General features: G+C 40.8%; 2 protein-coding genes across 9 annotated transcripts; one reads left to right on the forward strand and one right to left on the reverse strand.

Moving 5' to 3' along the window:
- Positions 1–5,512: 5,512 nt before the first annotated feature.
- On the reverse strand, positions 5,513–32,983 carry hhipl1 (HHIP-like 1). Its single transcript, XM_044047810.1, has 9 exons — positions 32,581–32,983; positions 19,823–20,469; positions 18,654–18,797; positions 17,167–17,495; positions 11,737–11,863; positions 9,726–9,871; positions 9,546–9,627; positions 7,444–7,526; positions 5,513–7,348 (listed from the first exon to the last, which is right to left on the reverse strand). Exons 1-9 carry the CDS (start codon positions 32,878–32,880, stop codon positions 6,780–6,782), a joined length of 2,427 nt encoding a protein of 808 aa, XP_043903745.1. The 5' UTR covers positions 32,881–32,983; the 3' UTR covers positions 5,513–6,779.
- A 2,630-nt stretch (positions 32,984–35,613) lies between these two features.
- Positions 35,614–59,826, forward strand: LOC122783345 (coiled-coil domain-containing protein 85C-B-like). Of its 8 annotated transcripts, none has more exons than XR_006362035.1 (4): positions 35,614–36,427; positions 49,617–49,696; positions 51,815–51,906; positions 53,817–53,880. XR_006362035.1 is itself a non-coding variant. In XM_044048085.1 (4 exons), the coding sequence occupies exons 1-4, from the start codon at positions 35,779–35,781 to the stop codon at positions 59,541–59,543; spliced, it is 885 nt and encodes a 294-aa protein (XP_043904020.1). In that variant the 5' UTR covers positions 35,614–35,778; the 3' UTR covers positions 59,544–59,826. The 8 variants fall into 8 exon arrangements, 6 of the variants coding, with proteins under 6 accessions (XP_043904020.1, XP_043904022.1, XP_043904021.1 ...); XR_006362036.1 differs by having other exon boundaries at positions 49,617–49,654; XM_044048085.1 differs by lacking the exons at positions 51,815–51,906; positions 53,817–53,880 and adding exons at positions 58,793–58,891; positions 59,487–59,826.
- Positions 59,827–65,646: the final 5,820 nt, after the last annotated feature.

Here is a 65,646-nt window from a genome sequence, read left to right on the forward strand (position 1 = left end):
ATCAAACCAAACTACGAAGTTGGCGACTGGTGACATCAAAACGGCGCTGGAAGAGTGTAGGCACTGGCTGGAGGGGTCGGAACTTCTGTTTCTGGTCTGGACAGATCATCGTAACCTAGAGTATCTCCAAGCAGCACGTCGCCTCTATCCCAGGCAATCCAGGTGGTCTCTGTTTTTTACTCGTTTTCATTTCACTGTGACTTATAGACCTGGTTCCAAGAATGCTAAAGCAGACACCTTGTCTAAACATTTTGAACTTGACTCAGCTAATACATCACCTTAACCTGTGTTGCCTCCACAATGTGTGGTGGGCTCTGTTGTCTGGGATGTTGAGGAGCGGGTCCGGGAGGGTCTCTGGTCCACCTGCTCTTCTGCAAACTGTCCTCCCAGGAAACCTTACATACCCCTTTCTCTCCACCCCCAGGTACTCAAATTCTGCCATGCATCGAAGTGGACCTACCATCCTGGGGAGAACCAGACTGCCCGTCTGCTGCGTCAACACTTCTGGTGGCCGGGAGTGATGAAGCACGACCAGGAGTTTTTGGGTGCCTGTCCAGTCTGCGCAACCGCCATGCCGTCCCATGCCCAGCCTCATGGGAAGCTTATGCCTTTGTCGGGTCCGTCCCGTCCCTGGTCCCACATCTCCTTGACTTTGTTACTAGTCTCCCGCCACCAGAGGGGAAGACAGCGAGCCTGACAGAGGTAGACTGGTTCTCCAAGATGGTCCATTTCGTCCCCCTCTCCAAACTGCCTTCACACTTCTGGTCTTTCAACTGAAACATAGTGAACTTGGGGTTGACGTCACTGCCATTAATGACATCATGTAAATAAAATTTTATTTTTATAGCGCCAAATCACAACATACGTTATCTCAAGGCACTATATTATAAAATTATAAAGAGAAGAGAAACCCAACAATGAACAAGCACTAGGCATCAGTGGAGAGAAACAGGAAGAAAACTATTCTCAGTATAACAGGGTCCTAAACTGCACAAAGTGAAGTGATTTGATATGAGGTGAAGGCAACAGCATCACTGTGCTAGTAAAACAAGACTGAAAACACAAAGATGCAGCCATGAACAGTTTCAGAAGTGAATCCTCCTGCTAAGAAAACTTGGTCGTTCAGCAGTTTGACAGGATAAACATGTCTTATTCCCACCTGCCCCTGCTGCTGTATGTCACTATTGCTCCCTCAGTCAGGTCGGATAGTATTGCATGACAGAGCCTGTATTCAGATGAAGGAGGCAGAATACAAATAATGTTACATCGAGGCTTAATGTTAACATCAACAACAGAAGTCACTCCATTAGGGCTGGGCGATATGGACCAAAAGTCATATCCCGATATATTTAGGTTGAATATCGATATACGATAAATATCCCGATATTTTTTCCGCAAACTGAGAGCTGTGAAATTAAATGTTCAGTCAAAGTCAAAGCCAAATATGAGGAGTTTTATTGAAAACTCACTACTCAAATAACAATAAAATGTATACATAAACACCCTATAACAACAGGAGTGCCTTTTTTGAAATCAAAGCTCTGTTAGGTGCACATTTAAAAAAAATATATATCTTCAATAAAAATAGCCTATAAAATAAAATAGGCCAATCTTTTTCTGAAATAAATATATTTATATGAGAAAAGTACATTATCAACATTTTTTTTTAAATATTTTATTTTAACTTTTTAAATTTATGCAACAAATAGAAAAAACCTACATACAAGAGGGTATACAGCACCTGAAAATGCTACATGAAGTAGTTTAAGCAATAAAAGAAAGACAGAGGCTATATGAGAATATATACAGTACAATAATCAAAGTAGTCCAGTGCCTCCTGTCTCATGGTACCGTCAAGAGTATGAATAGAAAACAAAACACAAACACACACAAAAAAAGAGAGGAGGATCTAAAACCTTAGTCAGTACAGAGAAAACACATACAAAATATCATACAAATACATAGCAGCCTCTTTCATATGTTGGTCATTTAGGTCTCATCAAGTAAAGCCAAAAATGGCTTCCACGCTTTCTCTTAATAGTTTGGTTTATTCCCTCTACTAAGGTGAATCTGTTCCATCCTAGAAACACAAACCAGCCACCTCTTAAAGCAAGGAGATGATGGAGACTTCCAGTTAAGTAAAATCAATTTCTTGGCTGCTACCATGCCTGTTTTGAGGGACTGCTTACAGTGGGAAGGGAGGGTCGATGTCCTTTCAGAGGAGCCAAAGATTTCCAGGTTACAGTCTGGTTGAATAAATGTGAAAGCGACCCTTCGGCTGTGCCACATCTGTCACACATGGGAGACCCTGATTGGAATATTCTGTTAAGTTTAATTTTGGAATAATGCAGTTTATGTATGACTTTAAATTGAATTAACCGATATCTAGAGTTTATAGAACACTCCTGTATACTGGACAGGCCCTCCTCCCATACTTCATCTGACAGTGTAACTCCCTGTTCTTTTGCCCATGCTTCCCTGAGATGACTGGTACTCGCTGGGGTCTCAAAAGCAGTGATAAAGCAGGAAATCAAATGTTTGGAATTTGGTTGTAAGAGAAGTGTACCAAAAAAATTATGATCGTGTGGTCTATTTGGGAAATTAGAAACATGTTGCCTAACAAAATGTCTCACCTGTAAATAACAATAAAAATGTGACTGAGGGAGGTGATATCTAGCCTGGAGCAGAGAGAAAGAAGCCAAATTGTTGTCTAAGTAAAAATCTAAAAAGCAACGCAGGCCCTTCTCCCTCCAATCCAAAAAAAACCCATCCGTCAATCCTGGTTTGAACAGGTGATTGCCTGTTATTGGGGCATTTACAGAAACATTTGGTAGTCCAAGGAATTTCTTTATTTGATTCAATATCTTCAAACAATTATTAAGAACAAAATTGTAGCTAAATAACTTGTGAGATGGTTGTGCATTTGAAAAGAGATGCGGCCAATCATTGAGAGAGGGAGCAACTTCCAGTTCCTACTATTAGCTTTTAGTTTATCCATCATATCCAAGAAATTCTATTTTAGTTTTTGGAGATCTTAAGGCCAAGATATGTAATATGGGTAGTGACTAATTTAAATGGCAAAGATTTCAAGAAAGTAGGACACATGTTTGTCAATGGCATGAACTCACATTTGTCCCAGTAATTGTATACCCAGACAATTTACTAAATTATTTTATATAATTCAGAAGGTTGGGAACTGAGACCACTGGGTCTGATAAACAGATCAACAAGGCATTCAACATTACCAAACTTTACCCCATGAATACCTGGGTGACCCCTTATGCCAATTGCAAGTGGTTCCAAGGTAATATCAAAAAGAAGAGGAGAAAGAGGGTCGCCCTGCCTTACACCCCACTTTAACTCAAAAGGTTGGGATCTATCTGAATTAGTGAGAATAGAAGATACTGGTTCAAGATAAATTATTTTCACCCATTCAATAAAATTGTTTTAGTGTCCTCAGCATGTAAAACCATTCAATCTGATCGAATGCCTTCTGGGCATTTATAGGCGTGTCAATACCGGCTCAACTCAACTCGCCTAGTCTCGGCATGGTTAAGTTGCGTTTCCACTAGCATCGTACCTAGTACCAGGTACTTTTACTAGTACCTGCTCTGGCAAGGTTCATGCGAGCTGAGGTGATACTATCAATCAAGCCAAACAATACAAACTTTAGATCAGTTAAAAGACTTAACAATCATAAAAACCCTTCCCAGTCCCAAATATTGAAACTCCTCTCACATAGACTACTGAAACCTCTCACATGGACTACTGAAACCTAGCCTCGTCAAACTGATAAAGTATCTCAAAAATATTGACTTAGTATCTGAAAATAATGACCTATAATGACTAAATCATTATATTGAGATACGTTATCAGATACTTATCCCACTCTGCATCTTGTGCATATTTGTCCCCCTCCAGTTCATGCTGAGCATCATAAAAGGGCTCCAAAAATGACAATAACATGCCCAAAGTTACGCATGCAGCGGTGTCAGGTCTTCCCAGGTCCATCAAGCAGACAGCCAGATTTTCCTCTCTACAACAGTTATAATATCTAGTTGAGATCGAGTAACAATTGCAAATTTCATAGCATATGATTCCATGATGATCTATGATTTTCCTGGTAATGGGCTAACTGTTTCTAATTACATAGATTGCCCCACATGCAACTATAATAGTTGCATGTGGGGCAATTATGTAATACATTTAAATGTATTATTATTATTTGCTAAAGGTGTTAATTAGGTGGGATCATTTTTAAAAATATTTTTTTCAAATAATTTGGGTTATTTATCTGATGTGATTTAAAACGTAGTGAAGTACAGTACTTCCAAAAAACATACTTAAAAAAGTTTAAAAGTACAACAACACCTACGCAATTACAGTAACCCGAGTAAATGTAATGTATTACTTACTGTAATACATTACGTAATACGTACCTAAAAAATGAAATTAAAAGAAGTTATAAACTGCAGTCTCTCGTCATCCAAGTCATTCGGTGGCGCTGTTATGGAAACATCTGGCCGCCTGAAACTACTGTCTCTGGTAGTGCAGACAGACACATACTATTGAAGACAGGAGTAGAAATTAAGCAACACTGCCATCTAGTGTATACACTGTGTCAATGTGCAGCAGTTACACACCCTTACCTGTTCACCTGGTTTGTCTTTGCACATAATCTACTTTAATCCAAAAACAATGAACACACTGGCCATGGCCTTTTTTTGGATGATGTATTCTGTCATTTCCTTAATATTATTATTGAGATTATTATTGTTATTGTTATTTATAATTTAGGCTTTTATTTTCTCACCAAAAACATCTGCATTATTCTAAACAAGTCGTAGTTCATGGTTTCGCCAAGAATAAAAAAAAATGCAATAAATTCATTAATGAAACGTGAGATAATGGTAAAGATTATAGTTTAAAAGGGAAACAAGAGGCTTTTGACTTGTGAGTGTATTGGGTGATTGACGCATATGTGTAATACTGTTGTATGATGAAGTCGGCATCAATTCATGAAAAAAACTGTTGAAAAGTGGAAATATGGAGATTAAAGGTTTCTGCCCAACAGTAATCTCCACTAATTATTGACCTAAATGGATTTGTTAAAAGACTCTACTTTTTTTTTTTTAAACTAAAACTGACGAAATCTTTTTTGAGTTTTTGTCGACTAAAATGTGACTAAAACTATCACATATAGAAATGACTAAAATTGGACTAAAAAAATAAGCGTTTTAGTCCAAAAGACTAAAACTAAGACTAAATCTAGAATGGCTGCCAAAAACCATACTGTTTAGCACAGTCCAAAACAGGGGCTTCGCTGCCTATCTTCAAGAGGCTCTTGAAAGCCCAGGTCTTCCAGAACTTGCGACCCCTGGTTTACAAGATAAGTGGTCTAACCACTGAGCTATGGAGCCGACTGCTTTGTGCATTTCAGTGGCATATTATCAACAACTACATAGCTACATAGTGTGAAGTATATAATATAAGCATAACAAAAAAAGTCACCAGTCTTTTTATTATATTTGTAGAGCAGTGGTTCCCAAAGATTACATCATTTTACTCACAATTGCATTGCTTTATTTTTTATTATTCACAAAAATTAACACTGAAAATAAGACACAAAAGAACGATAGTGCTTTAGTTTTTAGTTTGCATCTTACATTGTATGCATATTGTTTCACTTGATTTCTTCGTTTTTTTTCAAGGATTTTGTGCTATGGCATCCACTCAACAAGTTTTTTTTTGAGCGTGAACCTTATGGGATATGTTGCTTGGGTTAAGTGTGCCTTGAATTCATCCACTCACACTTTTTTCAGGTGCAAACCCAGTGTTGAAATTATACATGGTATGAACAAAATCTATTGCTTTGCTGTTTTTTTAAAAAAACCTCAGGATGAAGCTATGAGTCAACATTAAACATTGGGGAAAAGGCACTTTGTCTCTAATCTTATTTTAACATTACACTGAGGAGTACACACACATTCAAATTAAACATTCAAATGGTAAATGGTAATGACATATTAAAAATAAACTCTCATGTAAAGATTTTTTATCTTGTTCACATGAGAAAAAAGAAAAGTAAAATAGATAAGTGAAGGAAAAGCTTGAATACAGTCAACGTTTGATCAATCAGTGAATTCCAATTGTGGAACAGCATTGTTAAACTAAATCCATACAGCTATATTTTCATTTGAAAATGGCATTTTTGAAGAATAACAATCTGCATCCAGACAAGCATCAGCTCTGAATCAAACGTAATCTGCTCTCTTACAAAGAGAGAACTTTACCTATATCTTTACCTATAGCTATTGGCATTTTACATACACATGACAAAATCAATCCTGGTCTGTTAAGCTGTCACTGAGATATACACGTCTGAACTTTTTATGGGACCTCTGTTGTAAAATCTAAATTGATACCAAATCTGTGATCTGGATCACACCCAGAAGAAATTTACTCTTAGTATCTGATCTTGCATACACATACCAAATCAATGATTTTTTTATTTTTACAGTTTTGCCCATTATAAGAGATTGGAATTTCTAAAATGTTTGATACTTTTTGTGACATCATCACTGGGTAGATTCTTACCAAAATCTTTACGGGAACACACTTGGGAGATCACCAAACCACAAAAAAATTGATCCATCAAAGAAACTGTAGAGAGGAAGTTGCTACCATTAGGACAAACATTCTAATAAACCCACACTGTTGAAAACATGCAGTGTGAATGTAGCTTCAGTTAATCATAATGAGCTCTGACTTTGTGGTTGTCATACTTCTATAACGTAGTCCGAGTTGCCACAGATCACTCCAGCATCTTCATTGTGGGCACAGTTATGAGTCCCAACGCCAGCATGTTTGCACTCGAGCAGGCTGGACTCTGTACCTTCACACTGAACATCATCCAGAAGAATTCTCAGATCCTTCCCCTCACCAAACTCAGAGTTCTTGGCTGCTTTCCGGGCATAGTGGAATCCCAGCTGCCGACAAACCACTGCAGCGTTCTCGATGGACCACAGGTCGTCACACACAGTGCCCCACTCCCCGTTAATGAAAATCTCCACTCGCCCGCGGTCGTGACGACCCTGTTCGTCTCCAACTAGCCTCACCTTTCCACTCCGAAGCTCTGGTGTACTCTTTGCTCTAGATTTTTCCTTCCTACGCCGATCTTTCCGTTGTGAATGTCTGGGTGGTCTGGTGGTTGCAGTGGTTGGTATAGACATGGCCAGGTCTAGTTCTGGTTCAGCTAAATGGTCAATGAGCTCTTGGTGCCAGTCATGTGATTCTGTGGGTTGTGGCTCCGGTATGTTTTTGTTCAGTGGCTCAACTCCAATCAGCACTGATAGTGAGGCAACAGAAAAACACCAAATATGAACATAAACAAAGAATGTAGCAGAAATGTTAGTCAGGTGCTTTGTGGTGGGACTGACTCACTTTCCTGTGGAACAAACTTGATGAGATTACTTTTCACTCTCACAGGAAGAGGATCATAGTGACACTGTCTTGGTGGAGCACGCCTGAAAAACATTTTACAAAAACAGATAATTGATAGATATTAGAAAGAAGTCACTTCAACTGCATGAACTGTCAGAGGCCACCTTTACACCTGGCATTAGAATGCTTTTTCTGTGATCAGATGAAGAGCCCCTTTTGTTACAGTAACATGTCCTGTGAACTGCTACATAAACAACAACAACAACTTTAAGCCAACGTGAATTTGCAGTATTCCTCTGCTATTTCGAAGTAGGGGAATAACTCGTCTTTGACAAGTGGAAAACTAACATTTTCACATTAGCCGTGCTACAAAACAAGTAGAGACCCAATGGCCAGACTGGTTTCAGTTGAGACAAACAAGAGGTGGTGTAGCTTACCCAAGCGTAGAGGTAGATGGCTGGAGTGCCTATGCTCCTAAGCATCTAGCTCGGTCATCAGTGTAGGTTTTTTTTGTATTAGGATGTTTAATTTGTGAGATAAGCAAATCTAATGTCCAAAATGAAGTTGCATACAAGCGGGGATGAGTCTCTTTGTTGTCTGCTTCACATTTCCTTTAATCTGGGGGGACACTACAAGATATTTTGCCCGATTTTACCCACGACTCACAGTTCGGCAGAGTCTGCTTCAGTCAGCCCTAGTTGGGGACAGTCGGCATGGCTAGTGGCCACAGAAATCTGCTAGTGTGTGAGGGGGTAAAGACTCAAAGACCCAACCTCAGTCACAATGAATCAAACTCTGGACATAATCGAGTAGCAAATGACAGAGAGTAGTGTCAGAAAATGAGAGGAGGTTACATTATATGTCATTTAACCCTAGAACACTATTGCTCAAATTCAAAACACCATCACTAACGCCGGGTGATTTTTACCCGAGATAATACACCCAATAAAAACTAATTGTCATCAAAATATATCAAAACATGACAGTACATGACAAATTTGAGTAGTGTTCTTTTATTTTAAACTGTATCATGTCAAAAAAATGAAAGAAAAGCAGCACGAGGGGACCATATACAAATGTTCCAAAAGGAATTTGGAAACAAAAAATTCTTAAAAGAAAAAATTATGAAGATGGAAACTTTTTTGGCCCACCTATTCCTGGGATATTTGATACTTCCCTGGTGAAGGCTCAGTGTCCATGGCACACAGAATCAACCCAAAACCTACTTTACCTTCTATCACTATTGCTGGGTGAAAATCACCCAAACATGTGCCTGGAGGAAAAAGTGTGTTTTGGATTAGGAAAACAACCATGCCATCAAAGATGTCAATGCTAAAGCTACCCAGAGACCCATGACACGCAGCATAACGCAGCATAACGCAGCATAATGAAAATAAATGTATTTGCTCGGGTGAAAACCACCCAGCAATGGTGTTCTAGGGTTAACACTTTCATGCACAGCGACCTACAAGGGAATTGAGTACAACATCAGGTGCAGGCTTAAATGTGTGATCTGTGCAATGGTCGCAAGTTCGACTCCACCCCTGGCTGATTGTACTCAATTCCATTGTAAGTTGCTTTGGATAAAAGCATCTGCTAAATGACATGTAAAGTAAAAACCAGTCCGTTAGTTTGTACTCGAAGTCAATAACAACTGTAAAGCTTTAAGTAGCTTAAAGTTTTTACAGTAAGCTATTTATCCCCAGATCTGAGACCAGAGTCTCATCATAGAGCTTCAATGATGCATTTGAGAATGTGGAAAATTACACTGATTCCCACTCAAAACCTTATATCACATTGTTTCTCAATAAAACTAGTCAGACAAGATAGAGTCTCTGACACGCAAAACTGAACTATCCCTTTAAAATGATTTCTAGGTGACACAACAATAAGTAATGTAAGATATCTTTAGATGTTTTCTTTTCCCAAAGAGTACAGGGCTGTCACAACAGCACTCTAGCTCATGTCTGGTTGTAATTATTAACAGATGTGTGTGCTCCATGTCCAAAGAGTAGGAACAGGACTGTGAGCACATACTGCACACGGTACATGCCACACAATAATTCTGCTCTTAAACATAAAATAATGGTAACTTTATTCACCTGGAGGGATCCGCCACTTTATAAACGACTCCTGATGGTGACGTAGCGCTTGGTATTCCAGTCGACATGAAATACAGCTCACCTGATGAAAAAAACACAAAAATCTAGTTAGCTAATGTGCAAAGAATGCTAAAGTATTGAGCTTTGCTGTGAGGTTGTGTGCACATATTTCTGCATTACCAGCTTCATCTTCAGCAAAGGAGATGATGTACTGGTGATAGTTGTTAATGAGTCCAGGGAAGGCACAGGTCAGGCCCATCCCCATACAGATCTCGTTGTATTTCCACCAGCCTGTGTTTCTGTCCTCCTGTAGACTCATCAAACGCCTACAACAGGAACAATACAAATCACTATAGAATTTTATTTGCAATTTATTAAACTTTGGTTTCTGTTGTGTCACATTTCACAGAGAACAATAAAACAGCATTAAGCCTGCCCCACACTAGAGGATAATTGGCCAAATTCCAGTCCTGATCTGGCCCTTTCTACAATCGTGGGGGCCTTCCAAATTTATCCTGTAATGCGAGGGATTAATAGACGCGTCACGGATGCATCAGTCTTCCAAATTTCAAATCATATGTATTAAACATGTTTGATATATACAGTGCAATCTAATAGTATTGGAACAGTGAGGCCAATTCCTTTATTTTTGCCATAGACTGAAAACATTTGGGTTTGACGTCAAAAGATGAATATGAGACAAAAGATGAACATTTTGGCTTTTACTTTCAGGCATTTACATCTGGATCTGATACAGAACATAGAATATAGCACCTGTAGTTTGACCCCACACATTTTTCATGTGAGCAAAAGTATTGGAACAGACAGACTTAAAAAGGATTGAAGTAAATAAGACTTAATATTTAGTTTCAAATCCTTTGATTTCAATAACTGCATCAAGCCTGTGACCCACTGACATCACCAAACTTTTGCATTCTTCTGCTATGATGCTCTTCCAGGCTTTCACCCCTCTTTCAGTTGTCTGAACAGTGATTGGGGTGTGAGCAGAACTCTGCAATAACCAATGAGAGTAAGTTGACCGGGAAATGGATGTTACAACGTAGACTTTCCGTCTTCTCAGCCATGACTTTATCCAGTTTTTTGTGTTTCTCAGCACAAGACATCACACACGCGACAGCTATTAACTGATGATGCCCACAGTCCAAAATTATGCGAGTTTCTGTGAGATCCAAAATACCTGGAATCCCTTTCTGAACTTGTTTAATTAAACACCAAGTGTGTGGTCCTGCATCTTGATTGGATCATCTAGTCTGTGCTTTCTCAAGATTAAAACATTGAAAATTGGTTGCAAAGTTCATTGTGTCAATCAAGTCAGATTCAAAAACCCTCTAGTGTGGGGCAGGCTTTAGGGACCATTCACATGCAGCGTCTTTTGGGTCACAGCAGTGCAGCTGCCAATGCAACATAAAAACCCGGATTTGTGTCCCAATCCGACTGAGGGCCTTAGGTGCATTGAGGTTTCTCCCACATTCCAAAAACATGCATAGGTTGCTAAGACACTCCAAATTGACCAAAGGGCAATGAGCGTTCGTTTGTCTCTATGTGTTAGATGGATGACCTGTCCAGGGGGTACGCCACCTTTTGCCCTATGTCAGCTGGGATTGGCTCCAGTGCCCCACAACCCTCAATTTCGACTCACGGCAAAAGAAGTAGGTGAAGCTGATTGTGTTTCACGCTGATATAAAATCTGACCCTCCATCATCCGTTCCTGAATCAGTTGGTGGAATAAAGGATGCACATAGACATGGCAATTTTCTTAATTTTCCCTCCACAAAGGTATTGCAAAGCTGGGGTGAGGGAAGGGCAGTGCACTGCTATTAATCAGACATCTTTGTTTAATATGTCAATTAATTGAGTGAAGCTGCAATAACTCCAATCTTCACAGCAGTTCCCAGGTTTTGTTATGGCACAACAGAAGCACATCCCCACGTGTACAGCCCCTGAGAGGGGTACATTTAGCAGATGCTTTTATCCAAAGCAACTTACAATGGAATTGAGTACAATCAGTCAGGGGTGGAGTTGAACTTGCAACCATTGCAACCATAATGTCTTTTGCAAACAGGGTACTGGTCTTAACTACTGAGCCACTCCACCCAATGGGTATAAGGTGTATGAAACAATGCTTAAAAATACATGTTGTAGCCCATTATTTCACCTGTTTAACTCTTACCCACTCATGAAGTCTCCAAATATATACATGCCATTCAGGTTGGGGTATTCACAGCCTCGGTACACATAACCACCAGTCACTGACTTGCCCATCTTGTGTGGATATGCATAAATAGGCAGGACATCATCTGTGAACAAAACCTACAGGTCATAATTAGTATCACTGTGGCTGTCCCTCATCTGATTTGATTGTGAAAAATAATTATGATTAATAATTAATAATTATTGTCAATTATTTAATCAAATGACACAATATCAATTAAGCATCTTGTATCAACGAGGCTAATTAACACAAAGTTAATTTAATGATTATTAATTTAATAATCAAGGTTTTTTGAGTAATTTAAATCAATAAATGTCACTCACCATAGCTAAAAATCACACAAGCTATGTACAAGTAAACACCACTGACTGTGTGTGTGTGGACATGCATGACCATGGGAAAGAAGAGTTAGGAAGTGACACGGTTAATAACCGGGCGATGCCACTCCCACTTCTGGAACCAAAATGGCAGAGGCGTGCGCAGTAGCAGTGACTGTAAACGCACCCCTCCACACAAGATGGCGCCAAATACACAAATACTAATCATTTCTACTTGCACAACGGGGACCTGACGGGATTTGTGGACGCAGGATAGATGGATTTCTCCCAGATGAGGGAATGCTTCAATGTCACTGGGTCACTTGGTCCACAGGCATTTCCAGGGGTTCTCCCTGGACGTAGGTGGAGCTCCCAGGAGGCTGGCCACCAGGAGGTGGTTCTTCTTTTCCAGAGCTCGATTTCTCTTGGCCTGGAGATGTTCAGTTTTGTTGGCTCAGGGTCCGGTGCTTCTGCGCCATGGCGTTAATGCTGTTTTGCATCACCGCAGACTGATTCTGGTGCTCTTTGGCTAACAGCCAAGCCTTGTGCTGCTGCACCAGAAGCAGTTGTCCAGATTGTATCCCGTTTTCTGCTGGATAAGGCTAGCCCCTACCTCCTACCTCTGAGTGGTGCTGGCAGGGCTCTTCGGCGGGTCATTTTCGTTCAGCTAGGCTGCTTACATGGCGAGCTAGGTTTTCAACACAGACCAAGTTATCCTGTGCCCTAGGGCAATGTAGAGCTTCATAAAGGGACTGAATGAACGCAGGGAAAATTGACCCATGAATAACAGGGTGCCACAGCTTCAGTAAAATGGGCTAGGCGCAGCAAGAATATACTTGATATATATTGACTGTTAAAAATAATTAAAAAATTACTAGGGAAATCAATCTGAAAAAAAAAGCAACGCAATCTATGCCTTTAAAGTCAGTCTCCGCAATAACTGTAATTGACTATAATATCAAAAGATAAATTAAATTAAACAGTATTATCAAAATCACACAAGCTATGTACAACATATACACTGGCATATGTGGCGTCTGTGAGTATCAATTGATCATATTTCATGACCTATTAGAAAATGAATAAATAATCATTGCAGGGCCCTCGTGTCCAGATGCAAGCTTCCCCACACAAGTGGGGAGTGCAGCAGTTCCCTGACCTCAATTTAAAATGGCCAACATCACGTTAGAAGAAGTTTGTGTCAATAGACATGTTCAGGGTCGGTCTCTCGTATCACGTATGATGTTTTGAGGCGATCGGTCAATGTATGGCGAAGTTATATATACTTCCTGTTTTGTGGCGAATGGTCAAAATTCTCCAAACTTCCAATGGTTGCTGTGGCCACGCCCTTTTGGATCTGCAAAATCTTTTGACATTTGTCCAGTACAAATTGTCACATTTTTTATGTCAGTGCGATAAAGTGACTGGCCAGAGTGCCGTCACAGGAAGAGACGTCCCACACATAAATCAAGCTGAACGGCGTCGAACTGTAGATCACTTAAAACTACTTATTATTTATTTAACAGAGGAGTCTAGTGTATTTAGGGACAGTGCCGGCGAGCGGCATCACAGACCACTGCTGCTGTAGTCTGTGGAGTAGGAGGCTGTACTCCAGAAGTGTGTGGACAGAAATCTAGCTGAACTGTGCCGAATTGTAGATAAGTTAAAACTATTTAACAATCCTAAAAATGTGGGTTAATCTCCAGCAACTACAGAAGTCTGGTGTAAAGTCTCTAGGCACTAGTTTGTGTTGCGTATAAAAGTCACCGCAAGTCACAAGTCACTGCAGTTTCACTCAGCCGTGCAGTGATGACTCCGTATATGACTCAGTATTGTGCTTAAAGAGGAACTAAACCCCTGCTCTGAAGCTGACTCCGCCCAATGCCTGATTTTAAAGATCTATAAAAAGTGGGCAGGGAGTTATCAATGAGTGGGGGGGTGAGTGAGCCCCGCAGGGGGCGTGGCGATCGAGTGACAGCAAGTGCAAATCATGGCAGCTTGCTGTGGTATTTCCAGTGGCAGCTTAGAGCTGCACTTAGAGCGTCATTAACCTTGTCTCTTTCTCTCCATAGTTTGTGTCTTTCCTTCCTTCCCTCTCTCTCTATCTGTATCCTCATCTTGCAGGTTGCAGGATCAAGATCCAGTTTTCGAGGCTACCCATATCATACATATCATCACCATTATTATTGTGCTATAATTAAAAGTTGATATCAGTATAATTTTTATCAACACTCTCTGTTGCTGCTTTATGAATGACAGTATATTGCTATAAACATGTAATCATTGACTGTATAAACTTGTAACTTGATACAGTTGTGTATCTGCTCCTGGTCTCTCGCTCTCTATTCTGTCTCTACCTCATCTCCCTCTTGTCCTTTCTCTCCCCCCCTGTCCCCCATCACCCTCCTGTCTGAAGTTCTGTGCCAACCAGCTGGCCCCCATCTTTACCCAGATCTTCAACAGATCACTGGAGCTGTGTGAAGTCCCCTCCTGCTTCAAACGCTCTACAATAATCCCCGTCCCCAAGAAACCAGAAATCTCAGGTCTAAATGACTACAGGCCCGTGGCCCTGATGTCTGTGGTCATGAAGGCCTTTGAGAGACTGGTGTTGTGCCACCTGAAGGACATCACAGGCCCCCTGCTGGACCCCCTGCAGTTTGCATATCGGGCAAACTGGTCAGTGGATGATGCAATCAATATGGGTCTGCATTACATCCTGCATCACCTCGACTCCCCAGGGACATATGCTAGGATACTGTTTTGTGGACTTCAGCTCGGCGTTCAACACCATCATCCCAGACATCCTGCACTCCAAAGTCACCCAGCTCTCCATCTCAGCCCCCACCTGTCAGTGGATTACAAACTTCCTCACAGACAGGAGCCAGCAGGTGAGACTGGGGAAAATCACTTCCAGCACCCAGACAATCAGCACTGGCGCCCCCCAGGGATGTGTGCTCTCCCCACTGCTCTTCTCCCTTTACGACTGCACCTCGAGTGACCCATCTGTCAAACTCCTGAAGTTTGCAGACGACACAAAAGTCATCGGCCTCATCAGAGACGGCGACGAGTCTGCATACAGATGGGAGGTGGAACAACTGGTCCTCTGGTGTGGTCAGAACAACCTGGAGCTGAACACACTCAAAACTGTGGAGATGACAGTGGACTTCAGGAGTAACTCCCCTGCCCCCCCTACGTTATTGTTGTAGCACCATAAGAACAACAATAAACATGCCTCTTAAAAAACGTTCCTTAAAAAAGGTGATCAAACACAAAGACATGTTCAGACATGTTTGACACAAGGAAAGAACACTGAATTCTATCTCTAACTGCCCAGCTTCTTACTGTGAGCTGATAATGAGGTGTTCGATCTCTCTTTGTGTCCAGTTCAATTCGGTGGAGTCGTGGAGCACTGACGGGCTCGCAGCAGGACAACAGTATCGACCAGTGAGTGTAAATGCGGCATGCAACAGAGATTTGGAGAAGAGAGTGAACTGAAATGGATCAGTTGTATTTATGCACTCAGCCAGTGGGGATTGTTCAGCAGAGGCGGCCAATGAGACATCAGGATTCTGCTTTTGGTATTTCAGGTATTGTGAAATGCAGGGAATTCTCGGAGAAGGAGTTCTTAAAACAGTCCTTTGTTTGAGAAAAAAGGACTCTCTTTGTGTTGAACCCCCACCTTTCACATGGAGTAGACCCTGCCCATGAAGAACAATGGAGATTACAGCCAAACAGGACTTGGGTGTCACAGGGCACCTGCTTAGGGACTGTTTTTTGTTTATCATGTGTGTTTACTAACTCTCCTGTCATTGCAGATCGTGCCACCCCTGTCTGCCCTGCAATCACCTCTTTCCCCTCACCAGCCCTCATTATCCTCATCAGCCTCCCTTTCAAATACAACCCATTCTCATTCACCCTCTGTCAGATCGTCATGCCACAAGCCCTGCTAGTTTGCACTGCCTGTTATTTTGGCTATGTTTTCTGTGCCCCTCTCCCTCAGTTTAGTTTGTTGTCTGTTGTCTGTTTGAGACTTTAAATGTTGTGTTTTTTTTGGCACTCTGAAAGGACTGGGTTTTGGACTCCCTCCATGAGCAGTTGCAGCAGCTCCTGTCAGTACGGACTCCAGCAGCAGAGGCTCGGCTTCCTCCTCAGTACTCTGTACTCTGTACTCTGGTGAGCCAGGAACTTGCAAGCCTTTCCTCGTTGAGTGTTCCCTCCTCTTTGAGCTCCAACTCTCCTCCTATCCATCGGAACGAGCTTGTGTGGCATTCATCATCTCCCAGCTCACGGGGAGAGGCAGTCAGCTGTTTGCTCCTCAGTTGAACTTTTCTCTGCCCCTGATGGCGCATTGGCATGAAGATAACTCACAGTCACAAACTCATGTTATGATGCATAAACTGGCCATAAAAATGGATGTAGGTTTCCAGTTTGCAGGGTGAGTCAAAGGAGGAACTAACTGTTTATTGAGTAGCCACCAGGGGGCAGCTTGGTTAGCTGCAAGAAGAATCTTCCAAACAGTGCCTTGCTGCAGGTGACATCTGTGAACTTCCGCTTTCAAAAACTGACAAGGCCCCGCTCAAATTGCAAATCTTGAGGTTCCAGCCACTGGAGGGCCACATCCACTGTACTTCTAGTGCCTGTCCCATGCCCGGATAAATAGTGAGTGTGGTGTCAGAAAGGGCATACAGCGTAGAATCTAATGCCGATGTGTACAGCCATAAGGGGCATTTAGCTTGGCAGCTACTCTCGTGCCCTCTCAGTCCGACGTCCATGAATTCAAACGAATGTGAAATAATAGATGAAGGGAGCAAAAGATTCAATGACATTACAAGCAATGCATGACAATAAGGTAGAGTTCTGCTGCTGTGTACAGCCATCAGGGGCTTGGTGTGTGATAACATTCACTATGAATGTTATCACACACCAAGCTGTCACTCTCAATGACTGCAGTGGACATTCCATGACAGCAACAGACTTAAAGTGAGTGTACTGTGAAGCACAGTGTCATGCCGGCTTGTCATTGCAACATAAACAAGGTTTGACCTCCAAACCATCTAACTGTAATGCCTACCAAGTGAGCTGTTGGCACACAGCTTCTTGTCATAGCAGGAGAAGCCCTCTTTAGCTCTCCAGCCGTAGTTCCGACCTTTCTCGATGATGTCGATCTCCTCAAACTTGTTCTGACCTACGTCCCCACAGAAGATGCGTCCTTTTCCCTCTTTGGTATGAGGGTCGCCCCTGTCCACGGAACACCTCCACATGTTGCGGACACCGTAAGCATAGACCTCAGGTCGAGCTCCTCGCTTGTGTATGAAGGGATTATCTGGAGGGATTCTGTACAATGGGCCCCTCTCATTGTCATCCACATCAATACGAAGAACTTTACCTAGGAGAGACGACCTAAAATAGATGTAGCCATAAGGAAAACATGTTACAAATGTGACTATTTATGCCACATAAACAGTTACAAATATCACTGCTGAGAATGGGTCAGAGGGAATGTGCAACCTGGACAGGTCACTAGCCTATGACATAGAGGAAAAAATAAGTAACTGCAGTCCCTCAAAATCAAAGGGACTGCAGTTGCTTATTTTGGACAGGTCACTAGCTTGTATTTACATGTTAGTTGTGCTCAGAGCCACCAAGTATCTCCGAACTCAACTGAACTCAGTGGAGGGTGGAGCAGAGATGCATTGCATTTGTAGGTGCCATGTGAATTATTTATGTATTTCATAGTAGTTTCAGTTTGGGATTAATATTAGTTCTGATGATCTAACCACATTTAAAAGTATTAAGTTAGGTCCTAATTATTATTTAATTAGTATTTGCACTATACTGTATATGTTGTACTCAAGCATTGGTATTTAATTTTTCTTTAAAGAAGTGCACGGGAGGTGTGGGATGGCTGGAGAGTGACAGAGGTTCACTGTTTTCGGACCATGTTCAGACCATGTTTGGGGGAATAAGAGTCGATCTGTCAGCCATAAACTCTGGACTTGGATGGGATTTATTAGAGAACCCTACAGCATTTATATTTCTGTTCAATCTGGTCGGGCCACCTCCCATAGTGGTTGGAGGCACATTTTGACCAGAGTGAACAGAAGTATAAATCCGATGGCAATCCGATCACAGAAAACACATTTTAATGCCAGGTGTACAGGTGGCCACTGAGTCTGGTTCTGTCAGAGATTTCTTCTTTTTAAAGAATTGAATTAAAAATTTGCATTGCAGCCAAAATGGAACACACAAAGAACAAATTAGAATGTTCACCCATGGGTGGGTAAAAATGTAATTTAAATGCATTATCGTTTAATCTGGGAGTGAATGCAAAACCGTCATAAACCCAGGATTGAACTGTTTTGTGGTTTCATCTTTCTTTTGATATTAGCATGTATTTTCTTTGAAATTCTTTCCCTTTTTTATAGTTCTAAAGTCAAGCTGAAATTAATAAATTGAATAAAATAAATTGAGACCTAGACCTTGTTGATTGTTTTGGATTGCGGGAGAGAGCCATCCACCTAGAACTTAATCTAAAAAGATTTATAATTCAGAGCTTACTTGTTCTGGGCGTTCCCATATTTCCCAAACGGGTCTCCTGCCATCCCACCATCACCTGTGAAAATGTACAGGTAACCATCATCTGCAAAGAGCAGTTGCCCTCCATTGTGGTTTGATGCCGGTTCATCAATCTCCAGAATTACCCTGGAAGAACAAAGGACATGACAAATACTGTAGAACCTTGTGTCATAAAACGAAGGACTCGGATGCAGAATGCAAAATGATGAGAAAGAGTCTTTGATAAAATAAACTAAGACTAGTATTCAAAGGCAGAAAGAGATGAAGAAAATAAAACAAACAGAAAAATACCTTCAAACTAAAACAAGGGGAAGAGGGACAGGAACAAGGTTGTGACAGAACCACTCCCTTAGCACCATCACTGAACAGCACGTGCGCACACACACACACACATGCTCACATCGCTCAACAGGTACTACAACCCACCCTCCACAGTAATTATTTGGCTAACAAAGGGTACATACTAAGCCTTTCAAAACTTTCAGACATAAAAAGGTATTGTATAGGTAAGTATTGTAATTGAGTAAGTAACCATAAACTATATAAAATTATATTTTGTGGGACAAGCTGTTCAAAAGGGGCTTCTAAGAGCCTCAGCATGAGTGTATGTGTTGGTTACAGAGAAGGTAACACCTTTGCACATTTGCAAATCTTTGGATTTTTGTCTGTCGGTTACATTTAGAGATATTGGAGCACTGTTGTTCATTACCTGCTTTGTATATAGATACATTTTTGTAAATAGCTTTTTTTGAGTATTTTCCCTATTTTTGTGTATTTTCTCCACCTGTAAATATTTACAGTTCACCTTAGGAAATAGGGACATTAAAAGGGCCTTAGAAGAGTAAGAAGAAGAACCCCACGACAAAGGACAAAAACAGACAAGGAACCAGAATTCACTATAAACAAACAGGATGAAATGTTGTTGTTCTAGTTGTTCGCTAATCAAGCCGTAGGGGTGGTGGGGGTGCCTGAAATTATCGTCCCCTGTTTGGCCACTGGCCAGCAACTGCCACTGTTGTGGAGTTCTGGTTGGATTAAGTTTTATAGAATAATGGAAATCTTTCTCCTAGATTTACTGTCAGAGCCTGAGATTGACATAAAAATTCATAACGGTCATTTTTTCAAATATATTGTGCCGCTCTAGTGCTTACCTCTCCGAGGTGTGATCCACCACATTCATGTCATTGGCGGATACGTGGAACTCACTGATCCTGATCCTCTCATCAAAGCCCACTTCCACTGAGTAGTACACATACAACTTCCCATTGTATTTGTACCTGGGGTGAAAGGTGAGTCCGAGAAAGCCCCTCTCGTCACCCTCCCATGGTGATGTTAACACTGCTTTGGTAATGTTCAAAAATGGTTTCTGCAGTTTGGATCGATCTGGTAGGTAGGTCCATACCAAGCCCACCTGTTCTGCCACAAAGAACCGATGTGTGCCGTCATTGGCATGGACCATGGCTAGAGGGTTCCGCAGATCATTGGCCACTTCTTCCAGGCACAGTTGGAGACAGCCTTCTGAGTCAGACTGAAGCCGGCCCAGATTCTGGGTGAGCCCCTGGTTGCTGAGGAGGTGTGGGTAGCAGTAGTCCACATCATCTAGCTCCATGCGTCGACAAAAATTAGTTTGATTTTCTTTGATTTTGAGTATGTGTGGGTTGTCAGACAGGAGAGGAATGGCAGCATTGCACTTAGTCCAAAATTCAAAGCAATAGTCCTGACAGAGGCCGGGAATGGTCCGGACAGGGGTGCTGGGATCCTCGGCGTCAAAGAGATGAGCTGCATATGGAGAACACTCCTTGATAGATGAAGAGGAGAGGAGAGGTGAGTACGAGGAGAAAGTAAATTAAGCAGGCACTCACTCACTGAAAACATGGGACACAAGGGAAAAGATATTTTAGCCATAAAATATATGTGCCTTTTTATTTTGCCAAAAGACAGACTCTTCTGACTGAGACTAAAGCTTGTGTTACTTTGTAAACTGCCCACTTCCAGAACCAAAGTCCTGCACTGCTGCATCCATCAGTATATGCAAATGTCTTTTTTTTTTTTTAATTCAGTGTTTGAAACAATAGACCAGATGATCCTGTGTCCCAGCAACAAAAAAGATTTTATCTATGGAGAGTGAGGGTTACTAACAGTGGCTAAAATCAGTTTTCCTTGTGTCCCCACTAGCAGATATTATTTCAATGAGCAAGTGCCTTTCCTACTCTTGCTGATTCCAGGCACTGGTGGCACACATGCACAGTTTAAGCTGAACTGATCACGTGTCACAGCATCATGTGCCGCATTTCCACCGGCTCTACTCGCCTCAACACGGCAGAGCTTAAGTAGTGTTTCCACTAGCATAGTACCTGGTACCAGGTACTATTTTGAGTACCTGCTCAGGCGAGGTTCCAAGCGTGCTTAAAAGCAGGTACTATGCGACGATTGGTCAGACTGCTGGCCGCTGAGTCCCGTCACAGGAAGAGACGTCCCACACACAAATCAAGCCGAACTGTAGATAACTGAAAACGACTTAATAATCCTAAAAACGTGGGTTAATCTCCAACAACTACCAGGGAAACCTCTATATTTATCAGGAGTCTTTTAAAGTGGAGTGGTGTATTTAGGGACAGCGCCGCTGATCGCGAGCCACAGACTGTCGCTGTAGTCTGTGGAGTAGGAGGCTGTACTCCGGAGACGTGTGGACAGAAATGTGTGTGTGTGTGTGTGTCGCATATAAAACAAAGTCCCCTCATAAAACAAGTCACCGCAGTTTCACTCAGCCGTGCAGTGATGACTCCGCCCACATTAAGTAGGTACTTTTTTGTAGTGGAGATGCAACCTTATCGTGCCGCGTCGTGCCGTGGTGAGGAGGGGCGAACAGAGCCGGTGGAAATGCGCCAATATAAACACACTTCACAAAAACTTGAACTTTCACTTTAAAGGTCCAATATGCAACATTATACCTCAGGAAGATATCAGGAAAGTAAATCTGAAATAAAAGTGAGACACAGCTGGGTCACCAGGGCCTTGTAAGATCACATGATCACTTGCAGCTGTGTGATTATGTAGACTTGTGCTTCTTTAACCAATAGTATGTCTCTGCAGTAACAAGGAACAAGGGTTGTGATGGAGCCACTCCCATAGTCCCATCACTGATGCATAATTTTTTCTGTCAACAGGTCACTCTCCACAGTAATTATTTGGCTAACAAAGGGGTGCACACTTTGGGGCTCAGCCTTTCAACAATTTTAGACATGAAAAGGTACCTTACATGATTTAATCTGAGTATTGTGACTGAGTAAGTAGCCATAAACTATATAAAATTATGTTTTTTTTTTCAGCGAAGGTAACACCTGAATTTGCAAAGTTATCTTTGGATTTTTGTGCGGAGATAGTAGTGGGAGGCAGCCAAACGTTTCCTTAACAGTGCCACCTAATGACTTGGATTACCAGAGTACTGCAGTTTCTAACTTTTTTTTATTTAACATTTCTTACAGTACAACATATGAAAGTAAGACATTTTTTTAACATACAATTAGAAAACAAACAACATTTTAAAAATAAAAATATATACAAAAGTACACCAAATTATAGAAAGAATCAATAATTAATATAAAATGGCAATGGTAAAACAGGAAGTAAAAACACGTCACGTGCCAATCACATTCATGTACACTTCAGGGACCAATCGGAAAATCGTATTACCTTAGAATATTACATCCCCCTTCTTTTAAGAAAAATATGAAACACAACATACAACATTCAACTCTTTCAGTTCAATAAACCCTTGCTGAAACATATTGAAATTAAAGTACCACATGTACGACTGCCATAAAGTAAGGATTCAAAAAACAGATTTCAATTATCACTTAACTTGCTCAAATGTCATACTGGATTACATATCTTAAGTAGAACACATTAAAACTATCATTGACTTATATGTATCTGAACATCATTGAGCATATTTCTAAATCCATAACTCGCGTCTAGACCTTGTCTGATACCGCACAGCCTGTGGGGCTGTCTCTCCTGTTATCTTTGAGGTGTGTTGTGTGTCAGTGTGCAGTGTATATCGTGTCATGTTTTGTGTTTTCTTCAGTCTGAGTGGTCAGTGTCTCTTTTGTGTCCAGGAGATGTTGTCTGTTTCGCCTGTATTCTTGTCCTCCTTCTGATGCGCGTATGTGGTATGATCTTTCAGTATCAGCTGAACAAACGGCGTTATTTCAGTAACAGGGTAATCTAACTAATTACTTTTCCCAACGTTACAACGCCGTTAACGTTACTGGACGTGAAATGCGGTGCGTTACTATGCATTGATTGAATAAACTGTGTAATCCCAATGCACCCCTGGCTCACAGCTAGTGAGGAGGCGGGTTAATAACGAGGTAAGCTATTATGATTGACCAAGGCAGAGTCATGTTTCACACAATCCAGCATACGCGCACCACACACACACGCATCAGAGATGGCGAGTCAGGATTCCGATGTAAAGTTGGCATTTTCATAGTTTGTGGCGATAAAATCACTTCAAGTGCATTGTTTTTTTTGAAACAAGTAGTGAGTAACTATAACTAATTACTTTTTTAAAGTAACATTCCCAACACTGGCGACGACTCATGAGCAGCTGAGGTGGTGATTTGAAGGTGTCTACTGGGGTATTGCGATACTCAAGCAGACTCAGATAGGGGTCTTTCTGATCAGCTTTGGCCTTTTCCATAAGGGACTTGTGAACAGACTTCTCGGCTAAGCCGTTGCTTTGAGGATAGTGTGGGCTGGAGGGAAAGTGTGTGAACCCCCATGTGTTTGTGGACCATTGTCTGACATAACAGTCTCTGGTATCACGTGCATGTCCGTACCTTCACAGGAATGTCTTTGCCTGGTCTGTGAGTGATGGTGAAGTTATACCTCGGTAGCTGAAGCATCATTCTTTGTAACCTGCTGCTGCAGGTGGTTTTCGCAAAATGGATTCAAGTGGCTTATGGTCACTTTCCACGGTGACGTGGCGACCATAGATGTACTGGTGGAAACGCTTGCATCCAAACAGAATAGCATATAGCTCCTTCTCAATTTGTGCATAATTGACTTCACAATCAGTCAGTAACTTAGATGCATAGCCTATGGGCTTTCCTTCTTGTAACAGTACTGCGCCTAATCTATATTTCGATGCTTCAACTTGGAGTCTGAGTTCCTTGCTCGGGTTAAAGTATCTTTAACACTGGACCTGGTTCCTGAGTGAGCAGCTCTTTAATTTTTTTCGAATGCTTCCTCCTGCTGTGCATCCTATCTGAATTCACTTAAATCTTTTAACTGGTGACGCATGGGTGCATTGACATCAGACAGTCCAGGGGTAACTTTGGACAAATAGTTAATCATGCCAAGGATTGTTTCCAGCTCACCTTTGTCTTTTGGTGGCTCCATGTCCCTTACAGCTGCAATCTCAGCTAGATCAGGCTTGATTCCATCCTTGGTGATTCTGTGCCCAAAGTAGCTGACCTCAGTGGCACAGATTGTACTCTTATGTGGGTTGAGCTTAACTCCTCGCTCCCTGGAGTGCTGCAACATGGCACGGAGGTTGGTATCATGTTCTTCTTTAGTCTTGCCATAGATGAGGATATCATCAACTATTGCTGTGACACCCTGCAAACCCTCATCAGTCTCGTCATCTTTACGCTGAAACTCATGCTGAGGAATCTGTATCATCCAAAAACAATGTTGAAGGTTGTCAGCTTTGAGGACTCATCTGAGAGCTTAATGGCCCAGTAGCCTGATCTTGCATCCATTACACTGAAGAAACAGGCTCCTGCCAATTTGGATGTGGTGTCTTCAAGGGTAGGTAAGGGGCAGTGCGGGTGTTTGATGACTTTATTTAGGTGCCTTGGATCAAGACATACTCTCAGTTTTCCTGTGCGTGGTTTTTCTGCTGCTACCATTGAATTAACCCATTCAGTTGGTTCAGTGACTTTCACAATAATGTCTTGTTTTTCCATGTTTTGTAATTCCTAGTTGAGGCGGTCACGGAGGGCCAAAGGGACGCACCTAGGTGGGTGAACTACAGGTACTGCATTGGGTTTAATGTGAATTGTGCACTCTCCAGTCCTATACCTGTGAACACGTCAGCAAACTCATCCATAACCGATGTCTCAGGTGAGCTGTGCACAGACAGTATGAGTTTAATGAGTCCAAAGTCCAAACAAGCTTTTAATCCTAGCACTGGAGGAGCTTGTGTGTCAACGATGTGGACCTTTAATGTCAGATGAATGTTTTTGTACCGGCATTTAATGTTACATTTTCCTCTGACAGATAGCCTCTCACCCACATAGCCATAGAGAGGGCGTGTTGTTGGTTGTAGTGTGTTCTGTATCCCAAGCCTTTGGAAAACATTAGTGGGAATGACGAACCAACACATCTGCATATGCCTGTTCAGTTTCTCTTTTGTTACTGCTGCCTTGTGTTACTGCATCAATAAACAAGTCTTCATTGTCTGTCTTGCTGAGTGAGTCAATTTCACTTACAGTGTGCACTCCTTATCTTTGCTTTAAGTGGCATACTTTTGCAAAATGATTCCATTTGCTGCATATTTTGCACTGTTTACCTTTTGCTGTACAGCTGCCTTTTGTCACAGCTGTGTACGAGCACAGCAAAGCGCGGTCATGTAGCGCTACTGTCAGGGAACCGAACAATGTGAAAACTTTATGAGAAATGTGAATTAATTAGGGCAATGATGGGTTTTCTTTTACATTTTTTTAAATATTAGGACAAAGCAGTTATTTATCCGTCACTCATGAGGATTTATTTTCAAACTTATTATCAATGTATTAACAAGCTGCTGTCCGGATTCATCGTGAACACGGGGCAGATGACGGTGTGGACTGTGGAGCTGTGACCGTGTGATGCACTGAGACATGCGCTCACTTCACCACTGACGCTTGTCTTATCGGTTCATAAAGTTACTGATAAATGTGATGAACACATGAATTAGAGTTGAAGATAAAGATGTTGAGTGAAAGAATCCGGAGTTATAAAACTACGTTCAACACGTTGTTATTGTTCTTAATAATATGATGAGTCTGCATATTTTCTGGCCTGACTTTATTTTATTTTAATATTTTATGATTATTATAATAACCAGAAGATATAATTCTAACGTTAAGTTAGCTTTATTTGTGAACCACCTATACAAAAACTGAAATTTGAACCAACATGCAAAGCATAGCAATGAGACCAAACATCATATTCAATGGAATGGTTTTTTTAATCAAGTATTAAAGTACTTAATGTTGTCATTATATTCTTGGACAATAATATATAAAATCCTGTGTATAATATATAAAAAAGTTCTGTGACAGCAACATTTTGTATTTTACAACATTTGTGAAGATTAGCATACAGTATATCAGTGAATGGAAAATCAAGCAAAAAGCATCTAATAAAAAAAACAAATGGAGCCAAAGGGGCGGGGCTCTATCCAGTTCTTATAATACATCCATGGTTGGGATAGGTGTAGGCATAGGTGTCAGATACGCCCAGGACATGTCCCCAGCACTATTTATGATTGTTACGGCCCAGAGCCTGTTACTAGGGGGTGGAGTGGCTCAGTGGTTAAGACCCTACCTTGTGTACCAAAGACATCATGGTCGCAAGTTCGATTCCACCCCTGGCTAATTGTACTTGATTCCATTGTAAGTCGCTTTGGATAAAAGCGTCTGCTAAATGACATGTAATGTAATGTAAATGTAATGTTACTGGTATACTGATGCTCTGCTTCTTTACCTGCAGGTCTCAGATAAAGATCTTGCCATGTCTGGGCACAGATGAGGACACAGAGAGAGAGAGTCAGAGGAAAGGAAGGAAAGACACAAACTAGGGGGAACAAGGTTAATGACATATAATGAAGTCGTATTCATGCCCTGAGTTTCTGGAAGTGCATTAACAAGTGAAGGGTTATATCACCTAATTATCACCTCTAGCTAACTACTTAGTTATAAAGGTTTATTCCAGCCAAATACTAATAATAATACACATAAAAGTTGTATTAGAAAAAAAATGTAGACGGAATCATGGCTATTATATTTGCAATCGCTAGATCTCAACTAGACATTTAAACTGTTGTAGAGAGGAAAAACACATGCATTTCTGTTATATAACCCTTTTGTCATCAATCCAAATTTTCTGGCTTAAAAAAAAAGAAGCTTCACAGTCACACACATAAACAAACATGTAATAGACCCTGGGTCTGGAAATAAAATAGAACTGAATCAAAAGGTAAACATATAATTATTTGTTGTTGTTTCTAGTGTGTTGTGTAGGAGATGTTAGTCATACAATCAAGTTATTCCTTGTACAAAACAGTTTCCTTGACTCCTCCACACACTTTGATAGTTGGTGAGGTATCATCAGAAACCTTGACTGTAATTTTACATTTAATATTACATTGTATTCATATACATATGTATCCATACATACATTTAAGATAAATGTGAAATAAAGTGTGGTGGTAAATGATTATGTGATATGATACAGGTGATATGATATAAATGTCCTGAGCGAATCTGCTTGTCAGTACTGGTGATAAAATATGAACATTCTGAAAGTACCAACAAATGATATTTAAGTTCTTGTGACTGTACAATGAAGTCCATCAGTGTCTTTTCCTCTGTAGTCCGGTCATTAACATCCTGCATGTGAGCTGGAGCTTCCTCAGTGAGAGAACTCCGTCTTGGAATCCTAAATAATGACTGAAGGGTTTCCTGGATCAAGTCTCTTATTCCAGACCATGCCTTTCAAATGAAAATAACAAGAGCAATACAAAGTATTACATAGGAAAAGGAGTTACAGTACAACTGACATTACTCTCAACAGACAAAACAGGCTGTCATCTACAGTAAGTGTAAATGTTAACAAATAGTAATGTATATACAGAAGTGAGGCACAGTTCGTTATGGCACTATGACACAGTTTGCTGCTAAAATTACAAGTTAAAAGTGCTAAAAAAGACACCCATATCTTTTTATTGTGTCTTCAGCAGTGATAAAATGCCAAAGTTAGTGTCATTGTACAACATTCAAGCAACAGAATAGTCCTAAAAAAAGGCTCACTATTACAAATCCCAAGCTACGTCTCATTTAATAATGGAATCTCAACATGCAGTGAATGGCTGATAGACAGGTAGCTGCGCTCTGAACTTCATCATACATTCATAGCCTATACATTAAACTTCCCCGTGTAATACAACCATTCAAAATTGTTTTAACGTCAAAATGAAAATTCATTTCACATTCAGTGCTATACTTACATTCGACCCGTCTTTGGTGTCGTCTGGTCTGGACTGCTGGAACCGCAAGAAATGAAGCAATGCGTTCTGTGTTCAACTGGTGAAATTACCGCCGCCTGAAACTACAGTCTCTCCGGTACTGCAGACACCCCAACTTTTTAGTTCGGTAAAGTTAGAAAGATACTGACACATTCTGACTTTTCGGTTCAATAACGTGTAAACGAAACGTTCTATAAACATAAGCGTGGTCTCTTCTCAATCAGAATTGTGTACTTCATGAGCTACAGTAACATTTTCATCCAAGTGACCTGAATTCCACACTGGAAGAATAACGTGTCTCTATTGGCACATTTCCACCGGCTCTACTCGTCTCGCCTCGCCACGCCACGCCACGGTTTGAGTAGCGTTTCCACTAGCATAGTACCTTAGTACCTGCTCCGGCGAGGTTCCAGACGTCCCACACACAAACAAGCTGAACAGCGCCGAACTGTAGATCACTTAAAACTACTTAACAATCCTAAAAACGTGGGTTAATCTCCAACAACTACCAGGGAAACCTCTATATTTAACAGGAGTCTTGTGGAGTGGAGTGGTGTATTTAGGGACAGCGCCGCTGATTGCGAGCCACAGACTGCCACTGTAGTCTGTGGAGTAGGAGGCTGTACTCCGGAGACGTGTGGACAGAAATCAAGTCGAACAGTGCCGAACTGTAGATTAGTTAAAACTACTTAACAATCCTAAAAATGTGGGTTAATCTCCAACAACTACACAAGTCTGGAGTAAAGTCACCCGTGTGTGTGTGTGTGTGTGTGTCACCGCCCACACTAAGTAGGTACTTTTTTGTAGTGGAGATGCAACCTAATCGTGCTGTGTCATGCTGTGGAAATAAGCCATATGTGCAGCGGCAGCAAGACGGTTGTGAGGTGAATGCCCAGGGACCGTCTACAAAGTGCGTCGCTGAAAACCCGAGCTCGACAAAAAAAATCAATAGGTTCACTGCTCTTAACTGTAGTGTTACAGAAACCACCTCGGACAAAGATGACATTCCCATGGTCATACTACACCTATTATTTTGGACAATTTTTGATGAATCTTTATTCATCAAATTTGGTGAATTACCAAAATTGTTTGAAAACATTTTATTTTTTGAAAACAAGAGGTGTAGTGTGACCATGCTACATCTTTGTGTGAGATGATTTTAGTGACTGTGACATTATTGTCAAATCGATTTTTTTTAAAAGACAGTGGATTTGTTATCCTAAGTTGATTACTTATATTAGTTAAACATAAATTAATGTGCAAAGGATTATATATATGTATAATCATAAATATATATTTATTTTATGTATATACACATATATATGTATATATATATGTATATATACATATATATATGTGTATCATGCACCAAACAACATTATAAGCAATTAATAAGTATTTATACTTTGTACAAATACATTGCAGTTCATAAAAATTATAATAATAAAAAAAGACCACAGTATGTCTGGTATAGTATCGTGGTTACTCATTTGGTATCGTGACAACTCTAATTGGAAGGTGGATAAAATTGATGCTCGTCACTTTGCTGGCTCTTGCTGTGATGCTTGCTTTGCTTTCACATGCTCTCAGGCTGGCTGTGACCATGCTTTATACCTTTAGCACCACATGTCCTGTGCCTTACACATACTGACTTTGTAAATATTTACTTTAATAAATCTATTTTGCGTTCGTAATTTACATTGTTGTGGTCTCCCCTTTGTGACGCTTACACTCGTCAAGCTTCAATGTTATTGAGGCTTGACGATAATAATTTTCATCTATTTTTTATCCTTTATTTTACCGGGTGAGTCCCATTGAGATCTTAAATGTCTTTCAAAGGAGCCCTAGGAGAAATATTTATTTTTTATATAAAAAAGAAATATACATGACTAGACATGGCAAACTATTGAATTACAGTTCAAGGAAAACTAGAAATAAAGAAAATGGGTCCCAGCTAAAAAGTCTCTATGTTTCAGTAGTTGGTTATGCATGGTTTGAAACAACCAACTTCTCTCAAGGGTAGCACATTTTCCTGTTACCTGAATATGACTGTGTTAACAACCAGACAGGGTAGAGAATGTTCTTGTGCATAGGCCCCAAGGCCTCTGGTCTGGGCAGCACATGGGTCCTGCTGAAATTATACAGTGAAGAGATGGCAGAGGCCTGGTGCCCCAATCCATTACAGCTTTAACTACAGGACTTCCCATTTTCCCACAAATCATGCTGTAAGGTTACCTGTAACTACTGACCTGTTACCTAGAATTTTGCTATTATCAAATGCATTGACAAAACCATTATCAGTCTATAAAAGTATTTTGTCTCTATCCAGTTCAGTGTGGTTAATGGTGTAATATTGTGTAAGTACAGCTACTGTAGTTGCTGTCATAGCCAGGTCAATTCTGTTCCTCCCCTTTGCTGTCTGTGTCTGTCTTGTGTGTCAATCAGCTGCTCACCTGGTCTTCAATCTCCATCAGGCTCCCTATATCTACACCAGCTCTCCTCCTTCTCAAGGCCAGATTGTTGTTTCACTTCATCTGGTAACACCGCCAGGCTCCTTCAGTATCTTTTGAAGGCTCTTGTTAAAGTTTTGGTCCTGTTTGCCTCACTAACTCTCATTATCCTCTGCTCAGTGATCCTGACCTGCCATCTGCCTGCCTGCTCTCCACCAGCTCACCTGCCTCACCACCCAGCTCCCTCTGCCTGTTCAGCTGCCAAAATCATTTACTTCATTCAGCTCGTCGTCTGTGTTCTGCTCTTGGGTCCACCTTAACACTTCATCACACAGTCACACCAATGGTGTATTTTGGAGTTGTTCCGATTCCGATACCGTTAACGGAAATGCCCCCGATACTGCCGAAAATGTGGACATCGGTATCGGCGAGTACTGGAGTCCATGCACCGATCCGATACCACGTAATTTATTAGAGCTCCGTTAACTCCAACACGGTTCTTCTTCGCCGCTCTTGAAACAGTTGCGCTGTGCTGTTTTAGAGGTGTGAAGAAGAACTGATCACCCGACACCTGTAGACAAGGAACTAACGTTAGCTCATCATGTCGGCGGTTTGGCAGTATTTACCAGTTAGCTCCGTTAGCGTTGTTAGCTGCACTAGCTCCGTTAGCGCGCCTACAGTGAAACTGGACCGTTTACTAAACAAAAAGAGCAGCGCAACAACTAACCAGCATACCTGTGTCCTGCGTATGTATGCCTCTGTTTTTAAAGTTTAGCGTTACTTCATATACTCATTTTAACAATCTGGAGTCATGTAAAAATGATGTCACGCGCGTCCTTTCCCGGTCAGTTGTCATGGAAACATGACGCTCTGCCAATGCTGCGTTGTTTGGACCAGAGTCAAAACAAACGTACAAGCTGAAAAACTAAATAACATATCACTGGTAAAAATAAATGGTGTCCATTTGCTGTATTTGTTGTACATGTTTTACAGAGGGTTTAACCTGAGCCAAACCTTACCACCACTGATAATCATATCACAGTCATGCAGGCGTAGTATGATATATATTTTTTTATAACACACTGGTATGGGTATCGGTACTCTGTATCGGCCGATACCCATAGTACAAGTATCGGAATCGGTATCGTGAGGGAAAAAATGGTATCAGAACATCTCTCGTGTATTTTATATCCATAAGCACAGAAGTGTATTTGGCTGCTCTTGCATCCCTTTCTTTTTTTAAATTAATTTTTGCATTGAAATTACTACAGCCACAAAGTGTTAATTTTGATGCTGGATAAACTGACCGTCAACCCTGTAATGATTCCATGTTACCACTCATTTTTACCAATAGCTGGTAATTTGTAATGGTAGTCTTTTAACAACCTGAATATTGACCACCCCACCCCTAAAAAGGCGTTCACAGTTTTTCTGATGTTGACAATGACTGCATCTTTAATGTAATTTGGTCAAATTAGTTCAGCCATAAAAAACGGATTTGAAATAAAAAGTCATCAACATTTCTTTAAAGCATTTTTCTCCAAAATAAGTAGTAGTAGAAGCTGTAGTATGACCATCTTTGCATGATGTGATTTTTGGTGACTGAACAAAGTACAGTATTAAAGTTATTGAAAATGATTTGAAATTAAATTTCACCAAAACTGTATAAAAGCATTTTTTGTCCAAAATAAGAGTTGTAGAATGACCATGTGAAGGTCATCTTTGTGTGAGGTGGTTTCTGTAACACTACAGTTAAGAGCAGTGAACCTATTGATTTGTTTTATCGAGCTCTTGTTTTCAGCGACGCACTTTGCAGACGGTCCCTGGGCATTCGCCTCACACCCGTCTCGCTGCCGCTGCACATAGAGACACATGTTACTCTTCCAGCGCGGAATTCAGGTCACTTGGATGACAATGTTACTGTAGCTCATCAAGTACACAATTCTGATTGAGAAGAGACCACTCTTGTGTTTATAGAACGTTTCGTTTACACGTTATTGAACCGGAAAGTCCGAATCTGTCGACATCTTTCCAACTTTACCGAACTCTCTTTTTAACTGCAAGTGTTTTTGCTCTCAGCTCACACTCTTGGCACATGATGGAGGAGTGTTGCACTAGTGCCCAAAGACCTTTGCACACACAAACACACACACACACTTACCTGGCACAGCAGCTCCATCACGGAGCCCGCACATTTTGCATATCCATAATAATCAAAGTTATCCATAACGTTATAAAACTTGGCCATCAGTTCCTGGTCTTTCTCATAATCACAGCAGCCAAACTCCTTATACATGACGCAGAATTCCAGTTCCCTAAGCGGCCGAAAGGGAGGTCGAAAATCCAAACACTGCGGATGAAGCAACACAGGTGCGACCCACAACACAAGAACATAAAAACACACGACACGAGTGGGCGAGAGCCACGAAACGCGCGGGGATCTGAGGTGATTAATATGCATTATGCCGAGCGCGCAGAAGAGGAGACCATGGAGGACAGGGGCAATGCAGACGCGTCTTGTTCTTCTTCCTGTGTGCACTTTGATCGTTTCTCTGACGTGGTAGTGGTGGTGATCTGCTGCGGGGTCAACCCATGCTGTGGGGCTGTCGTCAGACTGCATCAGATACAAAATGGGAGGCAGATACAAAGAGAAGAGACTCAGACTGTTGCTGTATGTGAAGCTGGAGCAGCCACATCATTTGACGGACAGGACACAGACAGTGTAACTCAACAAAGAGTAGCACATCGTCTGGACTTAGTTTTGCCTTTCACCGATATCTGCAATGCAATGAAGGTTACACTGTTGGATAACACTGCATGCTAAACTCCTGCTATCCACTAGATGGCGACCTTACCCAGTCTGAATCTCTCAATTGCTGCACTCAAACCCATCCATCCATCTAGCCAATCTCAGCTGACATAGGGGGCCACATAGAGACAAACAATCATTCACTATTTTTCACTCAATTTAGAGTATCCAATTTTCCTAATCCCCTAATCTGCATGTCTTTGGACTGTGGGGGAAACCCATGCACACACAGGGAGAACATAAAAGTTTATGCCCCATATGTGGATGATGTAGTTTGTTTGAACGGGTGTTTTCACTGCTCCCAGATCTCAATACATATTCTCTTATACTTAAGGGCAATTTTAACTGTTGGCTTGACCCGGTTTTGGACCGAACCTCTAAGAACCCTGTTGCAGCATGTATGTCCACCCGCTTTATTCAGGCTTTTTTTTTCTGATTATGGTGTCCATGCATCAGAGAATACTCTTTCTTTTCACATGCCTGTCACACATATTTTTTTTAATTGATAATCAACTGATTCCCCTGGTTCATTCCTGTGCTTATCAAAGCATTGTCATCTCTGACCAAGTTCCTATTGTCTTAATCATGTCCTTTCCTGGCCTTCCTCAGAGAGCCAGACAGCGATGACTTAACTCCACTTTGCTGTGGGACGATAATTTTGTTAAATTGATGGAAAAGAAAATGTAATTTTTTCTCACCACTACTATGTCTGCAGACATTTCTAGTCCAGTTGTCTGGGATTCCCTCAAGATTTATCTCCAGGGACAGATTATATCTTACACTACTCAGGTGAGGCGACAATCCTTTAAAGTGTGATCAGACCTTGCCGACTAAATCAGAGAGATTGAACAGTATGCAGGGTTAGGGTTACTAAGTCTCAGTCTCCAGATCTCTACAAAGAGCGGTTGGAACTTAAGGCAAAATTTGACCTGCTCACCACTGTTTCAAATGAACAATCACTTTTAAAAAGTAAAACCATGTTTTATATATATGGAGACAAATTACTAGCCATCCAACTTAAAGGCTCTAAGGCAACAAACAAAATATATAAAGATCTGGTTACCGAATGGCCATATAACTACAGGTCGCTTTCAGATTAATGAGGCATTCTGGGATTTCTATACCCAACTATACACCCTTGAATCTCAGACTGGTAGTGATGAGATTTTTCACTTTATAAGTGGTGTCAGTGTTCCTCTATAAAGAAGAAGTTTTTTAGAGGAGCCTATATTTCGGGCACAAATAGCGTTAGCCATTTCCTTGATGCAGTCAGGTAAGTGTCCAGGCCCTGATGGAAGAAATTTCCCCTGCTGCTTTCCCCATTGTTATGTTCAGTTCTCTCAGAATCTTGGCAACAAGGTTCCCTAACTCCTTCATTTACCAAGGCTATAGCTAAAAAAGGTAAAGACCCGTCTAAATGCACCTTCTACAGGCACCTTCTTATTTTCACAGACACTAAAATGGTATAGCCCAGAGGTTGGAGAATGCCCTGCCCACTGTCATATCCAAAGACAAAAACTGGCTCTGTAGGCAGCAGGAGGCCTGGCCCTTCCAGACATTCGCTTTTATGATTGGGCTGCTGACTTGCATTTTGGTCCTCCTACTATAGCCAATCTGACTGTTCTGACAAACAATAATTTGTCAATTCTTGCAAGAATGGCACAGGAAAGGTATTGTATGTTTTAAAGATCTATTCATTGACAGCAGCTTGGCATCATTTGAGCAGTTGAGTGAAAAGTTCAGCCTCCCTAAATCAAATTCAGACAAGGCATTTTGTTCTTTCTCAGATGTCCAGCACTGTAACATCAACAGACTTGACCATTGTTGACACTGTCCTTTCTATTGATCCACTTAAAAAGAGGCCAATTTCAGCTATTTTTGGCATGCTGTTGGAGCTTATGAGTGCTTATAAGCTTTTTGGGTGTAACAGTGATCTTATGCCATGACAAGTACTCTGGCAGTGACAGAGGAGGGACTATTCTGTATATTGTTTATTTATTTTTTTCCTTTTTCTTTTGCATTCTTGTAATTCTTCTACCACCGTCCATCTCAACTTATACCCATTCACTTCATATTTATTTGGGTACATAGATACATGCTGTAATTGATATATTCTTTGTAATGACAATTCAGCAGTGCACTTTATGTTATATTGAAAAAAAGAAATAAAAAGAAAAATGCAGTTAAGGATTTGTGTTACACACACCAACACACCAAACCAACATTTACTAAAAACTAGAAAATGGACTGTGCTGTATGAAAAGTGTGAGTGAATGGGTGTGAATATGAAACCAGTGTGTGTGTGCGCTCTCTCTCTGTCTGTCTGTCTGTCTGTCTCTCGCTCTCTCTGTCAGTCTGTCTCTCGCTCTCTCTGTCTGTCTGTCTGTCTCTCTCTCTCTCTCTCTCCGGTCCACACACCTCAGTGTCAGTGTCTTCACTGAGCCTCACATCTGTGTCCGGCAGCTGCTACCATGACTCTGCTGTCCACAGAAAATACCGCAGTCTCCCTCAGACTGTTAATTTGATAGCGTGACATTAAATCAGCTGGGAATGGAGGGTCACGGGAGTCAGCTGGCCGAGGAGGAACTCCTGAACCTGGGGAAGGAGGATCTGATCCGGAGGCTGCGGAGGCTGGAGAGCCGCAACATGGAGCTGATGCTGGAACACGGACACTTGATGAAGGAGGTGAACCGGAGTCTGCAGGTCCACCTGCATGAGATCCGCAGTCTGAAAGAGGTCAACCAGAAACTTCAGGACGACAACCAGGAACTGAGGGAGCTGTGCTGCTTCCTGGACGACGACCGACAGAAGGACAGAAAGGTGTCCCGGGAGTGGCAGCGCTTCGGCCGCTACACGGCTAGCGTCTTGTGGAAGGAACTGGGACTGTACCAACAGAAGCTGCGGGAGCTGGAGCTCAGTCAGGAGGCGCTGAGGGCGGAGAACGTGGAGCTGAAGGACATCGTCCTCATGCTGGATGAGGAGAGGAGCGGAGCCGGATCCCGGAACTCAATCGACAGCCAGTCCAGCCTGCAGGGCCAGCTGAGCGGCTCGGTGTCAGTTCGGGACGTCGGGGATGGAAGTAGCACGTCCAGTACCGGGAGCGCTGGTAGTCCAGACCATCAACCCCACAACCAGTCACAGAAAACAGCATCTCTGAGAAGATCAATGGAAGATCTGTCTGCGGCTTACCTGCAAAGAGGTGAGTCGTCCTCTCACTAATTCATTCATTCATTCATTCAGGTCATATTTTGCCCTGTTTTAAGGTCATGGTCCTAGTCATTTTGGTGGCCTTGGTCCCCACTTTACCAAAATGATCATTAAGATTTTAAAGCTGCAGTGAAAAAACGTTTGTTTTTTAAAAAATCTGAACAAATGTGGCTTACATAAATTCTTTTTTAAATTAGTTGAAACTGCTTCAGTCAATCAGCTCCACACTCTGTGTTCTTTAGTGGAACAGTGTTTAGATCTCAACATTGATGTGCTGCACACAGGAAGTGATTTGTTTAGTGTCAAATCAAATGGAGGCTACAGAAACATGAGTTAGTAAATTGAGACTGCTGCAAATTGGAGTATGACTGAAAAAAAACATTAATCAAATCAATGTTTGTCAATGAAATTGACTTTAAATATAGTCAAATTTTGCTATAACACAAGTGTTATTAAGTGACTTTTCCTTTTAAACTTAGGAAAATTCATCACAGACACCTTATCACAATATGACAATATCCACGCACATCTGGTCTCACTTGACGATACAGATATAATAATGATATATTGCCCCACTCTAACTGAAAACACTGCCATAAATGTTCAGTCAGATCTGATCGTATTTCTTCACAGAGCCTGTTTTCAGATGAAGGAAGTTGAGTTTTTGCAAACGCCACAGTTGTGTAATGTCACTGCTTTCATGGGAGCTCAGCTCCCACTAGCTCCCATGCAACTTGAACCCTGCGTTGGATTATCTCTCACATATGAAACTCGTTTGTCCGCCCTTGATCCTGTAATGTTAGTACTAATGACCTGTGGATGAAACTCAATAATCAACTATTTGAACGGAAAAAGTCTTGCGTCAAGTCAAATATTTGTTTCTTCCTCTGGCAATTTAAAAAAAAAAATAATAATAATTCTCTCATGAAAAAGGGCAGCTTTGTTGCCTCTGCAACTTCTTTGTGACTTTCACCAAACAGGTTACAGTATGTGGATTTATCCTTAAGTTTGTCCTGCTAATTCCTGCCTACAGTTTTTGATGGATCAATCAGATTTTTTTTGATGGGTAGGTGATCACTCAAGTATGTCTATTAAATTTTGATGATAAAATTTTCAAGAAATCCCTAGCTCTTATAACGGGCAGAACTGTAATATGGTATGTACTATATGCCGAATAAATATCTAATTGCAATTATTTTGACTGAAATAGTGATTGTGATTTTAATCATGAAATGAGAGGGAATGGTCATTTTTACATAATTATTCGCACCTTCATTTGAATAACATTTGAAATGATTATTGTGTGATATTTGTGCAAATCTGTGAGAAACAAAGATTCTTTCTTCATTTGTTCTTCAGTCTGTAGAATATGATGTGTATGGGCCAGGACAATAATGAATCTAAAATGGTTATTTGACACACATTTTGGAAAATATTGCCCCATCTGTGATTTGAAAATTGCAGTAGGCCATTTTGTGACTTTCATAAAATTTCGATTCACAGACACACCACTAACCACCATTATTCAATGGTAAATGCTCTGTATTTATATAGCACTTGTGTAGTCCACTCAAAGCTGCTTCACACTACAAAGCACACATTGGCATGTCGACCAGCAGACTCAGGAATCAAACCCACAACCTTCCAGTTGAAAGACCACTCACTCTACCACTGCCACACTAACTTAACTTGCCCATCCTGGTTCTGAAAGTCAGATAAAGTTGAGGTTTGGTGTAAAAGTACATAAAAATGTAAACTTTCAATGACTACATAGCCTGTAGCACTCACACCACAGTTACATTCAAAGCAACGCTACTGATGAGATCAAATATACGCAGAATATAATACTCAATATGTTTGTTAGTAATTGGCATAAACAGTGAACAATATTTATGTGTAACAATAATAATAATCTATTAAAACATATTTTCACATTATTACATGTATTACATGCAACATTAAATGTTGTGTTTATTAGCTTGGTAAATGCTTTGATTACAAGGGATGAAACGATACGATACCCAATATCAGTGTCAGTCAAAATCCCTGGATTAAATATCAGAATTCAAAAATCTTATATATCGCATGCTACACTATGCACAGACTGTGAAAATGTAAATAAAACTCTATAAATGAAATTTTAGTAGTAGAACATTGTTATTACGATGTCATGATTAAATATTGTGATGTAACTTTAAGATCATATCACCCACTCACTATCAGACTACATCAGCCTTTCTCAAAGTGTGACCCCAAGTGGTCTGCAAGGTGACAAGCAAGAAACATATGTTTTGAAATTTCGAATGTCAGTGTTTTAATTTCAGTGTTTCTCAAACATATGCCCACATATGTTGTTTTCAATATCAAAGTCAACTAGTAGCCTATGTAAAATCAAAAAATAATTTTGACTTGGTTTGCAATACTGCTGACCGCAACCGTTGTGAGGCTATTTTGAGTTAGGTGGTCCGTGAGTGGGTCCTTTTTGAGAAACACTGGACTAGATCATTTGCGTTTGAGAGCCCTGGTGTTGGGCAGTTGGGCAATACCATCATGCAGAAAGGTGTTGGACATTACTCAGCATGTTGCCAGAATCACTTCCAGTCCCAAAATAACTTTTGTGTCTTATGCACTTTGTGCAGGAGGAAGTTCAATGAGTTCAGATGTGTTTAGTGTGTAAAATTCAACATGACAGAAGCATGAGGTTGATTCCTGAAGACTCCAGTGTGATCTTAGAATGATTGTCCTTTTGGGCTTCTTGCTTACTTCTACTATTTAACTTGATTCATCTGTAGTCACCGGCCACACGGCGGTGTAGTGGTTAGCACTCTCGCCTTGCAGCGAGAAGACCCGGGTTCGAGCCCCGGTTGGAACAAGGGCCTTTCTGCATGGAGTTTCCCCGTGTGTGCGTGGGTTCTCTCTGGGTTCTCCAAAAACATGCAATGTGGGGATTAGGTAAATTGGACACTCTAAATTGACCATAGGAGTGAGTGTGAGAGTGAATGGTTGTTTGTCTCTAGCTGTGTGTGGTACACCCTGGCGATCTGTCCAGGGTGTACCCCGCCTATCGCCCAATGTAGCTGAGATTGGCACAGCACCCCCCGCGACCCTCTGGTGGAGGATAAAGCGGTTAGATGATGACTGACATCAGTAGTCACCTTGCTGTCTCATCATCCTTTAACTTAATGGTGTACTGACTGGCCTAGCTCGGCTCAGCACAGATGGCCCCAGATGAATTAGTTCAGCTCATTAGGGAGGAAGTGTCATTGTGCACTCCAGCACAATGACACTGAGGTGTTAGTCAACTGCAGCCACTCACAGATTAAGATCAGGATCACGTGCATACTTCGACCTAAAGCTAAAACCTGCTAACTGACTCATCAACAGTAAGAGAATGTCTGAAAAATCTCATTGATTCTTTTTTTGTCCTCACAGAGGAGGTCACTGTTGACAATTCAAACTTTGTATCTTAGCTCCCTGCAGGTTTAAAAGGAGGTTGGCTGAACTTTCTTTGAGAAGGTTTAAAGTTGCTGATGAGCTTGATTTTCTTATTTTATCTAAAATATTAGGTGCATTGCAGTAGAGACTACAAAATGCAGATTGGATAGACGGACTGCATGTTGTTCAATGAGTGTTTATTAAAGTTGCAGTGTGTGATGTTTGGTGATTTTTGTCTTGTTGATGTCATTATTCTGTGTCTGTTTGGTCTTTGTGTAACATTATTTGTATGCTGCATGATGAGGCAGAAAGAGTCCGGAAATATTCTACACAAGTAAAAGTACCACTACTTTGATAACATTGTACAAGTAAAAGTACTGGTCTATGTCATTTTTTGTTATATATATACATAACCACCATATACACCACAACAAAATTAAGTAATACAAACAACCAAACAAAAGAATTAATTTTTTTTTTCTATTATGCGTAAGTGCAAGTGCGAGAGAAGTATGTGATGATTAGTGCAGATTCAAATGTCTGATGGCTTGGCGGTAGGTGCTGTCACTGAAGCGAAATGTTTTACTTTTAATGCTTCTGTATCTCCTGCCTGGTGGGAGGAGATTAAAGAGGTGGTGTGCTGGGTGAGATTGGTCTGCTATAATTTTATTGGCCTTTCTGGTGAGTCTTGATGAGTAAAGCGATGTGAGTAAGAAAGTCTGGCACAACTGATGATCTTAGAAGCTCAGCGCACAACCCTCTCCAGCCGAGTCTTATCTTGTGAGGTTGTGTGACCATACCAGACAAGCATGAAGAATGTGAGTATGCTTTCTACTGTAGACCTATAGAAGTGGGTCATGGCTGGTCGACTGACCCTGAATTTTTGAGCTGCCGCAGGAAGTGGAGTCGCTGGTGGCACTTACTGATTATAAGACTGGTGTTGAGCTCCCATGATAGGGATTGATAGATGGTGGTCCCAAGGAACTCAACTGCTTCTCCACTGATGGAGAGGGGGAGGAGGGGGATGGTCTCCTTTCTGAAATCAACAACCAGCTCTTTAGATTTAGAGATGTGAAGTATGAGGTTGTTGTTCTCAAACCACCTTACTACACATGCTACATCACTGCAGTAAACAGTTTCGATGTTAATGGTGATAAGACCTACCACATATGTTTCATCTGCAAACTTAAATAACAAAACAGAGACAGAGTGTGAACGGCAAAAATGTGTATACTGTATATAGAGTACAGGATGTGATAAAAAACGCAGCCCTGGGGCGCACCGATGTTCAGGTATCACTGTGTTTGTCTCCTATATGGTATATTTAACTGAAAATTCTTATCCAAATTTCTTATCCAAACAACCAATGATTTATAAAGGAAAATCATGAAAATTTACAGGGGTGCCAAAACTTTTGCATACCACTGTACGAGCGCTGTGTATCCACTCCGAGACCCCCACCCCCCTCCCCCCCACTGCTGTGCCTCTGGGGGTGTGTCTAGAGTTGTGACAAGTTGGTGACAAAAGCATGGGAGCATGGGAAAGGGACGACAACATGGGAAGAGCCAGCTAATATGAAAATTCTAATTTAATGGGAGGTGTTTAGCCAGAGAAGGCAGTAAATACACCCATTTTTAACAGAAAATACGTAATTCAAATACCTTACACAATACTATCAAGAGTTGGACCTGGATCAGTGAATAATATTACTAGATAACTTTACTCTTTAATGTATACTTTATAGTCTAATCCATTTGTTATAATCTTAATAGTCTTTTCTATTTTATACATTCATAGAAATGCATGTTTATTATTTATTACCTTGACCTTTACTGTCTTTGCTGCTCTGTGAATGTCCCCATTGTGGGACTAATAAAGGATTATTTCATCTCATCTTATAAAACAAACTTTTGCACAGGACATCACACAAATCACTCAGAAACAAGACTGAACAAATAGAGATGTTATAATGCAAATAGCGGATCAACCTACAAGATCAATAATCAATAATGGGCCAATGCTGATTATTTAAAAATGGTAAACATTGCTCGGATATACTGGCCAACTGATTAACTGGGAGACCTCTAAACTTAAACTCCTAACCAGGAATAAACGTCAACATCACCCTCATCTGCTCATTTCAACCAAAAGTGCCACAAGCAGTTAAAACATATCATATCTAAATGTATGTTAGTAGATGTGTAATTAAGAGATGTCATTTTAAGAAATCAGGTTCTTTGTACAACTTGAATGCATGGATCATTGTGATGTAGCAAAGCAAAGGTGAGCTCAGTGTGTGTGAGAGACAGATTTACAGCTCGTGGGAGAGAAAGGCAGTATTGTTATGATAATAAGGCAGCATGGGAAGGTCTTTGTCTGTGTGTTTGCAGCTATTAAAGCGTTGAACGCACCATGGGAGAGTTTCTACAAAGCATCTATCTGCTGTTGGAGAAGCTGCTGTTCACATAAGAATGATTACAGTTTTTCTTTATATGACTGACACACTGATCCACAAAACATATCAGTGATTCTATTATAATAATAATATTACTACAGATAAAGGACTTGTGTGTTTTGTCAAAAGCTTTCTGGCTTTAGGGAAAACTCTACTTAAGATGTGTCTGTCTGACCCCTCTAAAAATGAGGAGTTGAAATAGAGAGCAGAATCCCAGCAGTGCCTTGAGTTTGCTTAAACCTAAGTCTAAAAGCAAAAACTGCTCACCTGAAAGTTTCAGACATACAAAACCTACTTTATTTGCACAGTCCTCGTTAGTATAGCGCAGTCCTCGTTAGTATAGTGGACAGTATCTCCGCCTGTCACGCGGAAGACCGGGGTTCGATTCCCCGACGGAAAGCTATTTACTTCCCCAGGGCTGCGTTCTTTCTCCTCTGCTCTTCTCCCTGTTCACAAACAGCTGCACCTCCAGTCACCAGTCCGTCAAGCTCCTGAAGTTCGCGGACGGCACCACTCTCATCGGACTCATGTCTGATGGTGACGAGTCCGCCTACAGGTGGGAGGTTGACCAGCTGGTCACTTGGTGCAACCGAAACAACACTCTAAAGACAGTGGAGATGGTTCTGGACTTCAGGAAGAACTCAGCCTCACCTGTGTTGGGATTAGGGGCGTGATTTGTTATGAATTTAGAATATTAATAATTAATTAATTATGGAATAATTAATTTCTTATAAAAAAGTTGAGTAAAACTCAAATCGGGGCACCACTCCTCTCAAACAGAGGAGAACAATCGGTTCTGAATGAACCATTAATTCATAACCTCCAAAAACAGTCTCATAAATTAAGCCGACTACCAATTTGGATTATGATTAATAATTAACTTAATAATTGATAAATCACAATACTACATCAATAGTTAGGTGGATTGAAGGATTGGAGTTCTACAGGGAAGAGGTTGGCAATATACACGCTTGTGCAATATTAATCAGACCAGACTGTATATATTATAAAACATTTATTAAAAAGACATCAAAGATTTGAACAAGAATATCTACTAAATGTAACTATATACAGTGTGTGTGTGTGAAAGAGAGAGAGTCTGTGTGTGTGCAGGTCAAATGGTCAAGTCAGATAGAGTTAGACTACAACTCAAGATGGCGGTTGACAAAGAAACTACAAGATGGCGGAATCAAAGATGGCTTCTTGACCGCATGGCTGCTGTGTTTCTTGGTTAACTACTTTTGTAAAGTGAGATGTCAGGTTAGATGAGAGGTTAGAAGCATGCACATCTAGAGCTGAAAGCTAAGGAGCATGGACATCACTAACATCATATTTACCTAAATCTAGACATTACAACAACACTTTGTGTGAGCAAGTAAGCTCGGTACAACATTTCATCTATGCTTAGCCAAGTAGTGTAATGCTATGCTAGGCCCAGTTACGTTACCAAGTCCTTAAAAGATGCAAAAGTGTCTTTTTGAGGTGCTGTCTGTTGGTCCAGGAACAGTAGATGGTTGACTGTGTTTCTGGTGTCTGTGGCTCAGGTTCCTCCTCACAAGTTAGTTAGTTGGAGCTAACTTGGCTCTGGATCCTTGGTTGATCCTCAGGCAGGTTCTGGTGTCGCTGCCTCTGATGGGAGGATAGCAGGCTGCTGTGAGCGGGCCTGCTCGAAGATCAGCAGAGAGGGTCTCTTGCTGCTGGAAGCTTGTTAAGCTCTGTGCTGAAGGGTCTTCAGTCGAAGAGCTGACGTCTGTGTCCTTCCTGCACCCCAAAAGGGCAGGGGAGAGCAGAGGAGCCTGTGTCCTCCGGTGAGGTGGAGAAGAGAAGAGCGAAGAGAAGAGAAAGAAGGCGGGGAAACCTGGCTTTTGTATTGCCTGTTACATGGGGTCACATGTCACAAAGTGACCACTGAGGTGGGTTTCCCACTGATGTGTGGAAGATAAGGGATCTTTATTGACCGAGTTTTATGACACTCTTTGTCTTTGAGCAAGGGGCCATGTGTTCTCCATCCAAGATGCATGTGACTCCATCTTGAATGAGCTGATCCCCAACACCTGCACCCATCAACCTCTGTGACTCCACAATTGACACTGTGGATTCCTTTCGCTTCCTGGGAACTATCATCACCCAGGACCTCAAGTGGGAGCTGAACATCAGCGCTCTCATCAAAAAAGCCCAGCAGAGGATGTACTTCCTGCGGCAGCTGAAGAAATTCAACCTGCCAAAGACAATGATGGTGCACTTCTACTCCTCCATCATTGAGTCCATCCTCACCTCCTCGATCACCATTTGGTACGCTGCTGCCACGGCCAAGGACAAGGGCAGACTGCAGCGTGTCATTCGGTCTGCAGAGAAGGTGATCGGCTGCAATCTTCCATCTCTCCAGGACCTGTTCGCCTCCAGAACTCTGAAGCGTGCAGGAAAGATTATGGCTGATCCCTCCCACCCTGGACAGAAACTTTTTGAGTCACCTCTGGCAGGAGGCTGCGGTCCATCAGGACCAGAACCTCACTGACACTCTGACTCCTCACACTCCTCCTCTGCCTCTACATGTCACATTATCATTACATCCTTTTTATGCGTCACATTAACGTCATTACTGTGAACTTTTGCACCTGGTGAATATTTCACTGTGACTCACTTACTGCCCAGCTGTACTGCTATTTACTGCTCTTCTGTAGTGCTCTTTTTCATCTTTAAAAAAAAAATAACATTTATATACTGTGTATATATACGTATACTGTTTCACTTCACTTTTTTTAAAAAAATTTGTATGCTTGTTATGCACCAATGACACCAGAACAAATTCCTTGTATGTGCAAATCATACTTGGCAATAAAGCTCTTCTGATTCTGATTCTGATTCTGAAATAAGAACAGACTACTGTGAGGCTTCAGTACCACTGAGAGAGAAAGGACTGAAGCTAAATCAGCTCTGTGTTTGTGTAGAGTATGTTGTTAAACTGTGAACAATACAATAAAAATGTGGCTTGTCTTTGTTTGTTAAACTAGAGATTTGATACTGGAGTGTATGCCTGCATGATTCTGGAAAAAATCGATAAAAATCGGAAAAAAGAAAAACATCCTAATTCTAGCTATTAGAGCTGCAGAAACACTATTTATCTCTAAAACATGTTGAAACACACAATTACTCAACAGCTTTTCCAGTTCAACCTCCACTATGTTTCTATGTATCTATTTATACTACTACTATTGTTCAATATGATGTTTGTAAATGGAGGTATTTCAATTATTGATGTTTGTTGTGCAGTGCTTTGTAACTGTGGTTTTAGAAATCAGAATCAGCTTCAGTGGAAGGACACAGAGGAACTGAGACAGACAGGACAGTACTGTAACTGTATTTGTGCTGACTGACTGTAATGTAAGAATTTCCTCTTATCTCTTTTATTTGTCAGCACTCTGTCCTCATGTACAGTGTGTGTGTGTGTGTGTGTGTGTTTATGTGTGTTCCAGTTTTTGCCCTGAGGTCAGCACTCTCTGTACCGGTGACTTTGAGACACAGTGTCAATCCTGTACAGCTGTATATTTGACTTCTCTGTCAAACAGCTCTCTCTCCATTTGTGCTGTTCTGTCCTGATTGTTTTACCCTGAAATCACAGTTAAATAACTGTAGTTGAAATCTTTATTATCTTTATTCATTTATTTATTTAATATTAATCTTTTTTAATACAGTACATTTCAACATTAAAGGGTAACTGAACTGTCTTTATCTGATGCTAACTCCTCCCAATGCCTGGTTTTGAAAAATTTGTCAAGAAGTGGGCTAAGACCTGAAAGAGGGAGAGTTTGAAGAAGTTGATTTCACACCTGACACAGCCACACCCCCAACGTTTATAAAAAAGGGGAGGAGTCCTCCTTCTGGTTGGAAGCCAAGGAGAAAAATGTATACATATATACATATGTATATATATATATATACATATTTATATATATAAATATAGATAGATATATTCCAGAGGAGTCAGGCTCGACTTTAGACTCGATTTGACAAAATGTAAAGAGAATTGCAACTCGACTTGGACTTAAGATTAAAAAGTATGTTGTTACCATAAGTATGTTGTTGCACACCAGGTTGTTTGTTTTGATCCGTGAGATGATAAGAACTCCGAGGTGGTCAACAAAAGCCGAATTGCAGTAAGCAAAACATGCGGGTCAAAGAAGTTTATACTAGAAAATATTTTTTGACAGTCAATGTGGCCGATAAGATTTCAAAATTCTGGCTGTACGTATTTAATCCCGGACATACATTATCCTTAAATAGACACACGTAACAAGAAACACGCACATACGCAAGCACACACACAACACAGATAAACGGAGCTGTGGATGCCACTCTGGGAGGCATTTTCAAAAAATACCGGCAAAAAAAGTATGCATATTCACCTAATAGAAATACCATTGATATCATCCTCCTGTCTGACACTGCTGTCAAAGTGTCCAGCCCCACCCCCACAACGTCATTGGCCTTTCTGATTAGCTTGTTGAGTCTGTTGGCATCTGCTACTCTCAGTTTGCTACCCCAGCACACAACCTCAAACCGAATAGCACTGGCCACCACAGACTCATAAAACATCCTCAGCATAGTGCGCAGATGTTAAAGGAGTGGAGCCTCAGAAAATAGAGGCGGCTCTGTCCCTTTTTGTAGAGGACTTCAGTGTTCCCCAGGATGGGGATGGTTCTCCTCAGATCCACCACCAGCTCTTTGGTTTTTGTTGTGTTGAGCTGCAGGTGGTTCAGTTCACACCATGTGACAAAGTTGTCCACCACAGCCCTGTACTCAGCCTCCTCACCCTTGCTGATACATCCAATAACAGCAGAGTCATCAGACAACTTCTGAAGATGGCAAGACTCTGTCAGGTAGCTGAAATATGTGGTGTAAAGGGTGGAGAGGAAAGGAGAGAGGACAGTCCCTTGTGGGGCCCCGGTGTTGCTGACCACTGCATCTGACACACAGTGCCGCAACCGCACGTACTGTGTCTAATGTACTAGTAGTCTAATGTACTCAGTAAGCCCGTCTATATCAGAAAGGAGAAAGAACAGTCACTGTGGTCGGCCAGTGAGGTAGTCCACAATCCAGGTCACAAGGGGGGATCCACCAGCATCGCCGTCAGCTTGTCACCAAGTAGAGCAGGCCTGATGGTATTGAAAGTACTGGAGAAGTAAAAAAACATGACCCTCACAGTGCTCCCCGGCTTTTCCAGGTGGGCGTAGGCATGACTCAGCAGGTAGATGAGGGCATCCTCAACTCCGTTCTGGGGTGGGTAGGCGAACTGGAGGGATACATGATCCAGATGTGGCCTGAACATAGGCCTGAGCTGATCCAGGACGAGTCTCTCCAGGGTCCTCGTGACATGTGACGTCAGTTTCACCGGTTGGTAGACCAAGAAAACAGTGGGGTGTGGCGTCTTTGGCACTGGAATGAGGCAGGATGTCTTCCACAGGGAGCCTCTGGGTCAACTCCAGAGTGGAAGAGAGTCCAACCCCTCTCAAAAAGACTGGTTCCAGAGCCCAATCTGTGTGTTGAGGTGTGCCCGACGATATCTAGTCGGAACCTCTCAACCTCGTGCACCAGCACAGGCTCCTTCCCCACCTAGAGCTAGCTTTTTCAGCCAAGGGTCGGACTGCCATGGTCCCCACCTTCCGCCATCACCTCGGCCACTACCTTCAGCCACCAGCCAACTCACACTACACCCAACCTCCATGGCCCCTTCCACAGGTGGTGAGCCCATGAGAAGGCCCGACCACCGGGTGCTTGCCATCGTACCTAGGGCTGGGTATCAATAAAAAATTTTCGATAACGGTACCAATACTGATACCTTCATTTTGATACCGGTTCCTGATCGATACTTTTTTTGATACCAGTTTCATAATATAATTTCTAAAAAAGAAAATTACATTAACTCATCACGGTACAAATCCATTCTTAGTTTTTATTTTTCAGTTGTAGCATTTTTACACTCAATGCTGTTTTTTTTTTACATAAAAACAATTAACTACAAATTATTTTCAGTGCAAAAAGAACAATCGCAAACAAGTGACAAGTCATTTTCACTAAGGAGGTAAAATGTTTTATCATCTCCCTATTTGACATTAGAACACAAAACATAGCAATAACATGGTTGTATTATTATTACTCAAAAACCATAATGTAGGCTGAGATAATGTCACGACCGAACAAGGACTTGAACCCAATAGCACGACTCAGAGACAACTTCCAAAAGTATCCCAATTTATTGCACAAAGTATCAAACAATAATCACTCTCAAAGGAGGAAAAGTAACAACAGAAAATCACTCTATCGAGGAATCACTAGATAAGCAAAAAATATACAAATTATAATCACTCACTGGGAGGAGTGCCAAATCAAAATCACTCTTCACGAGGAAAAACTCTGAAGGCTCAAAAAGGCAACACAAAGTAGCAACTAAGAAATACAAAACCAGACAAACAATTTACGTGGCATGGATTGGATAGTACGGTGCCATAAAAGAACCGAAGTTCGGTACCCAGCCCTATTCGCACCCCACCCCTAGGCCTGGCTCCAGAAGGGGGCTGCACTCCATTTCTTCGATTCATCATTGGAGGTCTTTGAACTGTTCTTTGTCCAGTCCCTCACCTAGGACCTGTTTGCCTCGGGTAACCCTACAGACAACTGAGTGGCTACAATCATTGGGACACGTAAACATAAATTAGTCCTTTATCCGTCCAGCAGGGGAAACACCTTCTCTGCATTTAACCCATCCTCTACTAGAAACCTTCCTACATTCAAGAGCAGTGGGGAGCCTCTGAAAAACACCTTGGGAGTAATGGGGACTTTGCTCAGGGTTGAAGACTCGAACCTTCAAACCTCTAGTTACAAGCCAGGTTCCCTTTCCACTTGGCCATGGGCTGTAATAGAGTGTGAAGTTTACAAACTTCAGTTTCCAGTCCGAAAAAGTTGTCCAACAGTGACATAAAGCAGCAAATATATGCAAATATAATTACTGAGTGTGCCTGCCTGCCTGTCTCCTGCAGCTCAGGGAGCTTGCACCTTCTACAGGATGTCATGTTCCAGTACCTCATACAACCACATTTTTAAGAACCTGAACTGTCCTTTAAAGGCTTTTAAGGCAGTATAAAAGTTCTTCATAATACATCAGCACAGCCCAGAAGGAATTAATTGTAATTGATTCTATATATAATTATGATTGGCATTGGCTCAGTCCAAGATGTCCTTAGAACTGACTTTAGTTTGTTTTGTTTTGTTTTTTGGTTTGTTTATTCTGTGTAAGATGCATCATCTGGCTACATCACACAGCTGGAGAACAAGGTGAGGATGCTGGAGGGTGAAAATCAATGGCTGCTGTCACAGGTAAGTGTACACAGCACAAATTGTTGGTATCATCCTCATCATTATCATCAAGTGAAACCTAAAGTTCACCAGAGTGTGGCATACAGGACATCATTCAGTGCTGGTACTGTTGGTTAGATATTTAGTCCATTGGATATGACACTCCAACCAGCAGTCCAGCTAACTCTATCTGTCCCTACTGGTCATAACATGATTCAGCACCAAAACAAGTAAGATAAGACCAGGGGCCTGTTTCAGAAAGCAGGTTCAACAACTCTGAGTTGAAACCTTAACTCTAGGTTGACCTACTCTGAGTTTTCAGTTTCAGAACAGCTGAACAGCAGTAGTTCAACTCTGAGTATGTTCACTCTGAGTGAAGCGTGTGCGTTGGGAATGAAAAAAGCTACGATTCACCATGGCAACGGGTAAACAAAGAGCACAGCCTCCATTTTAATCCAGTTGAGCAGAAATATTAAGGAGTCAATAAATGAACACTATTACATTTTATACAATGTAATCCACTCCTTCATCATTTAACAGACTTCATTAATGATGATAAATGCTGCAGTCCTACCATATGTTACATTTGATATTTATTCAGCTGTGACCCGACGAGACACAAACTGAAGATGAGAATATGGATCCAAATGATAAAACATAGTTTACTTATGGACCTATCAATATAAAGTCCAACTGAAGTGTCCATGTTCAAACTGACTCACTTTTTTGACTATTTTACATGAAAACATTTTTCCACTAAACACTATTTCATGACTATATTTCCACGTGTAAATATAAACGCAGTCACTGAAATGCTGTCAAACATTAAGATTTCATCTACAGCTAGATTCAAAAAGTCACGTCTAAACTACATTGAGGTTAAAGCGTTTCCAGCTGCATCAGAAATATTCACATCAGCTATAATCTCCATCATGATCTATGATAGGAACATTTCACAACCTGACACATGATGTCTACAGTGATGATAAGCCTACAGTAACACACGGTAACACAATCTGACACAGTCTTAATGTGCACACAGTCACAGTGTTGGTGTGAACTATGGTGGAGCCAGCCCTCTCAGCCCCTTAATGACACATGAGCTCCCCCGGAAACATGATTCGTGAGATTTTTGGGCAGGGTCTCTAAAATGTTGGCAAAATATTGTTTTTTGATTGATTTGATTAAGATTTGGTATGGGGGGGGAGCCCATATACGTGAGCCCCCCCCCCGAAATCCGCAGTATAGTTTGCACACTGGAAGTAACATCTGATTGGGATTTCGATGTTTGGAAAGACGTAAATGTCATTAATTTGGCAGGTGAATGCGCTCTGATACGTGTTTTGATATCGTCTGTATGAATGAGGAAATGAGACGAGGGTTAGACAGCTGCTTCAGGCTCAGCAGGAGGAGGAGAAACTCAGGGTTTGTTGTAGAAAACCTGCCAGTGAGCAGGTTATCTACACGGAGTATGTTGGCGGGGTAACTGACTCAGCGTTAAGCTGAACTGGCTTTGTGAAACCAAAAAACCAGAGTTTCCCTCATCTCAGGGTTAACTAACTCAGAGTTTTCACTAAACCTCTTTTCTGAAACGGGCCCCAGTTTGCTGTGGTCCATAGACTCAACTTTGAGAAAAGACTGCTGTATCTACAGAAACAAGTGATACATGGAAAATGACTTTGGTACATAGTGGTATACAGTCTGAAATATTATGAAATAACATTCAGAGGCTTTGCTTCTATCCCAGAACACAACAATCAAATTCAATTCAATTCAATTGTTGTGTGGGTATTGTTTCCCGATGATCATTTATTGCCAACAGTAGTTACAGTTGGAAATTCAAGGAACAGAACATCTAACAATAAAGCAGATTATCATAAGAATAAATGTACCCACTATTGATTAAATATAAACACTTTATTCTTCAAAACAGAAACTGTGAACAGTTTGAAGTTCTCGATGAGCTTTAACTGAGTCAAGTTCTGTTATGATTATCTTTTATTAACAAGCCTAATCATAAACTTCAGAGACCACCTTATACTCTGACATGTTCAACTGTGTGTGGTGACAGTAGATGGTGGACACAAGTGTCTTTGGTCATTTTCAACAGCACTCCTGAATTCCTTTTCCACTCTGCAGCCTCACAGCAACAATGGACCTCAGTAGTTCTCGATGTAGCTGTACTTTTTCTTCTCCTTCACCTCTGTGACAATAACCATCAGATCTCTTGTGTAAGTAACTTTGGTACATTGAATAGAAATATGTAATTTCTATTACTATTACTGGCATTTGAACAACGTTTTAGTGAAGAAAATGCAGTACTTGTTTTGTGCAGTCTATACTATTATAACCTACTGTACTAAATGTTTATCTGATGATGATAACGTTAGTAGAGATCACCTTACTAACAAAAAAACAGCCGCTAACGTACAGTAACGCAGTCATGAAATTAATAATAAAAACAACAAACTGAATAACCAAACCAAACTCAAGTGAGTAACAAGCTGGTGTTATATCAGTAAATGTGGCTATCAGAATATCCCACCACCTTAACCTACAGTCTCTAATTCTTAACCAAAAGCAGTGACGGCAGGATTATATTTTACGGTACTCACAAGACAAAAAATAAAAATAATATACTGTGCTTTCACTCGGAGCTGTGAATATCACTGAATATCACTGGAAACAGCCGCTCTTCTCTGCCAGTGTTTACCAAGTTAAATTTTCTTACCTTAACCAAAACAAACACACTATCAACGAGGTGGAATTTGGAACCATTATTACCGAGAGGCATTTAAACAGAATATTGAGAGGCAGGTTTTACCGGTGCAGGTACGACTTGGACGCCGGGATAGAGTTCATTGTTGAACAACTTCAAGGCCCTGGAAAGGAGCATGGTTACCAGTGGATGTATACAAAGTGTAAACAACACAGTATCAGAAAAGAAGACGTAAGAAACCCTCCTGTCTCTACTGGACCCTATTGGTTCCCAAGTTCGCCAGACCAGACGTCTCAAAAGGAGGCAATATTTTGCTCAGGGACCTAACTGTGTGATGTATAGACTTATACGACAAACTGAAGCCATATGGAATATGCATTAATGCTTTGTGGAAGCAGTGGAGTGCTGTTCGGGGGCTGTCCAGGCTCGTAAGAACCGACATGGGCACTGAGAACGTGGTGGTCAGAGAAATTCAGCAATATTTGAGAAATGACGTGGATGACAGAGCAGCGGAGAGAAGCTACATCATAGGGGCAAGTACCGTGAACCAGAGAATTGAGAGCTGGTGGGGATTGATGAGAAAAGAAGGGATTAAACCGTGGATCACGCTTCTAGCAGAACTGAAGGATGAGGGATTCTTTGCTGGGGATTTCATTGACAAAGCTCTGTCACAGTTCTGTTCCACCCTAAGCATTCAGATAAATAGCCTATGATCACAACAAAAAACAAAAAACCCAGAAATTTTACCATTAACTCTGCATTACCTTCACTTATCCAATGGGACTGAGATCTTTTAGCTGCTCTGCCCCTCGGCTCTGGAATACACTCCCTCAGGACATCCAGACTTTAACAACAATCTTTTGTTCTGTATCTTTTTTTTAATTGCTTTATTTAAATTGTTTTATTATTATGTGTAGTCAAATGTTTTTATTGTTGTCTTTCTGTAATTATTTTTTGTAAGGTGACCTTGAGAGTCCTGAAAGGTGCCTATAAATGATATGCATTATTATTATGTAATCTTAGAGATTTAAGTCACTGTGCATTTGTTTATTTAATAGAATAGAATAGAATAACCTTTACTGTCATTGTATTACACAATTAGAGTGCAACTCATTTGGTGCAACGAACATTAACAATTTAACAAGAATAATAATAATAATAAAAAAAATTAAAATATTTAAGACACTTAGAACGCTGAAAAATGTGTGCGATGTATTGATTCTTTAGACTGTTGTGAAAATTAGACACATCACAATGCAATTTGAGCTACTTTTATTCACTTAACACAAATGTTTGTATTTCTTACCCACTGCAAAGGCAGAGAATAAAGAGTACTGTATTTCACTTATTATAGACCCTAATCACTGTTTAAAAATGCACTGTTTGCCAGCTGTGATTTAATCGTTCTTGTTTGTTCAACAGGAGGTATTAAATGACATCCAGGGTGTTTGGAATGCTCACCGTATAAGACCCTCCAAAAACACCAACGTGCCCAGTGGGATACCTAATGTCATGTACATCATCTTTGGGGTGCAGAAGACAGTCTTGTTCCGCTGACTGAAGATGTGACCTCATGTAAAGACAGCTGCACATTTGTCAGTTCAGTCCCATGTGATGTGGACATGTTTGATTTGTGCACAATAGTAATGGAGGAATCGAGCTCGGAGTTCCTATCGACCATGTTCCAGGCACTTGATTTATATTTCCATCTGAGGGACATGGTTCGTCCAGTAATTTGAGGACCAAACATACAAATCATGTATTACATTGGGTACTTTAGTGCATGTTTGCTTAATGTACATATTACTTTTCATGTTTGTGTGATTATCTTGTATTCTTGTTTAAACCAAAATAATGAGAAAAGACTGTATAACTTATCGATTACTAATCAATTACACAAGGAGACCAAGTAGGCTACTATATAGTGTTTATGTGTGCATCATTATGATGGTTGTATCATCAATGCTCCGTATGTTTCCTGAGCCTCTGTTTTAAATGGTGAAAGAGATTAAATCAATCTAATATTTCATAAACAATTGTTTCTTCCAAATCACAGCACATTTATATCACTTGAAAGTGAGGTGTAAATGAACTGGGTGGTGTCATTAAAAATGTCCAAGTGTTCAGATGTATGGAATGTAACAGAGAGGACATCAACATTTTGAACAAACTTGAATGGTTTATTCAAGTCAGTCTTTTTCAAAATACACCATAGTAAAAAACAGAACAAGTTGTATTTGTACATAACAGGATAAGAATAGTATTCAAACCTCCTGTTAGGCAGCATCATACTGATAGTGTTACAGTTATTTAAACTTCTTTAAAGTGTAAACAACTCCTGTAAACATCTCACTTATTTTTAAGTTGAAAACATCAGCTCACATTCTTGTTTCTACTGGGGTTGTTACAACCAACTGTAATATTAAAGGCGACATAGACCGAAAGCTCCGATTAACGCTGCTTTTGTGTGTGTATCTGTGTCATTACCTCGTTTATGAAACCCTAAAGTTTCAGAAAAATCAGTTCAGCCACTGCTGAGGAAATAGTTTTTATTGTTTTCCTGGGCTCTGCAAAGCGGAAAGGCACTTCCGTTTGCTGATGATGTCTAATCAATTGGATTTTGGTATTTGAAGTGGAGTGGTGTACTTATGCCTAGTCAGTATACCTGGTGTAGAAAGCGCTCAGCACTCGCCCAGTTTGTAGAACTGTAACTGTACGCTATATTTGGAATAATTTCAGCTTATCACCTGCTCATAAAGTAGTCATTTCTCTTGGCACTAACCGGAGCAATACAGTGTGCAGCAGGCACAGTTGCACTTTAGGTGTAGGAATACTGGAGTTTGATGGTGAGTGTAAAAAATACCTCTGTTTTCCCACCAGGTGAAGCACTGAAAATATTCCAAATATAGTGTACAGGTAATCTTGTCATGCACATGCATTGAAGTCATATTCAAGCTAAGGCTTTGTTGTTTTCTCAAGTTTGAGATTTAGTTTAGCTTAGCGATTAGCCTTTTTCAGAGCTGTCCAGCTCACCTTTTGTTTGTTGATTTAAAGAGTCAATAAAGCTCTTTTAAACCTTTCTCCTGTTCCTGGTCTTGTGCATTTGGGTCCAAGCTTCGTGAAAGTTTGTAACAAACCTGGTGTATTACAGCAACACAGGTACAGCAACACAGCGACTCAACAATGTACTGCGCTGCTCCTGCAAATTGTGAGAGTGTTGAGTGCAGTCTACTACAGGTAATTCACTGAAAAGAAAAAGGTGCCACATACAACCCCACTTTGAAAAAACCTGAACTATCCCTTTAAGGCTAACCCTTTGATTGTGAGAGATCACAGCAGCCATTTTAAAACAGATGAAATAAAATGCCCCATATAAAAAAGGCACAACAGGCTACATAGTTCAAATTACAGAATCATCCTGTCTAGTAAGGAGCGGTCACATCCTTCTTGTTATTGTTTGTATTATTAGCGACACCACATCCATTACCCACATTGAGCTTGTTATAATGTTGTTAAATTTGGATAAATTCTAGATAGTTGTAATAACCAATGGGCAGCTTCAATACACATCCACATGTGTGGTCCTGTGATCTGTGGAGGAAATATGTGGTTTCAATTAGTATGGCCTTAACCAAGAGATCAGATCCTGTACAGAACTGTAGGAACAGCTGAAGATTGTTGCACTCAATTTCCCCGATATACCTTTTCAGGTAACGAGAAACTGTTGACTGGGCTGTTGTCATCTTCTGTGGAAAGTTTAGAAGCACCTTCACTGTTTTTGCAGTTGATTTTATTTGTGCAATGAAATGATGCAGTCCTTCTGGTGATAGTAAACCAGCTACAGAACCCACAACAGGACGCCAGCACTTAATTACATACATTGGGGCCTGAACAATTACTTTGTTTCCAATCTGTGCCAAAATAGGGAGCAGTGTGTCCTTGGTAGGGACTTGCTTGCATTCATGTGCATCAAGTACACTCAGCAATTCATCTGTGTCCACTGAATTTAAAGTCCTCTAAAGCCTTCAGAAGGACAGATCTTTCTTCTTGTGATACGTACATCAAAAGGAATTCCTTGAAACTATTGGTTGTCGAGCCATCCAGAAATGGTATCGCACGTTTCACTGGGAAGTAACCAGCTTGTTTCCACCCTACTACAAACACTCTAGCTACAGCCTGCCATTCTTCACACTGAAAGTCAAGCCTGATGAAGGGGACACCTCAACTTCCTGAGTGCAGCTGTCATAGAAAGCCATCCAAAATTATGTCAGGCAGTCTCACAAAACACCACTTCCTTCCCGCTGTTCAAGCTCTCCATTTGGTAAACGCATTTTGATATTGACCTCAGATGCAATAATTTTTGGATCCTTGTAGGCATTGATCAAGTCAGTGAGACAGTGACCTCTTCTAAAATCAGCGTTACAGGATAAGATTTGGGTTCAGGAACTGCTTGAGGAGGAACATCGGCCTCCCCTGCAAGCACTGGTGACTGATCCACTGTTTGATGAGGTGCATCATCCTCTTTTGCTGGAAAGAGTGTTTCAGGGTTTTGTTAATCCACAATGACATCCAGCCTGTCATCCATACAATAACTGCATCAGAATCTTCGCTTTCGCCCAGAGTTAGCAGACCATCCCATGGTAATGTGTCATTCAGTTCCAAATATCCACTTGTGGATGCTCCATCGTTAATGCCATAGTGGTTTGGGGATTCTGAATTTCTGTTTTCCACCAACAGATCCTCAGCCACCTAATTGTGTTCGGTGTCAGTGAGATCTATGATCACCCTCCACTCCTGAGGGCTACTGTCCTGTTTTCTTTGTGGTGTACAGATAAAGTTGCAGAATTTTTACCTGGCTTTGATTATACAACTCATCTACTATATTGGAAAACATCAACATGCATGTAGACGTCAGACTCCCCGTTCCCGAGGCTGTAATTCCTCTCAGCTGGGGTCAGACGTCTAGAGAAGAAGGTGCAGGGATGAAGGTTCTGATCGGAAGGGTCGTTTGCTGGGTCCACGTGTAGCCAGATTGTACTGTAATGAGTCAGGAAAGGACCCAAATGGAGTACACAGAGGTAGACAATAATGACGAATATGTTATGTGCTACTTTGGGGAAACGATGATGTCATAGTCCCACCTTTCTCCTGTGCTTGCTTTCAATGTCACTATCTTCATCATTGTCTCCCTCTTCTTGTGTTTGGAGATTGTTTGGTCGTCACCTTAAGATAAGTTTTATTTACTTCTCTTAATCGCCCTGACTTGGTTCATCTTCTCTATTTTTGGTGTATTTCTGAAGCAGCGTTACAGCGCAACATACAGGCCTGGCATAAGTGCTACGGTGTTTAGAGTTATATTTGGGGTGTTTCTTGTTGATGAAGACATTTCTTTTAACTATGCCGTTTATGGAAAACTTTAAAAAAAAGAAAGTACAGGAAGTATAGGATTTGTTTCGGGGTCCTGTTGTGATTACAACCTGGTAACAGGTACTATTTTAGGTACCTGCTCCGGCGAGGTTCCAAGCGTGCTTAAGTAGGTACTATGCGATGATTGGTCAGACTGCCGACCGCTGACTGGCCAGAGTCCCGTCACAGGAAGAGACCTCCCACGCACAAATCAAGCCGAACAGCACCGAACTGTAGAACAACTACCAGGGAAACCTCTATATTTAACAGGAGTCTTTTAAAGTATCGTGAGCGGGATCGCCGGCGAGTAGGAGGCTGTACTCTATACTCTGGAGACGTGTGGACAGAAATCAAGCTGAACAGTGCCGAATTGTAGATAAGTTAAAACTACTTAATAATCCTAAAAATGTGGTTTAATCTCCAACAATTACAGAAGTCTGGTGTAAAGTCAGACTTCTGTGATGACTCCGCCCACATTAAGTAGGTACTTTTTTTGAAATGCAACCTAATCGTGCCGTGCTGTGCCGAGGCAAGGCGGGGAGAGTAGAGCCAGTAGAAATGCGCCATTAGTGAGAGCAGCATCCACGGATCGCCTCATCCCTTTGTTGAATCCATGCCTCTTTGGCTGCAATCATCCTTTTAACTATAGGAACAACTGTGGTGGAAGAAGAATTGAGATGCATAGAGCAATGTAAATGTAACACAGTCCTAGTACATTTTTGAGGTAGTGAAACTTCCACTAAAACAGTCTATCAGTTAGTAAAGTAAACAAAAACACAACAATGATGTAATACACTGTGCTACAAAAACACCACTGGATCTCTGATGTTTTAGTGTCAGCTGAATGTGAAGTTGAAAAAAGATGAAAAGTAGAATTACAATGACAGCCGTCCTCATGGAGACCAAAGGCTGACCCCTAATTTCTGAGGCTAAGTAGAGTCTTTTCAAATGTGTAAACCTGTGTGTGCGTGCGTGTGCTTGTGTGTGTGTAGGTGCTGGAGGTCCATGAGAAGCTGGACAGCCGGTGGACCCAGGAATACGTTGAAGATCTCAGTGAGAAAGAGAAGGCCATTGTGAGGCAGATGTGCAATGTAGGTTTGTTTGTTTGTTTGTTTATTTATTTCTGTCTTCTTTCTTTATTTCTTACTTTGACTTAACACTAGTACTGTAGTATTATATTGTATGTGGAGTAATACACTAGAATACTCCCTTATAGTATAACACCATAAACAATATAATACTGTATATGGTGTAATATACTGTACTATAATACTCTCAAAACATAGTATACATGGTGTAATATTGTAGGGTTTTATTGTAGTGTATATTTTCATTCTGATGTGTTCTGCCTTTTTATATAGCTGTCGATATCTTATGATATTTTATTTCTTATTTTATTTTTCTTGTTATGTACTGTATATTTTTTTTCGATTGATAGATAGATAGAGAATATTTTATTTATTAAATGTGCTGAATAACTCATATATTCATATCATATTGTATATTGAACATTAAACCTAACTTAACTTTGATTTATAAAAATATGACATGACTGTAATAATTTACCATAATTTATGGATTCACTGAACTTTCATTTATGTATAATTAGTAATCATACACCATGAGTGAAATATCACGTGGGATATGTGAAATATGTGTGATTGACAGCAGTTGTTTCCCTCTCAGGTGGTTTGGAGGAAGCTGGGTGATGCCACTGACAGCAGCTGTCAGGAAACTATGTGAAAGGAGCATTACAGTTATCAGACAGCAAGTGAAGATGCCCAGGGTCCAGGAGTTTGAACTGGAAGCATTTCAGCCAACTGTTTTATTTCTCTACTGACAGATTGCAGCATTAAACTGAGTCAGAGTGATGTGTAAGTTTGTCACAGTAGGACATTGTGCTCTGTGTTGTCTCTGGAAGTCATGATGTGGGCCTTAGTAAAGAGCTTGTCACATGACTCAAGTTTGCTCACAGTGCCATGTTGAGTGGCCCTGCGATGGACTGGCGAACTGTCCAGGGTGTACCCCGCCCATCGCCCGATGTAGCTGAGATTGGCACAGCACCCCCTGCGACCCTCTGGTGGAGGATAAAGTGGACATCTTTCATACCCATTCACACGTTGCCAACACAACCTTCAGGATCAATGTGTGGTTAAGTGTCTTTCCCAAGGACACATTGGCATATAGACCAGCACAGCCGGGAATCAGACCCACAACCTTTAATTTGAAAGATGTCTCCGTAATTCTACTGCAGAGAACCCTTATCTCCGGTCACACCAAATGTTTTACTTCCGTGGCTGTAGCGTATCATCTGACTGAGTCTGAAAGTGTGTCCCAAAGCTAGCAAATAATCCTCGAACCACATGTTCAGACATCCTTATTCACCAAATGTTATGTTTATATGGGTTAAATAACCACAACGTGTAGCTTTGTTAACGTTGCTTTACTGCTTTGCTGCTTTGCTTCAACCCCACAGTATCCACACAACAATTCTGTGCCATAGCTCTTAAAAGCACAGGAATCATAAAATAACCAGGCCCAACAGGACATTGTATAGAACATTTTCAGACATAACAGTAATGTTCATAAAATGGCTCTGACACCAAATAAACATTTGCACCGACTTGAACTCATAAGCATCTATTTGCTATCGCTTTATCCTCCACAGGGTGCTGTGCCAATCTCAGCTGGCATAGGGTGAAAGGCGGGGTACACCCTGGACAGTTCACCAGTCCATCACAGGGCCACAGATAGACAAATAACCATTCACTCTCACACTCATACTTAGGGATGTATATTGTTAGGATTTTATCGATACCGATACTCCTTATTGGTTCTGATTCTTATCGATACTACAACATGTCATTTTGTGTAAAAAATAAAGATGTTGGTAATATTTAAGCTTCAACAGAACAGAAGCTATGGAATTACAAATGCTTCTCAGAAGAAAACGAAAACTAGGGAGATGGCAGAAGCCTCTTCATGTTCAACCCAACAGACTGTAAGTACAGACAGACTCATACGTCAAACAGAACAGTGCAGAGGAGGCACTTCTCCTGCCACATTTGGCCCTATTAGTTTTTGTTAAAGAAAAGCAAGATATTTACTTTCAAAGCAAAATGAGTTCATATCTGATTAACAAGACAGCTAACAGTGCTCACACTGACTTCAAGTGGACTAACTACTGCCTATTTACCTAAACCACTTGGATTCGACTGTAGCAAACGGCTGGAGATCCTGCACAATGAACTTTGTGACGACCCTGTGACATTCTTGCATTCTTACTGCTGTCATCTTCATTTGTCTGGGGATTGTGAATGGGCTCGTCTGGAATATCAGTGGAGCTGTGGTAGCTGTTCATGTCTCCTACAGGCTTAATGTGACATATATAAACTTTACGTGGCTTGACGTCGCAGAAACAAAACCGGCAGTCTTTAGCGTTAGCCAGGCTGCTAACTTTGTTATAGCAATGTAAAAAAAGTACAGATAACAGTACCATTTGTTCAGAATCTTAACAGTACCCTCGTACCGACCCAATTAGAAACCAGTACCAAAAAGTACTGGTCCTCGGTATACATCCCTGCTCATACCTACAGTCAATTTAGAGTGTCCAATTTGCCTAATCCCCATATTGAATGTTTTTGGACTGTGGGAGGAAACCAGAGGACATTGAGAAAACCTACACACAAGGAGAACATGCACATTCTATGCAGAAAGGCCCTTGTTCTGACTGGGTCGCAAACCTGGGTCCACTACACCAACCATGTGGCCCTGAAATGACAAGCATGTAAAATACAAAATTAAAATTAAACAAAAAAACTTGTAAACTTAACTTAAAATGATTGTGTCCCTAACTATGTCAAATAAAATAAAGGTTTTTAAACACAATGATTATTGTAAGTTTCCCTTAAGTTTACTCTTAATTGCCAACTGGGAAGCTGCAAATCAAAGTTTGCATCTGCGTTTTCGTGTCGTTACAGAGTCCAATTCTAATTATAAAGTGGTGATCCAGTAAAATGTTCTCCTATTCTCATCATCTTTCGTTCTCAACTGTGAAATGAGTTTCAAATGTTAGTCCAGATCCTCCAAACTCCTAAAGATGATATGTTTTTGTTTGGTTGGTTGTTTTTTATTTAAAGATAATTGTTGTATGTTCACAAATAAAACATCTTTCATCTGTCTACAGTGGTTCTGTAGATTAGATTGTTGAGGTATATACAATCTAATCTATATCAGAGACATACACAATTTACGAATAGTTCAGTTTCTTTTATATATATTTACATTTTACATAATGTTTTATTACTTATGATCTTATTTTGAAATGCTAAAACACGGAACAGTACAATTACAGATGCACTAACACTGCTGGATTCTGTAACTTCTGTGACTAGTCAAAATTCAATGTCAGTTCTTACATACTGTGAAAATGTATATTTTTTATTTTGGTTTTTGCATACTTGAAATACAATGGATTGAACAATACAAAAAATATCACAGTCACATCATAAAAAAACATTTACAAATGAGTCCATGAGAATGAGAACACACATATAACACACACATAAGGAGATAGAAATGTTTATTTGTGATTCTACTTGATACATACATTGGAAATAGGACCACGGTCAATAATTATGCCACATTCAACACAAATTCCCTTAAAAATGACAATTATCTTCTCAATCGAATGTCGCAATGTGAAACAGGGCAGCTGACAAATGTTCAATTCAGTTAAATTGTATTGCCCTAACATTGTTCATTATCTCAAGGTGCTTTACATAGCAAGGTCAAGACTCTACTCAGTTGGTGGTAAATCAGTGGTAGAGTCGTCTTTCAACTTGAAGGTTGTGGGTTTGATTCCTGGCTGAGCTAGTCTCAGTAGTTCAGTAGTTTATGTGAGAGGTTTCACTAGTATGTGTGAGAGGTTTCACTAGTATGTGTGAGAGGCTTCAGGAGTATGTGTGAGAGGTGAGTTTGGATTACGGCCTATACAGCCCCTCATAGTGCCACCCTTGCTTCCAATCAGCCAATGAGAAGCGCTCTGGGTCCCTGAACTTCAGGCCACACTGCAGAAACTGAAGCGTGCGCTTTACACGCCCATGCACACGGAGCAGTTCAGCAGTACACAAGCTGCGCAGCATCCGGCACAACCAACTATTCACATACAACTACACAATGTGTCTACAGAGGAAATTGCGTTCATCAAATAAAAACTGCAGACATGGGGACATTGGGGACAAAGTTGAATTTATTATTATTATTATTATTATTATTATTATTAACACAGGAAAATATAAAGGCTTGCAATGCTCCCCTGCACAGCAGCACCCTCTGGTGGGGCACTGGCACTTTAGTGATATCCATGATGTCCTCGCGTAGTCAGGACTATAGTCCCATGCCACAACCTCTCAGTTAACCTGGTACAGTCATCCTATGTAAAGTGGCCTTAGTAAAGAAACACACCATCTTTGATTCCACCATCCTGTTAAACTTTCTTTCTCAATCGGCATCTTGTTTTGTGGTTTCTTTGTCTGCCTGACTTTACCTATGGTCTGTGCACGCACACTCAGACACTCTGATGCAGACACACACACACAAACTGTACATAGTGAATATTGTTTGTTGTTTATATATAATATATATATGTTATATATATATATATATATAAAGTCTGGTCTAATGTTGCACAAAATTGAATACTGCCAATGTCTTCCCATATCCTTCCATATAAGCTAACTGTGTCATTGTTTATCAATTATTTATTAAAATATACTGATATTGATAAAAAGCTAAATTAATGAGGCTGAATCAATTCATTTGGCTATATTTTGCCTTCTTTTGAAAGGTGCTGCCCAAAGGAACTTTAACATGAATTTGACATTTCCAGTATCATCCATACCCACAGGAGGGTCGCTGTGCCTATCTCAGCTGATATAGGCCGTGGACAGTTCACCAGTCCGTTGCAGGGCCACATATAGAGACAAACAACCATTCAAACATTCAATCTCACACCTACAGTCAACCCACAGAAAACCCACGCACACACGGGGATAACATGCAGAAAGACCCTTGTTCCATCCTGGGCTCGAATCCAGGTCTTCTTGCTGTAAAAGGCAAGAGTGCTAGCCACCCCACCAACTGTGTGGCCCATTTCTAGTATCAGTATCATTATTATTATAGTGTCGGCTGGGGAATTTGCAACTGCATCTATGGATTCTCAGATTTACGCTGCATATGGAGTGGTTTCTCTTTTATCCCCAGACAACATTCTCTCTTCTTTCCACTCCATATGCACTGAGATTCCGTACTCTGTTGCCCCACTCTGATGTCCACCAGGTCTAGAGCTGACTGGCTGAACAGAGGTGGGAAAAGGACAAACTATATGTGTCTCTGGTGTTACAGAGGGCCAGTCTATCAGATTACCAGAAGGCTGTAAAAGAGGCACAATTTTTCTCCTCTATCATTTCAAGTAGCTGCAACCATAATAGGGTGTTAATAAATTAATGAATTACATATACGTGTATATATATATGTAGTATATTAAACTCTGTAGTGGACCCATACGTGAGAACTTATAATAAGACACAAACTAGGCATCTTTCAAGGTTCCTTCCCTAGATACCAAGGCATCAGGCATCTGGACCGGGTCCACATATCGCAAGGCTTACTAACTACATCAGGATCAGTATATGTATCAGACCTGGCATGCTGCTCGCGAGAATCTGCAGTGTCATCTGAGCTGGAGAGCACATGAAACTGTCCAACTGCCCTTTGGACACTCTCCCTGCCAGAATCCTGAAGGAGGTCTTTAAGGTTATTGGCTCACATCTTCTTACTCTCATTAACACTTGTCTAAGTGCCTGGTACTTTTTTTAGTACCTGCTCTATGCGTGACATCATCAGACCACCCCAGAAAGAGACATCTGACACAAGAATCAAGCCAAACAATGTCGAACTGTAGATCAATCTTGAAAACGCGGGTTAATCTCCAACAATTACCAGGGAAATGTCTAAAATCTCAATATTTAACAGTGGAGTCTGGTGTCTTTAGTCCAGTGACTCTGTCAGCTGAAGTCTGTGCTCAGGTCATGGTCCACATAGCTGGGGGGCACAGGCCTTGAGCACCCTGGGTCGTTTGTAAAGCGGCTCATGCTGAAAATAACTGCAAGTTATTTTGTCACATTTAGCCACGAACAAAGTTTGAAAAAGTGGTGTTATTAAAAAATGTGTTATTAAATAGTTTAAATAGATAGATTTAAATAGATCTAAATATTAAATGGTACACCTAAATGTTAAATCTAAATCTAAACCTAAATGTAAAATCTAAGTCTAAATCCTGTTCTTGACCTTCTTGAGCTTCTATGTTCTATATTTAGTTTCACCCAAAAGATTTACGTTTATATTTATTTATATTTAGCATTTAGCTTTAACATTTAGGTGTAACATTTAATATTAAGATTTAACTATTTAATACATTTGCTAAAAAGTGACTTTCAAAAAGTCACCCCACTTATTCAAACATTGACAAAATGTTGCTGTTATTTTCAGCATGAGCTGCTATACAAACGGCACCCCATAATAGTGTGAACACATCAGCCATGTTTTATATGAACGTCATTAGCTGCCAGTTCATTTCAGAGTTGATTTTGAGATTTTACTCTTTGTTTTTACAGCCCTGACTGGCCTCGCTCCACCTTATTTTGCTGAGATTTTAATGATACATGAAAATGACAGGGTTTTACGTTCATTAGGTCAGTGGCTACTGGCTGCGCCCAGTTCAAGACACAAACAAATGGGATGACCATTCCTTCACTGTTGCTGCTCCTAACATCTGGAACAGGTT

This window comes from Solea senegalensis, linkage group LG16 (genome assembly GCF_019176455.1).
Source record: "Solea senegalensis isolate Sse05_10M linkage group LG16, IFAPA_SoseM_1, whole genome shotgun sequence".
Classification (NCBI taxonomy): Eukaryota; Metazoa; Chordata; class Actinopteri; order Pleuronectiformes; family Soleidae; genus Solea; species Solea senegalensis.

What these genes read in the sequence shown, in the direction of transcription:
- LOC122783345 (XM_044048085.1), top strand. Translation starts at nt 35,779, where the DNA reads ATGGAGGGTCACGGGAGTCAGCTGGCCGAGGAGGAACTCCTGAACCTG. An exon ending in ATCAATGGCTGCTGTCACAG is followed by an intron (nt 49,697 to 58,792) that starts GTAAGTGTACAC and finishes GTGTGTGTGTAG; the next exon opens with GTGCTGGAGGTCCATGAGAA. An exon ending in TTGTGAGGCAGATGTGCAAT is followed by an intron (nt 58,892 to 59,486) that starts GTAGGTTTGTTT and finishes TTTCCCTCTCAG; the next exon opens with GTGGTTTGGAGGAAGCTGGG.
- hhipl1 (XM_044047810.1), bottom strand. Translation starts at nt 32,880, where the DNA reads ATGCATATTAATCACCTCAGATCCCCGCGCGTTTCGTGGCTCTCGCCC. An exon ending in TATGGGAACGCCCAGAACAA is followed by an intron (nt 17,496 to 18,653) that starts GTAAGCTCTGAA and finishes CATCTATTTTAG; the next exon opens with GTCGTCTCTCCTAGGTAAAG. An exon ending in TTTGGAGACTTCATGAGTGG is followed by an intron (nt 9,872 to 11,736) that starts GTAAGAGTTAAA and finishes TTCCTGTTGTAG; the next exon opens with GCGTTTGATGAGTCTACAGG.